This window comes from Podarcis tiliguerta (genome assembly GCF_965153285.1).
Source record: "Podarcis tiliguerta genome assembly, chromosome: 16".
Lineage (NCBI taxonomy): Eukaryota > Metazoa > Chordata > Lepidosauria > Squamata > Lacertidae > Podarcis > Podarcis tiliguerta.
Window position 1 is genome coordinate 26,332,451 of NC_139549.1, and position 51,691 is coordinate 26,384,141.

The 51,691-nt window shown below is 46.9% G+C and overlaps 2 protein-coding genes and 1 long non-coding RNA gene across 5 annotated transcripts; all 3 read left to right on the top strand.

Moving 5' to 3' along the window:
- The first annotated feature begins 1,393 nt into the window (after nt 1-1,393).
- On the top strand, nt 1,394-23,722 carry MLEC (malectin). 2 transcript variants are annotated; one of them, XR_014505983.1, is made up of 6 exons: nt 1,394-3,681; nt 10,352-10,530; nt 11,789-11,965; nt 14,929-14,986; nt 16,034-21,982; nt 22,074-23,722. XR_014505983.1 is itself a non-coding variant. In XM_083417927.1 (5 exons), the coding sequence occupies exons 1-5, from the start codon at nt 3,438-3,440 to the stop codon at nt 16,261-16,263; spliced, it is 888 nt and encodes a 295-aa protein (XP_083274053.1). In that variant the 5' UTR covers nt 3,196-3,437; the 3' UTR covers nt 16,264-23,722. The 2 variants fall into 2 exon arrangements, 1 of the variants encoding a protein (XP_083274053.1); XM_083417927.1 differs by having other exon boundaries at nt 3,196-3,681; nt 16,034-23,722.
- Nucleotides 23,723-25,455: 1,733 nt separating this feature from the next.
- ACADS (acyl-CoA dehydrogenase short chain) lies at nt 25,456-51,344 on the top strand. Of its 2 annotated transcripts, XM_083417826.1 has the most exons (13): nt 25,456-25,727; nt 28,331-28,444; nt 29,431-29,539; nt 30,301-30,473; nt 41,207-41,370; nt 43,097-43,246; nt 44,025-44,136; nt 45,405-45,556; nt 46,518-46,688; nt 49,053-49,190; nt 50,175-50,270; nt 50,518-50,574; nt 50,886-51,344. In XM_083417826.1, exons 1-13 carry the CDS (start codon nt 25,526-25,528, stop codon nt 51,036-51,038), a joined length of 1,791 nt encoding a protein of 596 aa, XP_083273952.1. In that variant the 5' UTR covers nt 25,456-25,525; the 3' UTR covers nt 51,039-51,344. The 2 variants fall into 2 exon arrangements, with proteins under 2 accessions (XP_083273952.1, XP_083273951.1); XM_083417825.1 differs by lacking the exons at nt 25,456-25,727; nt 28,331-28,444; nt 29,431-29,539; nt 30,301-30,473 and adding an exon at nt 37,308-37,426.
- On the top strand, nt 25,741-27,712 carry LOC310666749. The gene is made up of 2 exons (XR_014506005.1): nt 25,741-27,512; nt 27,554-27,712. It is a non-coding gene; the product is annotated as an uncharacterized lncRNA (long non-coding RNA).
- Nucleotides 51,345-51,691: the final 347 nt, after the last annotated feature.

Consider the following 51,691-nt stretch of genomic DNA (forward strand, 5'->3'; position numbering starts at 1 on the left):
ACACCCAAACTGCAAGCCTGTGTATTCAGGGGGAACACTACCTCATCTAGCACAGGCTGAATCCCTATTCCCTGGTCTGCCTTCCAAACGACCAAGAGCACCTCCGTCTTGTCTGGATTAAGTTTAAATTTGTTTACTCCCATCCAGGCCATTATTGATAGCCAACACTGGTTTGGAACTGAGACAGCTTCCTTGGATTTAGAGCAGGGTATCATCAGCGCACTGGTGACACCGAACCCCGAAACTTCAGACCACCTCTCCCAGTGGTTTCATGTGGATGTTAAATAGCATGGGGGACTGAACACAACAACCCTGAGGCAAGCTACCAAGATGCAGGCAAGCTACCAAGATGTCAAACAGGAGTCCCCCAGTGCCATTTTCTGGGTTCACCCCTCCAAGAAGGAAAGGAGCCACTGTAAAACAGTGCCTCCAAGTGTCATTCCAGCAAGGTGGCCCAGAAGGACACAATGCTTAATGGAATTGAAGGCCACTGAGAGATCCAGCAGAACCAACCGGGACACCCTCTATCCAATTCCCAGCATAAGTCATTCACCAAGGTGAATGACTCATCTCATAACAAAGCCAGAAATCAGATTGAAGTGAATCTGGATAATCTGTCTCCTTGAGAAACCCCTAAAGCTGAGATGCCACCGTGCCTAGCCCCAAAATGGGATGTTGGAAATTGGCTGATAATTATCTAATATGGTGGGATTCAAGGCAAATCACATGTATGTAATATCATGGAGCTCAGGCTAGTTGTGAAAATGTGCATGTGTAAGGCTATCACTGTGTCTGCCCTCAGATTTCTGTTGTTATTGCTCTGGGGCAAACTGAAATTGGTGTCTCTCCGCCCCACTGAGTCCTACTAAGCAGCATTACCTGCACACTGAAAGATCTAGAGTTGCCTCGGATATGATTCTTGCAATTCCATTCTTGATGTCTTGCTACTTGCTACTTCATGTCACTCCCTTTGAATTGCATCAATGGATCCATGTGGTTAATGGAGATCAGAACAGGCAGGCTCTTCTCAGCTTGGAATTCGGAGTTTCACCTAGCCTACAAGCTGTTACAGTACCTCCTCCTCCTCCCAAAATACTGGCAGTGCTTGTCCCTAGCCTAGGGCATGCACACACAGCTGAGGCAGAACCTTGGCATTTTTGCACTCCCAGCATCTCCTCAATTTACTTCCACCTGCCCTGCAGCTCTGCTTTCCAGTATGCACAGCCCATTTACCAAACTATTGTGACATTCCTGCGTGTTGCCAGTGACCAGCCATTCCTGTTCAGCTGCTCCATTCCCGAAAGATCTCCTCTGAGTACACTGCTGCATACAAATTGCTTGGAATTGCAAGTGGGGAGAGGGCAGTTGCATTTTATTATGCATTTTAATTATGTATGGACTATATTTATTAATAATGGATTTTATACTTCTAAACTGCATAGAAACCATTTTGGCATGCAAGAGGTACATAATAATTCAGGTGCTGCTTGTGGGCTTCTCTTTGGTGAATCTGGTTGGGCACTATAAGAACAGGGTGCTGGACTAGCCCCCCATCCCCTTCCTGCTTTGGCCTCATTCAGCAGGGCCTTTCTTGTTCTCCTGAAGCTGTTCTGGACCTGCTGTTATAAAAGGTTAGCGGCAAGGCCTTTTCCATGGCAACACCTATGCTGTAAAATACCTCCCTTGGGACATACAAATAGCCTTCAGACACGCTACCAGCTCAATTCCTGTCTTTCTGGAGGCCTAATCCCATATCTGCATTATTTGGCTAGGGGATGTGGGTGGTGCTGTGGTCTAAACCACTGAGCCTCTTGGGCTTGCCGATCAGAAGGTCATTGATTTGAATCCCCACAACGGGGTTAGCTCCCATTGGTCTGTCCCAGCTCCTGCCAACCTAGCAGTTCGAAAGCACACCAGTGCAAGTAGATAAATAGGTACCGCTGCAATGGGAAGGTAAACAGCATTTCCGTGCGCTCTGGTTTCCGTCACAGTGTCCCATTGCAGAAGCGGTTTAGTTCTGCTGGCCACATGAGCCAGAAAGATGTGGACCAACGCCGGTACCCTCGGCCTACAAGTGAGATGAGCACCACATCCCAGTCACCTTTGACTGGATTTAGCAGTCCAGGGGTCTTTTACCTTTACTTATTTGGCTATTTTGTACACTGATCCCACATGAAGCCTCAACAGGCTTTACTCCTGTTCTAAAAGTGCAATTTTGTGCATGGATACTTGGAAGCCCCACTGGGTTCAATGAAACTTCCTCCTTTGAACTTGTAACCAACCTTGCTCAGAGTCCCATTGAATTCAATCGGGTTTATTCCCAGGTATATTGAGTTAGGGGCTGCAGCTGGTTTAGTCTGTATTCTTTTAAAAATAGTTCTAAGGCATAATCGTTCTAACAATTTTTCTCTCAACTTTCTGAGATCAGTTCCAAGAGTCCTGTCATCTGTTGTTGTTTAGTCGTTTAGTCGTGTCCGACTCTTCATGAACGCATGGACCAGAGCACGCCAGGCACTCCTGTCTTCCACTGCCTCCCGCAGCTTGGTCAAACTCATGTCAGTCAAGAGTCTAACACTCAAGAGTCTACAGGACTATAAAAACTGGCTGGTGGAGGAGTGGAGTCGGTTGCCATGACTACAACTAGGCCTCCGAGGGCCCAAACGCCGGCTTCCGGCTTCCTTCTGGCGCTAAATCCCCATCATTACCTGCGCTCATCGGCCGCGCTGTAGCTTTGTGATTGGTCGATCTCGGGGCTTACCAACACGTTCAGAGGAAGGGGGGGTGAATTCCTAAGGGACCGTTCAAGCCAAATGGGATGCCAGGAAAAAGGCAATGCCGTTTCCCCTCCTCTCCTATCATGGTTTATTTTTATACAAATTTTATACAAACAGTTTAGGCATTCCGAAGTAGAAAGCGAATTGTTTCCACCGCGTTAATAAAATGGACCACATCGCATGGAACGCGCCACCCACTCTGAGAATGGAAGGCGGGAAGCGCGCGCGCTGTGACGGTTGAAACGCTTTCTCTCTTCCCTCCCCCCTCGCGTCATTGAGCAAATGGTACACCCCAACCGCCCCGTCCTGCTCCTCCAGAGTTGCCAGTCCGCCAGCCTGTCTCCACTTCCCACGGCTGGTGCGCTCTCAACGCAACTTGCTTCTTCTTCTTTCTCCCTCCCCGCGCGCGCTCTGCCGATATGCAAATAGCGGGGCTCCGGCAGCCAACGGGAAGAAGAGGGCCCGCCACGCCGCGCGGCGATTGGCCGGCGTCGCGGGCTGCCGGCAAAGGCTAGCGGGTTAGGGTGCCCCCTTGCGGCTGAGGCCGAAGCGGCGGTGTCGGTGTGAGGCGCGGGCGGCATGAGCAGGAGGCACCGCGGCGGCGGCTGAGGCCGCGGCGGGGCGGGACCGTTGCCGAGCTGAGGAGCCAGGAAGGAGCCAGAGATGGCGGTGGTGGCGGCGGTTCCGGTGGCGGCGGCGGGTTCAAGCGGGCCACCGCTCCTGGCCGCTTCCGTCCTCCTGCCGGCGCTGATGCTCTTGCTGCTCCCGCCGCAGCCGCCTCACGCCGTGGAAGGCGCCGGCCTGACGGAGAACGTGATCTGGGCGGTCAACGCGGGCGGGGAGGCCCATGTGGACGTCCACGGCATCCACTTCCGGAAGGACCCCCTCGAAGGACGGGTGGGACGAGGTGAGAACATCCAGACGGGCCTGGTCAGCCTGTGGAACTCACGGCCACAGGAGTTGAGGGGGGAGGGGGGACGCGTATCACCACCACCAGGAATAATACACCTACACGTGAAGGATTGTGCTTAACAATCGTAGTCTCTACACCCACATTTTAATTTTTTAAAAAAGGACCTAAGGCAGCCAACTGACTATAGCAGGAAAAGGGGTTCCCCCATAGGGTTTGCACTACTGCCCAAAAATGGGGAGTTGTAGCCCAAAACATCTGGACCAACCTACCCCTTTCCTGGGAAAAGGTTGCCTTAGGTGGCTTCTGTTAAAAGCAGCAGGGAGAGATGGGGTGGTTTGTTGGGTGTAATAGTAAAATGCAGCTTTCATGCGCAGGGGTAGGATGCCTGATGTGGTAGCGGTGAGAAGAACTATGGCGTCCTGCATACCATCTCTTAGAGCATTTGTTGCAGACACTGGGTGCTAGGTGGTCATCAACCTTTTTTTTTGACTCTGCACCCACCTTTAATCTGGACACGTGTTTGGGGGCCCATTTCTTAATTTTCTACAGTATATTTCTATGGTGGAAGTGCTGCTGCTGTGACTCACCTTGAATCAGGCTGTGACCAGGTAGGGTCACAACCCACCAGTTGAAGACAGATGAGGGTAGAGGCTTATAAAGTTATGCATGGTGCATATACAGTAGTTGTTTTTCTTGTTTGGTGCTAGAATTCAGAGTTGTCAATGGAGGCTATTGGCAGATAGGTTCAGGATTAGAAGGAGCACTTCTTCATATAGCACATAATGTGGACTTTGACAATTTGGTGCCCTCCAGTTCTTTGGGGTTGATGGGCATTGTAGTCCCAATCAGCACATCCATGTATGATGCTGAGGCCGGTGGAAGTTTTAGCTTAAAACGACTAGGTTGAGGAAGGCTGCTATAATGGAACTTGCAGTTGTTAGAAGGCATAGCATAGCCAGCCACTAGGTGGTTTTGTGTAGGCAACTTCATGGATTAAGATAAATCTTATCAATTGCTGCTTGCCATGTTAACTACGTGGAACTATATGCAGAGGCAGCACATCTGTGAATGTGATGCAACTAGAGTGGCTCCTTTGGAGATAGAATGCTGAACTAAGGGGGCTTTGGTCTGGTTCAGCAGGGCAATTCTTTATATTATTACTCCAGCAAGTCTGCTGCTGCTTCCTTTCCTAAGAGTCCTTTCCACTGGAATTATAAAGCCATGCTCTTGTTTAGCTCCAGATTGACTGAGCTGGATTAACGTCATTAGTAGCAGTAAGATGCCATGTGGAATGTTCATGCCTGCTAACATGAATTGGAAGCACTAACTGAGAAAGAAACTACCCTGCCCTTAACAACAAAACTCTGGCTAAAGTGGGTTATGTGACCCTATCGTTACTGTATGATGCAATAGTGGTTAATAATAGTTTGAAGCTGGTGTTGCAGCTGAGATGGTAGCCTGGAAAGTCCCCAGTTCAAATATTACCCCAGCAGTGAACTCCCTGGGTTGCTTTAGGCAAGCTATTCTCTGATGCACAGCCAGTCTCTTACCCCACCCACTGAGGTGCAAACTTGGGACAATGGCCTACCTTGCACGTTCTGATGGTTCTGAGAGAATGTAGGCAAAATGCTTAGAACACTCCAAAACACTAGAGTCAATTGCAAAAAAAATCATATTATTTGCCATATAAATTCTAGTTTTATTTATGCTAGAATAAAATATTGTCTGCTTTTATTTTTTTACTTGTTGAAAGCATTCTTACCCCCAATCCCCCAATTTTCAGCTTTAAAAAGCCCTCAGAGCAGCTTACAAATCAGTTTAAAAAAGAGAGAATCCCTGCCCTCAGGGGTTTTTGTTTTTTTGTTCTCTGGGCTCCTGCCTTGTCTCCTGGGCAAGTTGTCTTTTTGTCCCACATTCCACTTCTCCTGCTCCCATATTTGCATTCACAGAACCCCACCATATTTCCTATGCTATCATGATGTCAACTCTCCTTTTTTTAGAAGTAGAAATTCAAAGCAGCACAATATTATTCCACCTTGCCACTCTCTTGAGCTATAAAATGAAGAGAGTGAACACATGCTTGGGGTAACCCATCTCCTGTGACCTTGAAAGGTTGCTCCCACTGTCCCTCCTGTTTGCTGCAATGGCCTGCTTCTCTTCGTTCTGCTCTTCCTTCACCCAGGACTGAGCCAGCTTCTGTCTCTTTTGCTCCACACAACCCCTCCATTTGTGTCCTCTTTTCACCCAGATCCCTTTCTAAATGCACACTGCATTGGCCTCTCTTGCAGCTGGACTTTGTCCCTTCAGGGGCTGTCCCCCTTTCCCTTATAATCCGCATAGCTAGCTTATGAACAGGGAACAGCAAACATGGGGAACTGGACACTTAATGAGCATGTGGTCTGTTCCCATTTTGGTTGGTGCACGACACAGGGTGGGATGGGTTTCTGTAGAGATGGGTGGGGTGACTGCTGACTCTTGCTAAAATGAGTTCCACGAAGGTTCCAGGTGCTTTTCTTGGGAACCGTTTGTGGTTACTGTAAGCCGGAAGCTGCTTATTATCAGACTCATAGCTGCTTGTGTTACAAGACGGCCCCAACCATTTTTTCCTTTTTATTTACATATTCACTGTTCACCTTCTCCTTCCTTCTGTGCTGTGCTGATCCTTTCAGGTGTTGGAGGACAGCATATGTTAAGTCATTGCTCAGCTTCTTAAAGAGAGCCCCTTGTGTTCGCTGTCATTTACCCAGAAGTACACTATCCTTCCAGGCTAATTTCACCAAGGTGGATGTGTGTGTTGCTTTCTCTCTCGCTTGGCTGCAGTTTTCTTCTTACATCTAATCCAAACTCTTGGCTTACGCTGGCTGCTGGCGTCTGTGCCTGCTAATTGTCAGGTAGCCAGCCAAATCTAGGCTGAGAGGCAAACTTCTGCAAGGAGATTTCAAGTGTACAAAGGACTTTGCCACAAAACTGCAGTGCACAGTTGTACACTTCCGTCTTGTTGGGGTGGGGAGGCATGCTGGGGAAAACGTCTTAACAGACTCCATGATTGTGCAATACAGGTTGTAAGCTGCAGTCATGTTTCTAGTCTACCATGCATTCTAGTCTTGCTCAATATCTTGCTTAGCAGAGGGTGGAAATTTCAAGGAAGCACATTTGGATGAAATGTTAGGAGACACTTGCTAATGATTAGAGCTGTTTGACAATGGAATAGGCTGCCTTGGCAGATGGCAGGCTCTCATTTGCTAGAAGTCTGTAAGCAGAGGTGGGATGGTTCTCTGAGGTGTTGTAGGACTCCTGTACTGGGTATTGGGGTTGGACTAGATTACCTTTAGAATCACTTTCCAAATTTAAAATTCTAGGATGTGGTTTTGAAGTATATCCCTTTCTTGTAATCATGTTGCAGAAGCTTCTTGTCTTCTTGTTTCAAATATTCTTAGCACCATTGTACCAAGTAAAAATCCAGATTTCTCACTCAGAGCCATGCCAAGTTAGTACAAATACTGCTTACCTTGAATAGTTAAGTGTCACTGCACTGAAGCGTTGCTAAAGATTTGTTTTTTCTGCGAGTACAACCTGCCTCCGCCCTTTCAAATTGCTCTGTTCGGCAAGAAATGAGGACTAAAAACAATTTCTTTTACAAGCAAGAGCAATTCTGATTGCTGCACCTCAAAAGTTATTGTAGGACTGGAATAGGTTCAGAAAAGAGAAAACAAAATGATCAAGGCTGGAACAACCCCTCCTACATGAGGAAGGTTACATTGGTTGGAGCATTAACTTTAGAAAGAAAATATAGTGAGGGCATTAAAAAGTTTTGCATGGTATGGAGAAAGTGGACAAGGATAACTTTGCTTCCCACTCTCATAATACTAGAACTCAGAGCCATTCACTGAAGCTGAATGTTGAAAGCTTCAGGACAGAGAAAAGAAAGTACTTCTTCACACGGTGCATAGTTAAACTCTGGGATTTGCTCTCACTAGATGTAGTGATGGCCACCAACCTGGATGGCTTGAAAAGGGTTTTAGACAAAGTCATGGACAACAAAGGCTATCTATGGGTACTGGCCACAATGCCTATGCTCTGCCTCCAGTGCTGCTGGAAGTCACAAGTAGGTAGAGTGCTCTTGCACTCATATCCTGATTATGAGCTTTCCAGAGGAGGCATGTGTTTGTCCAATGTGGGAACAGAGTGATGAACTTGGTAGACCTTTGATCTGATCCACCGGGCACTCTTTATGTTCATCGGAGTAAAGTACTCCCTTGCTTAACTTTTAGTGTGGTCTGTGACAAATGTCACATACTCTCTCTAGGCTTTTGATAGGTACTCTTCTTTTATTCTTTAGATCAGGGTGTGTATGTACTATAAAATTTGCTGCTTGCTTATATTGTAGCTTTGCTGTCGGAAGCAGCATCTGTATATTCTGCAACGTTCATTTCATGCAATAAGCCAAACTATTCCTTTTGCCAGATAATTTCTTGTGGGTATAAGGTTATGGACAAACACATATTCATAACAAACACACATTGTAACTATAGCAAAAGATCCTAAACCTCTTGGTAGTGTTTGCAGGAGTACACATAAGTGCAGGACATTCATGTGGGTTCAGACACACCTTGTCACACTGGTTCTGAGCACAGCCTTCCTGGTAGCTAAAATAGCCAAACCAACAACACGTCTATTTCCAAAGTGCTATGAGGTGGGTGGGAAGGAAGGAACAGTCAGTCAGTGAACTCAGGGCCATTGGTGTCACTGTGCTCAGGCAGGTGTTTGAAGTGGCATAGGGCTAGACCGCATGTAAGCCTCCTTCAAAGCTCCATCAAAGGTGGGGCTGGCGGCAGTTTCCTCCTGTATTTACAGCTGCAGAGAGGGGTTTGACTCTGTACTCAAATCTGTAGCCCAGCAGAAACACAGAACTCATACATTAACCAGTCTTTATTCTGAAAGAAAAGTTGAGAGAGGAATTGGCCTGTTTTTCTTGTGGGTGATCCACTCATCCCCACCGTTTGCAGTTTGACCATTTCCCCCTCCCCAAACTATGCTACTCATTGCTAACAAAAACAAGGAGGTAGTGATGGTTTTAATTTTCTATCATTAATACAGGCTTTCTTTGGAAGAGCTATGTTTGGCTGCTTCTAGAAGTATTTCTCTATGAGTCCACAGCTGTTCTAGCTGCTCGGCTTGTATGCACACTGCAGTTCGCAGCAGGCCTTTCTCAAACTGCTGATAGTTGAGGCATCCCCCCCATCCTGGAAAGCATTACTTTTAGAAGGAAACAATACACACTTTCATAACCCTCAGAAGAGCCCATGCTCTGTGTTACTTTGCTCATGCAGAGGTGCAGTGGGCAGCCTCCCCTGAAGGAGTTGTTTGTGGTGTTTCTGCACTCGGGAGTCTTTGGATTGTTCAGTCACTCCCATATAGCCGAGTGGTCCATCCATCAGAAGAGGCTGATAGAAAGGAAAGCAGATTGGAGCAGCTGATCTGGCAGGTGCCCAGCAGTAACTTCTAGGGGTAGTGTGTTGGTAGCCCTTAAATTTGATTATGAAAATTGCAAAGACCTCTGTGGAAGCTTAACAAACTTCATGCTTCTGCTTGGTCGTGCTAACGTAGGCCCAGGGACCTGATCATGAAAATGTGGGTAGTCCAATATCATTTCTTCAAGATACATGGAATTCCCCTAAAGTACAGCTACCTTGGGCCCTGTAACACTGTGCATAAAAGCTTTTACTTCCTGGTGGTTCTCCCCACACCCTGCCCCAAATTCAGTGAGAGAGACTAGTTGCTTCTGGCATGTAGAGCAAGACTCCAGTGCCCTGCAAAACTGTGAAGTGACTCTGTGGTCTTGTGTCAGAGGTCTGCTTGGAACACAAAAGCTGCTCAAAGATCATCTTCTTGAAAGAGGAACATGTAGAGGGGATTATCATTGCTGACTCAGACCCAACTGAAAGCTCAGCAAGTGGTCCCCAAAGAGGACCGGTTCACCTATGTGTTTGTCACTTGTGGATCGCAGCATCAAGTGTCTCTTTCATGTGAGAGTTTGTCAGAACTTCCACCCAAGGAGTTCATTTGTGTTCATCACTATCATTTCAGATCAGACATCTAGAAATGAGAAATGAAGGCATATATGTGCATGTGTGTCATAGTTCAGGGGTGGGGATTTCTTTCAAATTTCATGGTCCAGGGCCAAATTTCTTTGTGAGCAAACTTGGCGTGGGGGGGGGGAAGTATGCCAGTGGCTGGCAGAACCAGAGGCAAAAGTGGGCAGGCTGTATTCCATCCATGGTTTCTGCACACTTACACCTCCATATCCAGGTAAGCAAGAGGCATTGTTAGAGCACAAGGATACATTCCACCCAGGTAAAAACCCTGAAGGTGCAGAGCAGGACATGGAGAGAGCCCTGAGGGCCAGGCAGAGAGACACAGGGCCACATTTAGCCAATGGGCCTGAGGTTCCCCACCCCTGCTGTAGTCTTTCTCACAGAGTGTTCCAGGCACCTGATCTGGCCCCTGATCTAGGACTTTGCCCTTAAAATGCTGAGTTTGGGTGAGGAGCTCTCGGTAGGGACAGGTGTGTAGCCAGAAGTGTGGGAAGGGGGGAGGGATTACGGAACAGAGGTAAACTCCAGCAAGTATTTTGAGAGTGTTGCCATTTATTTTTGGAATCCAGCCTCCGATTATGGCATGAAACTGCCGATCTTGCGATCCAACCCAGAGGATCAGATTCTCTACCAGACGGAACGCTACAATGAGGAAACCTTTGGCTATGAGGTCCCCATCAAGGAGGAAGGAGACTACGTTCTTGTGCTGAAGTTTGCTGAAGTCTATTTTGCACAGTCCCAGCAGAAGGTAAAACAAAAAAGTACTTTGTTCTGGAAGGACTCCCTTGAGTAACACCCATCAGTGGTTGGGTCAAGTGCTAGAGGCCTGCTGCTTTTGCCATATGAGTATGTGGGACTCAAGCATGCACACCTTTCACGACGTGGGAGTGCTTGCCTTCACTCTTCCAGCATACAACAGAACTTATTCCCCCCCCCCCCGCCCCAAAATGAAGTATCCTGGAGTCACACACACAGATACTCTTTCGGCGGGGGGGCAGGGCGGACCAGGACCTATCAGCACCATTTCTGCTGGTGGAAGTTACCAGTTGGTTAACTGACCTTTGTCATGGGAATATAGGAAGTTATTTTCTTATGACCCAGGCCATTTAGTTCATTAGCATGTACCCTGACTGGCCACAGCTCTCCTGAGCTTCAGACAGGGGTCTCTCCCAGACCACCCTGGAGGCACCATAGATTGAACCAGGAACTTTCTACATTCAAAGCAGATGCTCTACCACTGAGCCAAGACCCTTCCTATACAGCGTCATCCATTGCACTAGAGATCAAAAGACAACCGTGTGTCCTTCCAGCTATGAAATATGTTTTTGCTGCTGCTCTTTCCAGTCGTTGTATTGACAGGTTGTGGTTATAGAATTGTAGAGTTGGAAGGGACTACGAGGATCATCTAGTCCAACCCCTGCAATGCAGGAATCTTTTTGGCACTTGAACCCACGACCCCATGACCCTGGGGCAGCCCTCTCACCCAACCCCCCTGGCTGATAGAGGCCCTACTACTGAGTTCAGGCCCTTTCCCATAAAATAGAGACCTATTTTACAAGCAAAACCAAAAGTTGCTTGTCTTCTTTATTTGACCAGCTAAGGAAATTGCTTTTCTGCCAATAGATGAGTTCCAGGTCTTGGCACAAACACACTCCTCCAGCTGAGATACAAAATCAGCCAGGCAGCATCTCTCTTAGTTCAATGACTGTTGGTAGCATCACATGTAGGCTTTTTTTGTTACACAGGATTTTTCACTGGGCAGTATGGAAAGGCAGCTGCTTCCATCCTCCCTAAGAAGTTTGTGTGAACTTGAAAATTTGCATGCTGCTACACCTTGAAAGATGTCAGTTAGGCTTCTCTCCTGGCCCTGCACAGTAGCAAGGTCAGGATGATTTTCCTGCATCGGCGTTCCTCCAACCCATAGCTTGTTGTCCCCCCATCTTTGCTCCTAATCTGACTTCTACTCTGCAAGAGGCCTCATTCCTTTGCCATATTTCTTTCCAAAGGTTTTTGATGTGCGCTTGAATGGCCATGTGGTGGTGAAGGACTTGGACATTTTCGACCGAGTCGGACACAGCACAGCGCATGATGAGATTATTCCAATTGGCATCAAGAAAGGGAAGCTGAGCGTCCAGGGAGAGGTCTCAACTTTCACAGGGAAACTCAACATTGAGTTTGTCAAGGTAAGAAAAGGCCATTGCTCACAAGTGGCTTCTCTCTCTAACGCAGCCTCTGCTGGCAAAGGTCCTGAACATAAGAAGAGCCTGCTCAATCAGGCCAAGGGCCCATGTACTCCAGTGACCTATTCTCACAATGTCCAACCTATATTAAACCCCCTATGTCTATGCCTATGTTGAACCCACAAGCAGGATTTGAAGCAAGGGCTGCAATAGGACTGCACCCCCAAGCTGTGTGGGCAATCTTTCCCTTGACATTCTTCCCTTCCTATATCTGAGAGAAAAATATCCCTCTTTTAAAAGATCAGAAATCCTATTGACAATGGCACGATGTCAGTGAGTAAGCAAATTTCCACAACATTTGGACTATCCAAAATAGTCTTCCAGGGCCAGATTAACAGAGATTTAAGGAATTTCACCCCTTTCCCAGATGGATTAAAAAGAAAGTAAATAAAAAATGTAAAATGTCTTAATAAAATGTGTTGACATTAAGTGTCCTTACATAACTTGGTTTACAATTATATCTACATGGAATAGAAGCATGACATGGAAGTAAATATGTTTGCTTGGAGTATTTGTGCTCATCGACTAACCAGAGTTCTCAAGGTGGCTTTCAATATGTGTTTTAAAATACAACTAAACAAGCAAGAGGTACAGAGATGTGTACAGGTTTTGCTCTTGGATATTCCACTTTCCGCTTTGCTGAATTATTTTGGGCCACGGCAGATATCAGATGAAATGGCTACTCTATTTACTTCCATGTTGTGGAAATGGACTGTCCTGCTCAGTAACTGCCAGTTTGTGTGTCTAGGAGCTTCTGAGCACTGAGCCTTCATGGCTCTTTCTTCAGAGCCTTACATGTACATAGAGAACCGAATAGTTGCCCTGAGGCTGCGGAAGCCAAGAGAAGCAACCCATGACTGCAGCTGTTAGGCAGTACAGGGGCCTAGGACTACTGGAAAGTTCTTTGTGTACACACACACACACACACACACACACACACACATCTGGCTCCTAGATAGCGCATCACAAGGGGGAAACAATTCAACCATTCTGGCTCCATTCCACTAGCCAGGGAAGCAGCATTCACCCCTGCCAAAAAGAAAACACTGCCTGTAATATTTAGATTGCAAAAATGAAGAGAAACATGCTCTTGCCTCTGGCACCATCAGGAACCACAGCACCCCTTTCAGCACCCATCAGCAAGGAGAGATCAGCCTGGCTATAAATGCCTGTCTGCATCTCATCGCTTTGTTCTGACATTGTCCAGCTGGTCTCCATCCTCTATTTTCCCCCTCCACATCCCTTTCCTTGGATGTATTGTCTCCCCCACCCCCTGTAAACCCATGTTGACCAAAGCTTCTGTATATTACAGAAGGCACATGGATTGCATGCCCAGAGGTTTTTGGCTCTGCATAGCTGCAAATAGAAACATTTTATGTGTATCTAGTAATCACATGAATTTGTCTGTTAAATCTTTGAATGAGTAAGTTGAAAACTTGATATAAATTAGTGCTTTTTTATTACAGTAGTACCTTGGTTCTCAAACTTAATCCATTCCGGAAGTCTGTTCCAAAACCAAAGCATTCCAAAACCAAGGTGCGCTTTCCCATAGAAAGTAATGCAAAACTGATTAATCCGTTCCAGACGTTTAAAAACAATCCCTAAAACAGCAATTTAACATGAATTTTACTATCCAACAAGATCATTGATCAATAAATGAAAACAATCAATGTACAGTATTGTACATGATAAAAATTAAAATTATTACTTTTTCTTACCAGCACTGATGATAGTCGTTGTTATGATGGGGGGCGTTTATCCATTTCCGCAGTCACAATCAATCAATCAATCAATGAAGAACAAGCCACAGACACAAAAATGAAAAAGCCACACAAACAAAAATGCAAAAAAATGTTAGCAAAAACAAAAGTACCAAATATAAGCTCCAAATATCACCTCAGAACACTGCAATTGGAAATGGAAGGCTTTGATTACGGGGGGGGGGGGGGGGACACAAATTAGCAGTGCAACAATGAAAACAGGAGGAAAAAGGCTTTGATTACAATGGGGAAGGATGCAAATTAGCAGCGCAACAGTGAAAATGGAAGCTCAGGAGCACGCTCAGCTTCTGAAGCAAAGTTCGCAAACCAGAACACTGAATTCCGGTTTTGCATTCCGGTTTTCGAGTTCCAAGTTGACCAGGAACTGAGCTGTTCAAAAACCTAGGTACCACTGTACTTTAAATCAGTGGTTTAAGCTGCCTTTATTGGAAGTGTTACTGAATTTGGGAACCCTTGCCTTCCTCAAATTTGAATATTCCCCTAATATTCAAACTTTGATTCCCCTCCTCTTTTTGCCATTCAGACCCATAGATTTCAAAGGCTTTAAACTTACCTTTGTTTTTGTTCTAAATAAAGGTCTAATTTTTAAAGGAACTGACGACTTCAAACTATTTTTCTATCTATTTAGTCATTCAACCATTTCAAGTACAGTGGTGCCTCGCAAGACGAAAAGAATCCGTTCCGCAAGTCTCTTCCTCTAGCGGTTTTTTCGTCTTGTGAAGCAACCCTATTAGCGGATTAGCGCTATTAGCGGTTTAGCGGCTATTAGCAGCTATTAAAGGCTTAAGGGATTAGCGGATTAGCTGCTAAAAGGCTATTAGCATCTTAGTGCCTTAGAAAAAGGGGGTGGGGAGCGGGGAAAAAATCGCAAGACATTTTCGTCTTGCGAAGCAAGCCCATAGATAAATTCGTCCTGCGAAGCGCATTGAAAAACGGAAAACCCTTTCGTCTAGCGGGTTTTCCGTCTTGCGAGGCATTCGTCTTGCGGGGCACCACTGTATTTATATACCACTCAATATTCAGAATTTCTAAAACCTGTATGGTTTATATGAATCAGCATTGTAGACAATTTCAGAGTAGCTGACAGAGAATGAAGCTCATCTCTGCTTCTTTCTTTCTTTATAGGGGTACTATGATAATCCAAAAGTCTGTGCACTATACGTCCTCCGGGGAACAGTGGACGGTAAGTTTATTTCTTATAACCCCTCTGATTTCAACCTCCTCCTGGTCACCAGTTGCCTTTTCTGTTACTGCAGTCAAAAAGTTTGCTCAAGTAAAACCCTATTCCTCCCTTAGACCCCATTCCATGACACCCTCATAGGAACAAAGGACAGTTTCAGCTTGCCTCTGCTAGAGGTTCTCAATATTCTGAGTATCTGTGTCTGGGGAGCAACAGTGGGAGAGAGCTTTTGCTGTTGGGCTTTCCAAGAGGTATCTGGGTGGCTATTGTGGAGAAATTAGTCTGGCATCTGGTAGGCCTTTTGATGCGGTCTAGCATGGCTCTTCTGCATCCTTGTGGATCTTGCAGGACATTCTCTGATTTGGACCAATTTCCATCTGTGCACCTTAGTACAGACACCCACATTAGACAAATGTTGCACCAACAAACACAGATCTCTCTGCTTAGAATAAATGATGTGTGGCAACATTCTTACTAAATGTGAATTTATTTGGCAGCATTCATGAATATTTGGTATGTTTGGTACAAATATGAACCTTGAATTCTACTGTGGAATATATTTTGCACCACTCATTCTCCTTTAATCTTTCTGTAATTATTATGATTATTATTTTATTGTCTTGTGGTTTTATTTTTCCTGTTTCAAAGACTTTTTTTTTAAGCAAGCAGTATACTGAAGACCAAATGTTTTTAAATGTTTAAAAGAACGCTAATTAATTTGCAGGATTTACATGCAAAGTCAGTCTCGGGTAGTAATTAATCCCCAATAAGCTCACTATATGAAGAGTCTCAAAAGTCTCTCCTGCTAATTATGTGTTCTTTTAATGTTTAAAAAAGTATTAAACTTCAAAAAAGAGAAAAGAATAAATGATATGGTTCAGTGTTAACCAGTTTGGATGGCAAAACTTCAGTTTTTGCCAAATTTGGAATAATTTTGGGAAGCAGAGTGGTTTTCCCGAAGTCGGAGAAGGTTTTTCTAGGACACTCCACTTGGCTTTGTTCTGCGTACATCACAGACTCTGCCATTTCTCCTTCTCTTCCCACCCACAGATGTCCCAAAGCTACAGCCCCACCCCGGCCTGGAGAAGAAAGAAGAGGAGGAAGACGAAGAGGAGTATGAAGAAGGCTCCAGCACTAAAAAGCAGACCAATAAGAACCGGGTCCAGTCAGGCCCCCGCACACCAAACCCCTATGCCTCGGACAACAGCAGCCTCATGTTCCCTATATTAGTGGCCTTTGGTGTCTTCATTCCTACCCTCTTCTGCCTGTGCAGGTTGTGAAGGACGAGACTGCAAGGCCAGTGGCAGGCCAGAGGGGAGGAGTTGGACCAAGCGCGGAGGCTGTTTCGGTTTCTCATAATTTAAGGAAAATTTTAAAAGGTTTGTTAAGGAGCAGCAGGTACAATAAAGGGCAAGTTTGCATCATCCTCTTTGAGGAAGGCAGCCTTCACCTACCCACCCTCGCAGCAACTGCCGCCTCCTTGAGCCACCCAGCTGCACCATGAGCCGCCACCTTTCTGGTCCAGAGAATCTTGAAAGCAAAGCCTGGGTAGTTCTGGCTCTAAGATGCAGATGAACTATCTTCCCAGCGAACAGCAGGATGGAGGGGCAAGGGCGAGCAGCGGGGAGAACGAACAGGGAGGGGCACGTCTCCAAATGTTGGCATGAAGAAGCAGACTTTGCCATCACACAGCCTTGGCTGGAATAATCCACGTTTGTGCTAGGACTGCTTGCGGGGGTGGGGAAAATAGGCTGGCTTTTTGACTCCTGCTGAAATGTTTGTAACTCAACCCATGGTACTTCTTTTCTTTTCTGAAAGAGAGAGAGGCTCCCCCTTGCTGTTTGGGTAGAAAGGCTTTGGGTGACTGGAGCAGGATGAACAGGTTGGTCTTGTTCAGCTGCCCTGCCTGGGAGAAATGTTTTTTCCATGGTCACTGCAGCATCTGACCGGCCACTCTGGAAAGGCTTAAGCCTCCAGAGGGCAGTTTCTTTTCTCGACACAGAACCCTTTGTTTGTCCCTGAATGGTTCCCACTTCCCATTTGCTTGTCCTTGGGGGATTTTCTCTAATGCCCCATCAATTGTTGCTTTAAATGTCCCTCTATTCTAATGCACGTGCGTGCACACACGCGTACACACACACCTGTTTCGACACTCAGGACCCCTTTCCATTCTGCATGTCCCTGATGAGAACTTGGTACGTAAAGATTGGAGCTCTGGCAAAGACTTAGGATCTTTTTGATTTCCTTGGTGGCCTTTTAATCTCCCTTGTTCCAGGAGACCTGCCACCTTTTGAGCTGAAGAAGGCGTTTTTTCATTTGTTTTTAGGAGCACCAGTGCAGGGAGACCTCTGTCACAACTTGTCTCCATGTCCCTGGACCTCCTTGAAATGCTTCAGTTGTGTTATGTTTGTGTATTTGTGTTTTTAAATGGACTTGAAAAACCAAGTGCCAGTGTTTTGTTTTTGAATTATCAGGTGTATCTCACTTTCACTGGTTTGCTGGCCACCAGTTTCTGGTTGTTTCTCTCCCCCCCCCAATTCTGGGAGATTAACATTAACAGTCTGAAATAGACCTTAAAGAAAGGAGTACCATCCCGAGAACTGCAGATTGTATAGTGGCAAATCCTGTGCAGCCAGAATATTTGCGATGCACTGTGAAAGGATGAGCCAAGTAGGCATTGTCTCCTTTCCTCGTTTTGGGGAGGCAGTTTCAGAATATGACCAAGAGAGATGCCCACTTTAACCTTTTGTGGTATAGGAGAGAGCTGTCATATTGACCTGGATTGTGATCAGTTTTCAGTGACACCTACATCGCAGGGCCTGTCTGATTCCTGCTTCCTGGTGAAAACAGGGAGAATTATTTTAAATCTGTACATTGGGTTCTTGTGGCTTTCTGGTTTTCCATTGCTGTGACAAGAGAGTGAGAATTGGCAGTCCAGTTCAGGGACAAAACAGCATAGAGAAAGGCCTTTCATGGGGAAACTAAACACAGGGCGCATCTCCAGTTGTTGGCTTAAAGAAGCAGATTTCGCTTTTTGTCTTGTCTTTCTGCACAGTGAAGATTCTTGCATAACTGTGAACTGGGCATTAGTTGACACTTGGCAACTGGCAAGGCTGGAGCCCCCCTTGCACCCATTTTTTGCAGGCAATCTTTCTCCTCGTGTCACCAGCCGAAGTGGTCTTGCCTAGACCGACCATTGTGGCTGATCCAGACTGTCGCCTCTTCATTGTGCTCCTTCCCTGTACCCTTATTTCCCTCTGCTCCAAACACACACACAACAAACTTCCTGCCATTTCCTTACACAGTCACTTGAGGATGTCTTAGTATGTGGCTGGCAGCTTTTTTGTGTCCTCTGTCCTGCAGTCCTTGGCAAGACTGGCCTAGTTTTGGGAGCCTTGAGCCCTGAGCAGCCTCCTTCACCCCTTCTTCAGAGTGCAGAAGTTTGCAGTTTGTTACTATAAGTCGTCCTGTGTTAACAGTTGGGGCATATGGGCCCCTTGAGGTCCTCTGCTGATTTCCTCCCAGGTACAGTCTCGATGGGGAAATTGTATCTGAAAGGGGCCTTTGTTTCACATTGCCAATAAATGCATTAAACTCAACCAGATACTTCTTTTCCTCCACCCAATCATTAGCTGCTTGGCTTAAAGGGGAGCCTGTCCAGATTCAGCCTCCTGCTGCGTCTTTGGCCCCAGTGAATGCTGCTTCTCCTCTTTCACCACCACCCGTCTGCCCAGTTTTTGTTCTCCGTGGTTGTTGAGCCTCATCTAAACACATAACTGCAGATACTGGCAGGGATGTGGAATAATCCCTGGGCTTGGAAGCCGGGTGTCCCATTGCACTGCCATCCTGCTGTTTACTCCTTCCATCTGCCCTTTCTCCCAGCACTAGAGCTTGCTTTATGGAGCAGGGAAGCAGCGCTGTGTCTTTTCAATCCCAGCTCTTTTCCAAAGGGTTTGATTTGAACTCAGCCACAGTTAGGTCTGGCTGGCTTAATCTCTTCACAGCAGGAAGGTGGGGTGTGAGCTCAGGTACATGGCCTTGAGTGTGGGTGGCTGCTTTTGTCTTCATACCATTCGTGCGTTATGATCCTGCATATTTAACTTCCTTTTTGACAGCTGCTTATTTCTGGGCCCATTTGGGACTGACAGATAAACAGAACTGCTAGCATGTCATGAAAGCAGCCTGATTCCTTTAGAATTGCAGGATTCCATCCTAGGCAGGGCATCTTATGTCCTCTGAGGGTCGAAGCAGGGTGAAGTGCAGGTTTAACCTCTCCCAGAACAAGGCTAGAGTTTAAGAAAAACTGCAGCTAGTACAGGGTTCAAGCAAAATGGTGCCTCAGGAGAAGAGGACCATGCAGCAAGTCCTCTGCCTGCCAGGTAACTCATTGATAGTGTTGGCCTTCCCCAACTTATTGCCCTCCCTCCAGATGTTTTGGAGCCCCACTCCCATCAGACCCAGCATCCTACGACCGTAATGGCTGAGGCTGATGGAAGTGGGAGTCCAGAACATCTGGAGGGCAACAGTTTAGGGCCAAGTTCCCACTACCCAGTAGGAACTTACAAACCCACTTTCATCCCCTTTTCTCTCCAGCCCTGTACCTTCTTGCCTTGAGGACACTGATGGGTACTAACTGCCTCCCTGAATGTGTCTGCGTTCCCATCTGTTTCATTAAGAGGGAAAGATGCCATTTGATGTAAGGCAGGACTTGAAATGTATGCAGTGTAGTTGAGCAGGATTTGGTGGTGAGGTCAGAAATCGGTCCTTGCTACAAGAGAACTTGCACACAGCGAGGAAATGATGTGACTTTGTTTCTCTCCCCTACATTCTTGAAGGTTCTCAAAGGCGATAGAGCACTGGCTGATCCAAAAGCTCTCCCACTAGAAAAAGATTCAGTGAGAGGGCTAAGATTGTCTTGAGAGTCCCATGCTTGGGATATGAAAAATGATCTGGTTACTTTGCCTACAAAGACACCCTCGGCTCCAGTTGCTGTGCAATGAAAAGTTTGGGTTTGCCAAATGCTGCCCTTGCTCCGGGAGATCTGAGAAAGAGCTCCTCTGATAAGCTTGCTCTTTTTGAATTAAGTTGCGACAAGACAACTTGGGCGCTTTCTTCCTTTCCTAATGTTTGGCATCTAAGAGGTAGCAGTGAGTTGCGCTATTTTGTTTTATTTTTATTTTGGAGGACGTTGCAGGTGGAAACCGAAGGAATGCCAAAGTTGAATCTTATGTCTCTCCATCTTTTTTGTGCCTTCTTTATTTTTCAGATAGTGAAATGACAACAGGTTCTGCTTGTAATGAAGCTTCTGTTCTAAAGAACTTCTGTTTCCTCTTTTTCAAACAGACAAATGTGTGTGGGATGGGTGGGAAAGCAGTCTCCTGTGAACCAGACATTTCTCATTTACAAATGCAAAAACCCTGGGGAAGTTCAGCCTCTGTGCATCTTACTCCATGCATTGTCAGGAAATGCTGGTGAGCTAGGGAGAGCTTCCATTCTTACTGTTCAAGTTTAGTTGTGTTTCAGAAAAGGCAAACTGGCAGATGCCACAAAGCACATCTAAACCTGAACTGTAGAATGGAAGCTTAATTCCTCAGCTGTTCCAAATGTCTTCTCAGTAGAACCCTCTGGACCAGGCTGGTGCACTTCAGACAAGTTGAAATGCATCTTGCATCAGTCCCCAATGGGAACTTGTGCTCCAAAACATCTGATGGGCACCAGTTAGCAAAGGTTCCCATAATATAATCCCTAACTATTGGGCAATCTGGTTGGGACTGATGGGAGTTACAGTTCAGAACACCTAGAAGGCATCACTTTGGGAAAGGCTGATTTGAACAGTCATTGATCGAGACTATCCTGATCTAAAGCCGGGACTTGGCATCAGTTCAGAGCATGCATATTTATATTCAGTGCCTGTCAATGGTTGGGCTTTCAGAACTGTTCTACCCCTATGTTGGATTCTTGTATTGCAGGTACTGGGTTAGAGCAAAATGGTAGAAGAGAAGCATGGGGCCAGCCTTCTGCCTCCCAGGTGACTTGATGTTAATGCCCAGTTCTACAAGGCACTGGGATTTGCTAGCACTCCATGCTGTGACAGTAGGCAAGACTTCCTCCCCAGCACCTTGCATTGTCTTAGCACTAATACATGCCCTCCTGGCAGGTAGAGCGGGTTGGCACAAATGCCCTTTCCTGTGCTGGGACACAGCTATGAGAGTTTGCTGTTTTGTGAGGCAGTTTCAGACTCCTCCTTATAGGCACCATCTCTTACAGCATGTTGTTCCCATATCATCCTGAGATCACGGTGCAGTCATATGATTGGACTGAAAAAGAATCCTCTTTAAGCGCACCATGAATCAAAGCATCCAGAAAATGAGATGAAGCTGTTGGATCAGGCAGCCTGGCTTTATATCCGCTGAAGAGAAAACGAGGGTCAGGACTTGGGAAAGAAACCAGTCGCAAAAGTGTTAGGGCAGATCCACACCTGTACATTTGAAGCACATGACTTCCTCTAAAGGGTCCTGAGAACTAGTTCCCCCCCTCTCACAGAGCTACAAGGCCCAGCGCCTTTAAAGTCATGTGCTTTAAATATGCATTGGAGGTCCTTTAAATGTATGATATGCATCTGTTCTTGGTCTCCAAGACATCCACAAGAGTAAAACCAGCTGTGAGCCTCTGAGCCTAAGCTTTTCCAAGGATAGTGTTGGATGCAGATTAAAACATTGCTTCTTTCTTCAGTAATGACTGTTCAACATAAGCTTGCAGGGTCAAAATACTGTCTGAACTTGCAAATGTTCTCTCCCCCCCACCCAGTCGGGAACAAGAGGAAGTTTTAGTCAATAGACTATTGTCTTGGGGTCTGGCACTTCCTGATCTTAGCTTAAGGAAGAAGGAGAGTGTGTTTAAAGGCCACTGGAACTCATGACCATTGCAGCAGCAGCACCAAAACATTTTCATCATGATCGCAACTGCTGGCATTAGCATAGAGCAGTCTTCACCAACCTGGTGCCCTTCAGATATTTGGGGCTATATTCCCCATGAGCACAGCTGTGCTAGCTTGAAGCCAATGGGAGTCTGAAAATCTGGAGGGCATCAGGTTGGGTAAGCTGTTGTACAAAGGATCTCTGCCAGAGCTGGGGAGATACTTATAGTTAAACATTAGAGAAATGGTTTTGAAGAGGTAAGATTATTTTATGGGGTGTTGCATATGCCTTGTCCATTCGGAAAGGGCCAGTGTTGATCAAATGCTCTCCCCCCTTTATTACTGTCCCTTCTTCCCCCCTGCCTTGGGCAGATGCTTTATTCCAACAAACTGAAGTGCTTTCCACCCTCCCATGGATGCTTTTATGTTCTGGTACCTTGACTATCTCGCAAAAGATCTCTCTCTCGAGGAGGAAATTGTGGGTGTGTCAGTGTTGTCTGCAATTAAGGAAAGGTTTTACAGAAACGGTCTGCCTGCAGCCTGTTCCCTTAGAGGCTGACTGCTTTGTACGGGTCTAGAAACACAGAAAATCTCAGACCCAGAATTCTTAAGGCATCCTTAACCGCAGCCTCTTTCCAGAACTCGTGGGGCAAGTTGCCCCAGTCCTTGAGGTTCATCACCCGCTCCCCCACAAAGCTTCCTGACTGCCCAGGGAAACCTGGTGTCTGAAGGACTGAGTGATGGGAAGGGAGAAAAGCAGGAAAGAAGACTAATAGTCTGTAGGGCCAGCTGGGGAGGCTTTAAAAGGCTATGCATGCCTTCTTTCACTGGAAAAAACTTGTGTCTGAAAAAACGAAAAACTTGTGTCATGAGTGCAGTGAAGATCCAGGAGCAGGTTAGTGGCCTCTGACAGGGACTATTTTTGTCCTTCTTTATTAAACACATCCTGGAATGCTCCTGTGCCTTTCACAATTACATGGGGTGATCTTTGGGGTGCCTTTAGGGAGTGCCTTCTGTTACTCCAGAGGAAAGGCCATTTTCCTCCCCCCCCCCCTTTACTTCCTAAGCAGGTAGGGTCAAAGTTAGACCCCTGTCCTGTCCATCAGTTGTTCAGCAAGATTATACTCTTTATCACTGTTAAAGCAGGTGGGAACTTTGAACTCCTGCAGTTTTCAGATGATTGAGGCCCATCTTGCTTTACCATGCTGGGATCCTATTAATCTCTCCCACACCACACATGAAGCTTGGATCTGTGCCTCTGCTTACTTATGAGGCATTGATGTGCTTTCAGGCAGCTGATCTCCTGGGCTCTTAGGACAAGCCAGATGTAAGCTTGAAGGTTACAAGCCTAAGCTTTATGGAATCAGTTTCTGTACTGGTAGTTCTGTAACTTCAAAGTTAATTCCTGATTTTGAAGGAGGGTTGTGTCTTTAACCATCTCTTGCTTTCTATGTCTAATCATCTGCAGCTTTTCTTATTGGTGTATGTTTTGTTTTTGAATAACTTTGGGCAAAGGGTAAAAAGCACAGGTGTGTGTGTGTGTGTGATTGTACTGGCTTTGCAAAAGGACTACCCCCCAAAAAAATTCCTGGGGAAGTGGAACAGGTATGAGTGAATTATTCTTGCTTTATTTCTCTTCTCCCCATTTTCACCCCTGATACATTTAGCTGGTTGGTTTTTTTTTTAACAAATAAAATTTTCTTGGGTTTACTTTTCTTTCTCCCAGGATGTCTGGTTTGAGGGGAAATGTTCAGAAATCTACTGGCTGGCAGTTTTAACCAGCAGTGTGTTTAAAAATAAATAAAAACAAAATTATATTGTCACTCAAAGGAACTGGTGTTTTTCTTACAAACAAATAAATAAATGAGGGACATATTTATGTCAGAGAAAATGTTCATAGCTCTCAGCTGTATGGAGCCAGAGGCTTAAACCGCACTGCAGCAGCTATTGCAGGCTGGCAAAGAGACTTAATTTTTAAAACCGCATCACCACAACTCAGAATTACTACAGCATCCGAGCAACTCTGCTCCTGTCTCTGCTGAAAACTGCCCTGTTGCTCATCATTATGGGTGGTGGCATCTCATTTCTCTCTATTCTAGTGGCTTGTGCATTTAAACTTTCCTGATCCTGAGTGGCTCATGTGTGAGTTGGGAGTCCTATTCCTCCACATCAAATCCCGTTCTGTGAATGGGTGCAAGCATACATTTAGTAAATAGGGGGTCCAATTTTTAAAAAGGGGAAATGTATTTTGTAGAGGGTTTGTGATAATAAAGCCGCAGCTGGCTGAATTTTGTTGTGTCACCTTAGATTGGGAAATAATTAGACAGCACCCCCCAAGCACAGGAAAAGCAGAGAAGTCCATTCCTACCTGTCCCTTAAATCTTGAATTGGCCCAGTGGCTGGGCCTTGTCCAATTCTCTCTCTTGTGCCAAGGCCCTGGGCATGATCAATTTGTGATTCATCATCCCCTCTTCGGAAATATTTATTTTGTTATGCGCTAGAGTAGAATAGTCACATAATAGAGCTTGATTTAAAGTGGGCTTCACCCGCACCATAATTTTATTTCTAGCTTCATTTTTTAAGAAGAGAAAAAGCAAAAGATGGAAGGTGAAACATTTATTTTTTAAAAAAACAACAACCCAAAACACCCCTGGCTACCATGTCGTGGTGAGAGGGGAGTGCCCAGTCAGCAGTTACTGAAAGCCAGTGCTGGTATCATAGCATGCAGAGTTTTGTTACTTCAGCCATTATACCACATAGAGAAATCTACTGCTATGTGCAGCCGTAGATGACTGTCGGTTCTTGGTGGTGGCCCAGAAACAGCCTGCCTGGCCGGGTTTGCAGCCCTCCAAGCCACTCTGGCCTTGTCTGAGCTGTGCCGCGTTGCCTTGCCAGGCAGTGTAGCCGGGCGGAAAAGGACACAAAAAATGTGCATGAAGCTTGCACGTGCTGATTTGCATGTGTGGACGCAAACGTAGAAACAATGACTCACAAACAATGAAATAGATCTCATCCTAGTGGGGAAGACACCTAATCCGTCTTCCCATAGCAAAAGAAAAAAAGCTGGTAGTAATAATAATAATAATAATAATAATAATAATAATAATAATAGTTGTCTTATATATACTCCGCCCACCTGGCTGGGCGAGTTCCAGCCCAGAGAAAAATATAATAAAAAGTCAAACTGGGACCCGACAGCCTTACAGAACAGAGGACTGTCCTCTACGCGCGGTTATCTTTCCCTATGAAGAATTCAGCTGCGGAGGAGGATATTCCTGCAACGTTTCGGTTTCGCTGCCTAAATTCCGTCTTACGGAGATTTGCCTGCCTGCCCTGTCCAGATGTGCCCCAAACCGCTTCGCGCCGCGACTCCCTTCCAGAACCTCAACAGCCCCTCCGAGGTCCGAGGAGCTTCCTTCCCGAGTGCGCGTGCGCGCGGCGTTCTTCGCCCCACTCACCATCCCTACCTCCCACCAACGTGCCTCCTTTGGCTCCGCCCTCCTCGACCTCCGTCAACGGCGTCTTCCTGGCCACGCCCCCTCGCTCCCATAGCTACGAAAGGAGGCGGCGGCGGAGGTGGAAGCCATCTTGGCAGCGGCGGCGGCGGCGGCGGGCCCGACGGGGCGATGAGCGGCTCGAAGCCCAGGGTGGCGTCGGGGGCCGGCGGGGCGCTGAGCCGCTTGCGAGGCCGGAGAGGCTCCGGAGACGCGTCGCCCGCGGTCGTGGCTCCTCTGAGGGCCGCCGTGTTGCCCCGCACCGAGGCGGAGCTGCTGGCGCTGGACGCGGTCCGGCCCGAGCACGTCCTGGGGCTCAGCCGCGTCACTGAGAGTGAGTAGCAGGGGCGCCCCCGGAGGGGGGCGAGGAGGAGCAGGAAGGAGGAGCCCCCCGGGCGAACCCCGACATTGTGCCAAGCCCGCTCTGCGCCCCGGTATCGACTCCCCAGAGCCCCCGCCCCACCCCAGTTCGTGGATTCACTTAGGTGGGCACCCATGTATCTACCCTGCCCCTCCTCTCCGTAGGCCAGGGGCATTGGAAGGGGTGGTCCTCACGCTCCCCCCAAAATCTTCTCTTGCCTCTGAAGGTTGCCCCTTCTATGGACTCTTCTGAGCACCCCAAAATCGATTATGCTTTTGCTCTGAATACAGTGATACCTCAGGTTACATACGCTTCAGGTTATAGACTCCGCTAACCCAGAAATAGTGCTTCAGGTTAAGAACTTTGCTTCAGGATGAGAACAGAAATCGTTCTCCGGCGGCGCGGCAGCACCAGGAGGCCCCATTAGCTAAAGTGGTGCTTCAGGTTAAGAACAGTTTCAGGTTAAGAACGGACCTCCGGAACGAATTAAGTACTTAACCCGAGGTATCCACTGTAGTCGTGTTCTTTTTCCAATCAGGGCGCAGGAAATTGGGAGCGGTGGAGCACATTCTCCCTTTACATGCCCGCTAGCATTTTGCTCGGAAGAAACCTCCCTTTAATGGCCCCACCGGCTAGACCCATAAACGTAGGCCCCCAAGTATCTATTAGATTTCCATTTCCTTCCCGTCCCTGAGCGCAGGAAATTTGGGGGAGACAGAGCATGCACCCTGCTTTCTTGTTTCACCCGTTGAAGAGCCCAAAAAAAATATCTATCCCCCTATTTGCAACTAGGAGAAACTCAGAATATATATATTTAACTAATCGGGGCTTTGTCTAGCCCCAGCTGTAAGGCTGACGCAAATAAAGATTCATTCATTCATTTAAAGAATTGATATGGATAACTTCTCACTCCTGGGTACCCCTGAAACTGGGAAACCCTGGGTACACCAGCATCAGCTTTGTGTGTTGCTGCTGCGCCCCCCCCCCCCCACTTCATGTGCACAACCTCTCTGCTTACTTATCAACTACCTAGTCCCTTTTTCTGTTAGAATAACTCCACCAAGGACGCAAAAACCTGGGAGCCCCAAGGTACCCTAGCACCACTCTGCCGCATATTAATGTATCAGGTACTCTGAAGAGCAATTCCATCCCCCCCCCCTTTGAATAGTCTCTTTATTCCCTCTTACTTAATGCAGTACTTTCAATTAACAAGATGGTAATAGCTTCCCTATGCTTTTCTACTTGCCGAACTGGGGGCACACCAGAAAGTCTTCACTTCAGTCCTAATTCTGAATAACTTCTTTTCTTTTCTGCCATCAGTCCTTTCTGGCTTAGAATGACTTTCTCTCTGCAGTCTGCCTACAATCGTGGAAATACAGGGTTGCCCAGGCTTGTAGTTAACAACTCATGTAATAACCATAGGGTGTTCCAGTGTAACTCTAAGCAATGTGTTCCGTCAGTGCAAGAATTTCCACTTGTGTATCAGAACTTCCCTACTTCTCTCCTCTGCACACCCCCTTCTTGGCACAACCCCTAAATCTGTTCCTTCAGAGCAGATAATGGTGAAAGCATAGGGAGATGGAGAGGGAATTCTGTGGTGTAAACAGAAATCCTTGTGCTGATGTAATGCACTCAGTGGATTCCACTCCATACCAGGAATTCGCTGCAGGCCAACGACCAGCCCATTCCTCCTCTGAGTCCTTTGATTGATGGATTGATTGATTGATTGATTGCATTTATACCCCACCTTTCCTCAAGGTGGCTCAAGGTGACATTTTATCCTCACAACAATCCTAGAGGTAGGTTAGGCTGAGAGTGAGTTATTGGCCAAAGGTGAGCTTCACGGCTGAGTGGGGATTTGAACCCTGGTCTCCCAGATCCTAGTCCCAACACCCTAACCACAACACCATACACTGGCTCTCTGTGTCTTACACTTTTCTCCACAACCAGTATGATAAGACAGAGGGCTGGTGGAGAAGGGACATTGGAAGCTCCTCGGTCAGACAATTGGTCCATCTAACTCAGTATTGTGCACCCTGGCAGGTTGCTCTATCCTTCCTTCTTCAATAAGCCTGGGCAAGGAAAGGCAGCACTAGCTTGTCAAGTGGCTAGAAGCCTGTGTTTTTGTGAATGCTTTATAGGAAGCTAGTACTTGGGGGGTGGGTGGGCAGGGAGCAGGCTAGTAACATTTGTGGGCTTATTTGCAGTGTTGCTGCAATATCTACTTGCCTTTCTTTTATATACAGGCAGCAACCATTTCATGCAGGTGTTCCATTCCTGGCCCCCACACTCGTCAATAGAGCACATTTAAGTGTGCCCCAAAAGGACCTGCGTGTCAGTGATCGTGCGTCAATTGGACTGCCTGTATATAAAAATGAGGCCTCTGGGTTTCTGTATGCATGAAGCTTTATTTCTAGCAGGACAGACCCATCAGATTGGCAGTAGCCCTCCAAGGCTTTGGGCTGCGATGGCTCTTCCCAGCTCTGAAGCCCGAGATCCCTTTACCTCTCTTGTCTTTCCCAAATGGTAATCCCCCACATGGGACTTCTCAGGTTTCCTTTTCCTTTGTCTCCTAGACTATCTCTGCCGACCAGAGGACAACTTTTACAATATTGATTTCACAAAGTTCAAGATCAGGGACCTGGAGACAGGGACGGTGCTATTTGAAATTGCCAAACCTTCAGCTTTAGGTAAGTGGGCCGTGAAGAAGAAAAAAATAGAGAAAGTGAGAGCTTATACATAAAGCCTAAGGTCCGGTCTCCGTCTAGAAATTGCTGGGATTTCAGAATCTAAATAGTTTCTTCTAAAGATTTGAATGATTTCTGCAATTCCGCCTCATTTTCTCCTTCCCTCCCCCCTTCTGACATTAAAGTTCCCAACAAATATTTTAAAGAAGTTTGCAAATTTTCCATAGGGATTAGGAAGGCAACTTAATAACTTTTATATACGCTACTTTGCGTGATATATTGCTCACCACTAATATAGACAAGCTGGTGGGAGTTGTAGTTCAAAGCATCTGGCAAGCACCAGTTTGGGGAAAGGCTTCATTACATTTTCTCTTGCATGCAGTATACGGCACAATAGGGCCCTGATACTGTTGCATCTAAATACCACCAGCTTTGCCCACCCTGAAGTTCAGCCCAGTTGAACTAAATCTGTCTGTAACATGAATCAAGTCACCAGCTTAGCACGTCGCTAGCAGATAGAGAGCTGCTTATCGCTATCATTGTTAATATTATTAATTTCATTTATAGACCATCTTATGTCCATGGCCTTAGAGTGGTTTAAAATACATGAAGAATACTAAAATGCAAACAATTTCTGTTACAATCAATAACACACAAAACATTAACACCAGTAGTGACCGTAGAGCAGCAAAAACAAACAAAGACACACCGCAGTGTGATTGATTCAGCTTGCAAAATGTCACCAACCTGGGTAAATTAAACCTGTTCAACTGATGTTGGGGGCTCTGCATCAAAAGTGCTTGGTGCAGTTCTGGGAGTAGCAAGGTGCTGCCACAAAGAAGGCTCAGATATGAGCTTGGGTGGCAGGCCATGGTGGCCTGATGGGAGAATCTGCCCTCTTCCTGACGGGTGTGGCTGAGGGAGTGCCAGCAAAAGGCGTGCATGATATCTCATGGGTGACTTGCTTCTTGAAACGTCGCTTCTTGTAGAGCAAGAGGATGATGACGGCGACGCCGGGGAGGTAGACACCAGCGCAGGGCGCTTTGTCCGCTATCAGTTCACGCCTGCCTTCCTGCGCCTCCGGACAGTTGGTGCAACGTGAGTAGGAGCTTGTGGAGTGATGGGGAAAGGGGGCTACCATGCTAACCCTGTGGTTGCAGGCAAATAATTCTGAGATTGTATGAAGCAGGTTCATCAGCTCACAAAGAATATATACTGGAGAAGTGGCTGTGCCTGGGGCTCAGTGTAATCTGTGATTCACAATAAAAAAATATTTTAAAAAAGGAATGGGTTGTATCCGGCTAAGGCCTACTCAGGGTAGGCCCATTAAAGGACCTATGTTAAGTCTGGTTCATTAATTTCATTGGGTCTACATGGAGGAGAACTAACGTGGGTACAACCCAATATATCTGCAACACAAGAAGTGACATTGTGGAAATTGTAAAAATTCACAACATTCACTTCCTTGTCACAACCCTGCCACCTTCATTATTTTGCATAATTTATTTGGCTAGTTGTGGATAGGAGCAAGGAGCCCTAGACTTGTTTGCTGCAAATAGTCAGTTGCTGAGATGTCATTAATGTATGTCATCAAACATACATTCACAATCATAGGCACTAGGAACTTTTGATTCTATTATTCTGTTTAGGAAATGAAAGCTGGTATCTTTAGGAACAAGTGCTTGTGGGCAGCCCTGTGTATTACTCCTGCTGGTTAGTTGCACCTCTGTCTATGCCCATCACAGGCAGCCTTGCCTTCAGGGCTGGGTCCTTACAGAAACTGTGTTTTGGCTTCTAGTCAGGAGACCATCTTGACCACCTAACTGGTTGTTCTTCTCTTGCCCCTCCTGTCTCTGCAGCGTGGAGTTCACAGTAGGGGACAAGCCTGTGTCAAACTTCCGTATGATTGAGAGGCATTACTTCAGAGACCGCCTTCTCAAGAATTTTGACTTTGATTTTGGCTTCTGCATCCCCAGCAGCAGGAACACTTGTGAGCACATCTACGAGTTCCCACAACTTTCAGAGGACCTCAGTAAGTATCTCTTGTGTGACCCAGAGCTTGCTCAAGACCAGCCTGGTGTCCTCCAAGTCATTTTGGACTATAAATCCCATCTGCCCCAGCCATTGCAGGCTGCAGAGTGGGGTTGATGGGAGTTGTAGTCCAAAATTGGAGGGCATGGGGTTGAAGAGGATACAGTAGATTTTGCTTCAGTACCAACTACCAAATGCCATGCATTGCTTTCTCAAACTGAGTTGTACTCAGAAGCCCGATGGTAGCCAGTGGAGTTCTTGCAGCACCAGCAATAGCTGTTCAGTGGTCAGTCCTGGTTAGTAACCCAACCGCTGAATTCTGCACTAACTTTGCACACTCTTCAAAGGTTGCCCCATGTACAACCTGACTTAACCCCTTCCTGCTAGCTGCTTAAGCTGTTTTTCACAAGGAAGAAGATAGGGCCAAGCAGAACTTCACACAGAAATCTTAAGTGTGAACTTGATAGATTTCAAATACCATGCCTTTTAGAATTGTGGCTGCCGCAGCCTAAAAAGAGAGAGAAAAGTGGGGAGTATTGCTGCTATTTTCAGTTTGAATAAGCACAGCTCACTCTCTTCAAAAGATTCCTCATTCGGGGGAAGAATGTGGTTACGCAGAAGCACTGAATTGGTTGACTTCTCTGTTCCGTTACAAGCTCTGGGTGTTAAAAATATATTTTAGAAGGTCATAGCAACCTAGAATTGTTGAGTTGGAAGGGATCCTGGGGAACATCTAGTCCGACCCCCTGCAATACAGGAATATGCAGCTGCCCCAGACAAGGATCAAACCTGCAACCTTTGCATTATCAGCACCATGCTCTAACCAACTGAGCTATTTAAAACTCTTTTTTGGAAATTGTAATTGGATTATTATTGATGTGTTTGCCACCCTGGGCTCCTTAAGAGGTGGGTGCAGGATATAAAGTCAATAAATAAATATTTGCTATCCGTTCACTGGCTGCGCTTACGTGGTTCAGTTCTTGCAGGTAAAATAAGCGATCTCATGTAGCACGTCTCAGTTTTTAAATAAGTGATCAACAGGGGAGTTGTTACATATAGGGATCTCCTTACGTGCTATGTTCTGTGGTTGAGGCTAACTGACCTGTCTCTGTCTCTCTTCCTCTTTCTCCCCCCCCCCCCTCTCTTTCGCCCCACGCAGTCCGTCTGATGGTCGAGAACCCCTACGAGACCCGCTCAGACAGCTTCTACTTTGTGGACAACAAGCTGATTATGCACAATAAGGCTGACTATGCCTACAACGGAGGGCAGTAGCCGCCGCCGCTGCATCCCCCTCCCCCCCTCCATTGGACTTTGCACTACCGCCAGCCATCCTGGTCACATTGGAGGAGAGCAGGAAAGCTGCCCTGGACTCCAAGGCCTTTTGCGGAAAGCTCTGTGAGGCTCAAGATGTGATGTTGAAGGGGCTGAGGTGGCAACTGGTGACAGTAAAGGAGCTCCCCTGGCAAACCCGAACCCTTTCCAGCCTTGTTCCTTTCTGGTCCTCTGCTCGGTCCCCAGTGGCACCTGGGTCATGTTACAGGTTGGACTGTCTGTTAAATGTTAAACTGATGTAGCAGTTCTTGTAGTTTGGCGCACTTAGCCTGTATTTCTTGTATGTTCTTCCCCTTTCCGGTGGGCAAAGGGTCCTCCAACACAAAGCTGTTGCCTCTTCCAAGTAGCCCATGAAATGAAGATAGCAGGTTTCCCCCCTTTGGAGGAGTGTGGCAGGGCTGGTGAATCACTTTGGCAGAATCGGTGACCCAGCCTGTATGAATGACTCTGAGGGCCTGCCACTCACAACCAACCGAAAAACAAAACAAAAAGGAGGAGAGGTGTTGTTGTTTTTTAAGGGATGCTCCAGATTGTGGCTTCGTTCTGTGGTCTTGAATGTTCCTTAAATGCTGTTAGGTACCGGTTGGCAAAAAAAGGCCTGCGTCCCACTGTGAGTCTTTGTGAGGCCTTTTCTGCCAACCAGCTTAGGGGGAGGGAGACTGAGACGAGTGTCTCAGCCTGAACACTCCACACATTTCTCTATCCTGCCTTCAGCCTAAGTTCCGTTCTGCATCTCAGTTTTGCTCTTTTCCTTGAAAGGAGTGCAAAAGGAGGTGGGCAAAGGTTACCGGGAGCCAGGAATTGCCTGGTGGAGCCTGTCCAAGCAGCAGGGCAGATTTTCCCAGGAGAAATCTTCTGTTTGCATCTCAAAACGTATTAGTGTCAGAAATGGTGGTGTTAACCAGCTTGTATTGCCTGCCTTGGTTTGTGCCGCTATTGAAGTGGGCTCCATAGGCTCCCCAGTGCAATGAGATGTAACGGAATCAGCTTGGCTGTGAAAATAAGGGACTTTCCCCTCTTGAAACCTGTAGCTCTGAGCTTTTACTGGCTCCATTTAAATGTGTAGGAAACCAGCCAGCTTTTGCTGCTGAGATGCCGCTATGCCTGTTGGTTAGGCACATCTGAGGAGGGAGTACTGGATGAGGGCCTGGGGAGGAGGGTGTGTATCAGCCAGTGAAGCAGGAATCTTGCCCTGAGGCGGCTGTCAGCAACTACAAAGCAGTATTTTTGTTGCTGTCGGACTCCACTCCCAGGCCTTTCTCTCGCTTCAAAGTTAAGCGGGTGTTCAAAGGCCTTGCAGTCAGGGGCCGGTTCTGTGTCAGATGCTTATTCAGCCTGCAGAGGAGAAAGGCTTCCAGGCTCTTGAGACTAGCCCTTTTTGGAGGGGGTGGAGGCACACGCACATTACCCTGAAACATGCCCTTTTAGAGAGGGGAGGGGGATAGTTACAGATTAGAGTGTTTGTAGGAGGCGAAATGCAAGAGGAAAATGGCTTGGACTCTTTAGCTGTAAGGTAGGATGTTCTTAACCACTCCCAAAATATTGGGGATGTAATAAAGATGAAAAGGGCAGAGCTTTTTGTCCCTGTGTAGCCAAGTTTGTGGGTTAAAAGAAAAGAAAACCCTCTGTATTTTTGTTCTTGTTTTCTTCCTAACCTGTGATGTTCCAGCTTCTGCACTGTGCGGCCCAGTTGTCTCTACCGATTGATGATGGTAGTCAGTTCTGCTGCAGTCTGCTTGATGCTTTCCACAGAAAGGTGCCTTTTCTCCCCATGTCCAAGGCCACATTCCCAGAGGAACAATTGAGGGAAACACTTCTTCATTCCACAGGAGGAGGTGGTGGTGATATGGGGTTCCAGAGTCAATGTGATTAAAAACACCAGGTGCCTTTTAAACATCATTTTTACTGTTGCTCAGGCTACTTCCGGGGACGTCCCGCCTTTGCTTTCTTACGAATTTATCCCAGGAGCAGTTGGGAAGGATGGGCAGCAATCTGAGCCAAGAGCAGGTACCGTACTTTGCAATAAACTCCCAGCTGCTGGCCGCCTTCTCTGGGCTCCAGATTCTTCTCTTCTCCTCCTTCTCACTTCTTCTTTCTCAAAAACTGAAACTCTCTGCCCCCCCCCTTCCTTCCGAGTGTTAATGCTCTTTGTGTCCTTTGCAAGCTCCCATCTCTTCAAGAAGAATCACGAAAGCAGAAATGGGGCGAGGGGCTTGCTTGTTAAATTCTGCCTGTTTCTGCTTCTGCCTTGCGGGACCAAATATGTGAAATGGGGAAGGAAGTGTGGGGCAGCGAGAGGCAGGTATCCTGATGCCCCAGAGGACGAGGCCAAATGTGTGAATTTGAGCTCTCTGGAACACTTTGTGCCAAGAGAGAGAGGGGCTCTTTGAATTGCCCCACCAGATAGAAGATGAACCTGCCCTTGTCCAGCCGGCACTTTTATCTGTCACTCATTTGGCTGCTGCCCCTTGGGACCACATGCTGCCTTCCTGTGTGGAAGCCTGCCTCTCCCTCCCCCACCCCCTGAGCCATCTTCCTGTCACACTAACACTGCATCCGTGGGTTGCATATGGAAGAGGAGGGGAAGGGTCTGCTTCTGCCATGTTGACCATAGTGTTAGTGCAGGGTGTGGGGGGCTAGATACAAGAACAGCATTTATCCAAAGACAGGGGCACCTAAATTTATAACTGGAATAGATGGGCCATCTCCCCCAAGCGGTTACTTGCCATGGGAAGGCGTCAACAATTCGTTCTTCCTCCCCAGCCATAACCTGGGGGACGGGGGCTTTCTCGTGGCCTCTGCTAAGTTTGGCAGGCCATCTCCCTGGCTTGATTTCAAGCCCTTGTCTTCCTCTTTGCATGCCCTCGTCCCTCCGGAGAATTGTTAATGAAACTGAGCCCTTCCCTGTTGAATAAACCACACAGGACACTTGAAAGCAAGAAGTGTCAATGAGGAAGGGAACTGGAAATACATTGACTTCTGTATTGTATGCAGATTGATACTGATGACAGGTTTGCCATGAAAAGTATCTGCCTTAAAAGCATTAATCTGTAAGGTTCACTGTTGCCCTCCAATGGTGTTGACAGCGGCTGCTTCCATCATATACTCTGTGGCTGTGCAGGCACTGAAGTCCTCGCATTGCATTGTCTGCTTGCCCCACCCTAACTAATGGAGAGACCTGGTCATAACAGGGCTGCTCTGTTACATTTCCCATTTGGTGAAGCACCAGCAAACATGTTTGGACCTCCTATGTATTTTTTTTTTAATTCATGGGGGTTTTTATAAGGCCATCAGACCCAGGCAAGGGGATAGTTTATTTCTCAGTCCCGCTGATTTTTCAGAGATTTTCCTGGGATGACTGGAAAAAGAAAACTGTTTTCTGGTATCCTGCGATCGGTTTTACCAGCAGGGAGAAGAACATTGGCAGGGCTGTGACAAAATGCATCTTTCTCCAGTTTGTCTCTGAATTGGCCATTGGAAAGATTTCCCCTGCAAGATTTGTTTTTAAAATAGGGCTTTCTATTCCATTGTGGTCCTTGCCTGACAATAATATACCCATTTTTGGTCTGTCTGTGTGCATCTGTGACCGTTTGGAGAGTGGCAGCTTGTTCCTTTTAAACTTGTGAATTCCAGAAAAGAGATCACGGACGTTATATTTTTCTGTCAAGGTATTTTTCCATAGAGGATGACAGGAGTGTCCCAAGAAGTCTGTGTGACCATTACGATCACCACATTGAACCGTCGTCATGCTGTTGTCATCTTGTGTGTCTCCTAAACCTACAGTATACTAGCTGACTCGTTTGTATAAAATGTTACTTTGTTGAAAGCAATAGTAATTAAAAACAAAAAAGCAAAAAAACCAACACACAACTGCTGTTGCCTTATTTGTTGCGTGACCTAAGTGCTGGGAGCTGGGTGGGTGGTGAGCAAGCAGGTCTTGTGTATTGTGAACCTTGAAATCTGAGAACCCTGAAAATACAAGTGGGTAATAAATAGGTCCAGATCACCTTAGAATAGGTGCTAGCTGTTGAAAAGAGGCTAGGCAGGAGATAGGGGCTCATCAGTGTCCTTTAATTCCTGGTTGAGGTTATGGTGGGGGCTGTTTCTGGACTAGAATAGGAGCAGCATTTCAGAGGCCCTCTTGGTCCCAGCATCCAAATGTAACGTGGCATTGTCACTGCTCCAACAACATGAGTTTGCATGATTTCATGGGAATACCTTTTAAGAGGACATAAAAACTGCCTTGGTTGAAGCTCCATCTGGTCCAGGGGGCTCTTCCTGACACAAGACCAGCCAGTTGGCTCTGGGAAGTGACCAAGTAGAGCATGTAGCAATAGAATCATAGAGTTAGAAGGGTCTTCTAGTTAAACCTCCTGCATTTGAGCCCTGGGTGGTTAGTTGCCAGGCGCATAGCACCACAGGAGAAGCCATTACTTGTTTATCCCCTCCATCCGTCAATAAGATTTATCACGGATTGTGTGATCTTCATGATGTGCTCTGGAATGTCAAGATTCATATTCCCCCGTCTGTGGAATGCTCTCCCCAGAGAGGCTCCTCTGGCATGTTCGATACATACCTTTTCGCACCAGGTGAGCCTTGCATACTCGTGCTTGGCTTTGTTAGTATTTTGCTTCCTTGCAGTAAATTTAAAACTTTAAATTCTTAATAAACGCCTGTTAGCACTTTCCAAGAATAAAATCCTCAAATGTGCGGTTGCACAAAATGTAACATTTGAAATAGGTAAAGGTAAAGGGACCCCTGACCATTAGGTCCAGTCGTGGCCGACTGGGGTTGCGGCGCTCATCTCACTTTACTGGCCGAGGGAGCCGGCTTACAGCTTCCGGGTCATGTGGCCAGCATGACTAAGCTGCTTCTGGCAAACCAGAGCAGCGCATGGAAACACCGTTTACCTTCCCGCCGGATCAGTACCTATTTATCTACTTGCACTTTGACGTGATTTCGAACTCCTAGGTTGGCAAGAGCAGAGACCGAGCAACTGGAGCTCACTCCGTTGTGGGGATTCAAACAGCCGACCTTCTGATCGGCAAGTCCTAGGCTCTCTGGTTTAACCCGCAGCGCCACCCACGTCCAACATTTGAAATAACCTCAAATAAAATGCATCTCATTTCATAAAAGTTATACACCGCTTGATAGTAAAAACAACTCAAAAGTGGTTTACGAAAAAGAAACGTAAGAATTATCAATAATTTAAAGACTTGAAAAGGTAAAAAATAATAATAGAAACTTGCATCTACTTTATGGGTTATTAAACATGATTAAAACCAACATGACAGGCCCAGACCCTTCACTTTCTTTCTCATCCCGTTCTAGGTGGGGGGGAGGTTTAGCTTCAGGCAAAAAAAAAAAATTAAATGAACCGCCCCAGTGCAAAGTGCTGAAAAGTGTTTTTTTTTTAAAAGCCTTCCAAAAAAATAAAAAATCTTCCAATGGTTAAAAAAAAGAAAAGTTGTGGGAGGGGCTGGGAGCTTATTAATGCTAATGAGGAGGCGGAGCTTAATGAGGCAGGCAGGAAGGGCAGCAAGGGAGGGCGGTCTATTCCTGGGCCCGGCATGGCGGCGGTGACGGGTCTCCTCGCGCGGCGCAGAGGCGGCGGCATTGGAGGTAAACAGAGGCGACCAAGTTTAATTGTCTCCCCCCGCAACTTTTGAGCGCTCCCCTTGGTACACGCCGGGATCCGCACGGCTGTTAACGGAGGTGGGACTGGCACGTACCAAAAAGGGATGGAAGCGGGGGGGGGGGGTGTTAGATGAGCGGGAGCAAAATACTGGGGAAGACTCCTTTACTTCGTAAGGGGCGGCAGCAGTTGGGGGTGGGGGAGGGAAAATAAGGAGCGGCTCACTTTCTGGGGGCTTCTTCCACACACCCTTGGGACCCTTCGCATACCACTGTGGGATAGCTCAGAGGACCCTCCATGGACCGGGGCAGTCTATCTCAAAATAATACCGGATGCAAACCACAGCCACCTTCATGCTCAGATTGCAAGTATCCAGAAGCCCACTCACTCTCTGTATATGTATAAAAATATAGATTACTGTAATGCGCTCTCCATGGGCCTGCCTTTGAAGACTGTTTGGAAACCTTTCCTGGTGCAAACTGTAGCTGAGCAAATGCTTGTCCAAACGCCAGTGTTGTGCCACCAGTCCCACTTGTGCATTTCCAGACTTAGCCCAAGATGCTGCCATTAAAACTTCAGTGGCCATAAATGGCTTGGAGCCAGCACCCCTAAAAGGCAGTCTTCAACTGAGTGGGACTACCAGGTCACAGCCTTAGCCAAGTGGGGTTTGCATCCCCAACACTGCCACCATACAAATACAGTGGTACCTCGGGTTACAGACGCTTCAGGTTACAGACACTTCAGGTTACAGACTCCGCTAACCCAGAAATAGTACCTTGGGTTAAGAACTTTGCTTCAGGTGAGAACCGAAATCTTGCAGCGGCAGTGGGAGGCCCCATTAGCTAAAGTGGTACCTCAGGTTAAGAACAGTTTCAGGTTAAGGACAGACCTCCAGAACGAATTAAGTTCTGTACGGTGGTACCTCGGGTTAAGTACTTAATTCGTTCTGGAGGTCCGTTTATTTAGTTTTAAATAAATTAGGAGTCCCCAAATGTATGTTCTCTGGTCCATGGGGTCACGAAGAGTCGGACACGACTAAACAACAACAAAATGCATGTTTGAGTAAAGAAGCTATAGCCCTTCTCCTATAAATACAGTAAGATTCCAGTCCACATTGTTCTGGATAAAGACCTGGTTTAAATAGTAACAAGGCAGCTGCCACCTCACTGGTCCATCTAGCTCAGTATTGTCAACACTATCAGCAGCCAGGATTTCAGGCAGGGAGCCTCTCCCAGCCCTCCCTGCCAGGGATTTAATTTGGGACCCTCTGCATGCAAGGGGGTGGCAAGTGTTGTTCAATGTGCAGGAGGCCAGGCAGGAAAATGGAGGCCTTGAGGCCTTGCTTGCTTTCTCACCTCTAGCAAGGGGGCTGCGGAGGGAGGGGTATGGCTCCTTTCACCTTTCCGCTCAGTTGGCCAGGAGCCCGTGGGCGTCTGTCCGTTTGCTGCTCCCTCTCGGATTGCAATTCATCTCCCTGCAATTCCTCTTGTTCTTTACAAGCCGGGTGTCTTTTATAGGCAGATAAACTTTTGCCCCTGCTGTAAAGTTGGAGTACTACTTGTCTCCTCAGCATTGGGTGCTGTAAAATAAAAAGACCCTGAGGCGGGGTGCTGGGGGTGCAGGTTCAAAGCAGCTTCTGGGTGCTTGAGTTTTAGGAGCTTGTGTCACCCCCTTTGTTTTGTGCACTGAGGACTTTAACCCTGACCTCCCCAGTGGAAAGGGACAGGGGCGGATCTTTAGCTTAGCCTGTTGTTGTTTAGTCGTTCAGTCGTGTCCGACTCTTCGTGACCCCATGGACCAGAGCACGCCAGGCACTCCTGACTTCCACTGCCTCCCGCAGTTTGGTCAAACTCATGCTGGTAGCTTCAAGAACACTGTCCAGCCATCTCGTCCTCTGTCATCCCCTTTTCCTTGTGCCCTCCATCTTTCCCAACATCAGGGTCTTTTCCAGGGAGTCTTCTCTTCTCATGAGGTGGCCAAAGTATTGGAGCCTCAGCTTCACGATCTGTCCTTCCAGTGAGCACTCAGGGCTGATTTCCTTCAGAATGGATATGTTTGATCTTTTTCCAGTCCTTGGGACTCTCAAGAGTCTCCTCCAGCACCATAATTCAAAAGTGTCAATTCTTCGGCGATCAGCCTTCTTTATGATCCAGCTCTCACTTCCATACATCACTACTGGGAAAACAATAGCTTTTACTACACGGACCTTTGTTGGCAAGGTTCAGCCTAGCCTAGCCTGACTAAATTCTTCTGCTCACTCAGCAGCTGGTGCCACAAGAAACCTTGCAGACTCTTTTGCTAAACATAGCTAGAGACGTCTCTTTTTTTCTTTTTGCCCCTTTGCAGAGACCAGAAGATAGACAGAGTCAGAGCATTGGTACATGGAGCTCACTAATGTGTAAACTGACTGGCAATAGCTCTCCAGGCTTTCGGACATTCCCAGCCAGATAGGCGGGGTATAAACAATAAAATTATTATTTTTATTATTACCTAGTGATGCTGTAAGGGACCTTCTGCATGCCAAGCTTGTAGAGCTTCAGCTATTCCCAAGTAGGATTGCAGGAGGTTGCCTTATATCAGGGGCTGGCAACCTAAGGACCATGGGCCACACCAAGGGATGGAAAGATCACGAGGTTCCAAAAATAACAGACTGGCAAATCAAATTACAGGAATTGGTGGAGATGGCTCAACTGACTAGTAAACTCAGAGGAAACTCAAAGCAAAAAATGTGCGGAAAAATTGATGGTTATAGAAGATATGTTGAAAAATACAATAATAGTTTTGACTCCATGCTAGCATTCGAGTGATAAAGGAACTAAAAGGAGGTGGACAACAATTAAGGATTTATTATGTTTTCAGAATGTGTTAGAAAAATTATATACAGAGGTTTATTGTTTTGTGTACATTCAAATGTAAGATAAAATATATGCAAAGGGACTTGATAGGAAGTCAAAGTTGAAGAAAAGATTTTGGAAGATAAAAGGGGAAAAATATTTACATTATCATTTTGTGTGCGGGTGTGGGTGTCTGCACATATGTGTGTTGTTGTATGCAATGTTTGGGAGGAAATAAGACGGTAAATAACAAACAACAAACTAAATATCGATGTATGTAATTTTTATTTCTTAATTATATTTAGTGGTAGTATGGCTGTATTGTTTTTGTAACATAAAATCATTCAATAAAAATTATTTAAAATAAATAAATAAGGACCATGGGCCACAAGCGTCCCATGGGGGTCGTTTAACCGGCCCATGGACCCCTGCCGCCCGCTTGGTCGGCTCCCATGCGCCGCACTGAACCGGAGCAGAGCGGGGACTGCCTTCTGTGATGCTGGCCGGCTTCCCACTGACTGCAGGAAGCTCCTGCAGCCAATGGGAAGCTGCGTACGCCTCCTCCGTGCTGGAAATAGTGTTTGCGTATGCACACATGCGTGCACCCTCCAGTCCACTGCGGCATCTGCGGGACTGTGAACTGGCCCAAGCCACAAAAACTTTGCTAACCCCTGCCTTATACCATTGGTCTATCAAGCTCAGTATTGTTCATCCTGACTGGCAGCGGCTCTCTAGGGTTTCATGCAGAGTTTCATGCGTCTCTTCCAGCCCAGCCTGAAGATGCTGTAGATTGAACCTTGTACCTTCTGCATGCAAAGCAGATGCTCTACCACCGAGCTATGGCCCGTCCCCAACAGGGTGTCCTGTTTAGCAGCCCAGCTCTAGGTCTTCTGGGCCAGACTGAAAGGGCTCTTCATGTTTTTCCATTTGCAGCTTGGACTTTTCAATGTCTGCGAAGGCTGCACACTGTGTACCAGACGGTAGAATTGCCGGAAACTCACCAGATGCTTCGCCAAACATGCCGGGACTTCGCTGAAAAGGAGCTGGCTCCCATTGCTGCTCAACTGGACAAGGAGCACCGCTTCCCTGCAGAGCAGGTATGTATGTGACTCATCTCCAGGTAGCACAGGCCCCCGTCTGATATTCTGAATGACCCTAAAGGCCTGTCGCAATCCAGCAAGTTTGTCCCTGAGAAGAGCATCCATGTTGAGATTGAGACCTAATGCCCTGGTCTCCTTGAACATTGGGATGTTTAGCTTGGTCTCGGCAATGCCCAAGTCAGGAACAAACTCTTAATCCTTTGGCTCATATCCACTTGATTACAGTCAAATCTTGGTTGTCAAATGTAATCCGTTCTGGAAGTCTGTTCGGCTTCCGAAATGTTCAAAAACAGAGACATGGCTTCCGATTGGTCGCAGGAGCTTCCTGCACTCAAGCGGAAGCCGTGTCAGACATTTGCTTCTGAAAAATGTTGAAAACTGGAGCATTAAAAAAAGGAGCCAAAACGTTTCAAAATGGAGGCATTCAGGATCCAAGGTTTGACTGTATTAGAACCAGAATTCTGCATCCAGAAAAGCTGAATTCTGCAACCTGTATAATGCAGGCTATTTACCTTGTTATGCCCAAATTTGCCTCTTTGATTCCAAGAACATAAGAAAAGCCTGGCTGTTGGATCAGCCAAAAGGGGCTCATCTAGTCCTGCATCCTGCCTGTTTTCATGGTGACTAACTAAATGCTGTGGGTTAAAGCCTCAGTGCCTAGGGCTTGCTGATCGAAAGGTTGGCGGTTCGAATCCCCGCGGCGGGGTGCGCTCCCGCTGTTCGGTTCCAGCGCCTGCCAACCTAGCAGTTCGAAAGCACCCCTGGGTGCAAGTAGATAAATAGGGACCGCTTACTAGCGGGAAGGTAAACGGCGTTTCCGTGTGCGGCTCTGGTTCGCCAGAGCAGCGATGTCACGCTGGCCACGTGACCCGGAAGTGTCTTCGGACAGCGCTGGCCCCCGGCCTCTTTGAGTGAGATGGGCGCACAACCCTAGAGTCTGTCAAGACTGGCCCGTACGGGCAGGGGTACCTTTACCTTTTTAACTAAATGCTACAGTCAGGACCTGACCACATGAGCACTCTGTTGCACTGAACCCATTCCTCTTGCCTGCTTATTCTACTATCCTCCTGGCTTCTAAAATGCTACCTTGCTCATATGCTTTCAAGCATGTTTTCTCTACCATGAGGGCTAGGAACTTGATTTATTTAAAAACAAACACCTCCCCCTCCACACACACCTTAAAACACCTTTTTTCATAAACCACTTTGATATTTTTTCTGCAACCAAGTGGTTTGTAAATTTTATAAAATGAGTAAAAAATAAAATGAAAGCCGAGATTCACAAAACTGAATTGTGCTTTCTCTCACATAACCACAGTTTCTCTGTCCTCAGAAGCAGTAGCCATGCCCATCCTAGCTGCCAGCTCACAAATTACCTTGTTTTGTATTGCACTGGCTTCACACTCCTTAGATTTTATTGGTAAGGCTGCCTTGCACAAATGTTCTTTCAAAGAGCAGTTTAATGTAAATAAAAGAATGAATTGCACGACGTGTGGTACGCTTTCTCCTGGCAGTATGTGCTGTTCTGTAATTAAGTAATTGCTACGGTTCTGCTAGGGAGGGAAGAAGTTATGGCTGCTGCCGGATGACTGACAAGGGCAAGCATAATCCAGTGTGGAATTGCTTTAATTCGTCTTTCGGCTGGATTGTTTCTGCCACTGGCGCTGTCTTCTGCCCTAATCAGCTTTACATCATCATTTCATCCCCACCTTCCCCACTTACAGGTCAAGAAAATGGGTAGCCTTGGACTTTTTGCAATGGACGTACCTGAGAAGTATGGAGGAGCTGGTCTTGATTACTTGGCCTATTCCATCGCCGTCGAGGAAATCAGCCGAGGCTGCGCATCTACTGGCGTGATCATGAGTGTCAATAATGTAAGAGATTCCCACAGATGTTAACCTTGATTGGCATTCATTTATTGTATCTAAGAGTGAGTGGCTTGTTGTTGTTTAGTTGTGTCCAGCTCTTCATGACCCCATGGACCAGAGCACGCCAGGCACTCCTGTCTTCCACTGCCTCCCGCAGTTTGGTCAGACTCATTCTGGTAGCTTCGAGAACACTGTCCAACCATCTCGTCCTCTGTCGTCTCCTTCTCCTTGTGCCCTCAATCTTTCCCAACATCAGGGTCTTTTCCAGGGAGTCTTCTCTTCTCATGAGGTGGTTTCTCATGAGTGGCTTAGATACAATCAAAACAAGGCAATCTCTGGCCTGGCGGGCTTACAATCTAAAAAAACATGGCACACAAGGCAAAACGGACAGGGAAGGAAGAGGAAAACCATCAAAATTCAGGCACCAATTTCTAAACAGTTGTTCCTACACTGACAAGCTGTCACAGTTGGAGTGCCTGATGCTTCAAGTTCATGCAAAAGTGGTACCTCACCCCAGTAAAGTTATCATATCTTTATAGGAATTGTTTCAGCAATTTGTTGACAGGAATGTAGTGAAAGAGATAGGTATAAACACATCTAACAGACATGTGTCAGGGTAATCAGTGTTCCAAGTATTCAATGAAATGGACAGACTTACATCTGTCACGGGGACTTGGCGAGTGGGCAGCTTGTAGGCCGGTTAAACGGCCCCCCTGGGCCGCTTGTAGCCCATGGGCCATAGGTTGCTGACCCCTGGTATAACTTGTCTTATCTCCCCATTTAGTCCCTCTATTTAGGACCAATTTTGAAGTTTGGGTCTGAAGAGCAGAAACAGAAGTGGATTGCACCTTTCACCAATGGGGACAAAATAGGGTGCTTTGCCCTAAGTGAACCAGGTAAGTTAGGCAAACAGGTAATACCTTGGGGTCCTTAAAAAGAAATTATACTCAGACAGCTTCCCCTAAGAGGGAGTGGTGGCCACCAGCTTGGATGGATTTAAAAGAGGGTGAGACAAATTCATGGAGGAGGAGGCTATCAGCAGCTACTGCCTATATTCTGCCTCCACTGTCAGAGGCAATGGATCCCTCCAATACCAGTTGTTGGGAATCAAGTGGGGAGAGTTTTGCTGCCCTTATTCCCTGCGTGTGGGCTTCCCATTTGGGCATCTGGTTGACCACTGTGAGAACAGAATGCTGGATTAGAGGAGCCCCCACTGGCCCTATCCATCTGCAGAGCTACTCTGATGCTCTTAATTTAGCGTCTGTGTCCTGCATACATTACACAAATGAGCATATTTTGCTTTAATAATAATAATAATAATAATAATAATGCTTTATTGGTTTTTTTAAAAACTATGTAACGTATGTAATCCACAGAAAAAAGATCATATATGCAAACATTTGTTCCATAGTTAGTGCTTGTATGGAAAGGAGATGCTATCCCATCCAAACAAGACTGGCAAAATAAGATGCAATCATATGCAGAGCTAGACAGATTATCAGCAAGGTTCCGAGATGTTACCGATGAAAGATTTAATAGAGAGTGGGAAGTGTACAGAATTTAACTAAAAGAACATTGCAAAAATATAAATCCATTGGCAGGTCTGGACTGACTTATCTGCGTGTAATAGGAGAATCTTACAAAATTATTGTAACTGGAATAACCTAGAGGAGATAAAGCTTAGTGTGCAACTATGGAATGATATGGGAACCACAAATGAGCATATTTTGCATTCATTCTGTTCCCCGCAAGTTGTTATCCATTCCCTAGGCATGCGGAGCATTAAGGAACTTGTGTTATGACATTTAGTCGTGCCAGCCATGGGTCCCCAGAGGCGGTTGGACTAGTGACCGCCATCACTCTCAACCAGCATAGCCAATGGTCAAGGATGGAGGGACACACACACACACACACCTTGTGGTGTCTCTAGCTCAGGATGGTTGCTTATTCTTACCAATAGCAGCCAGAAAGTCTGGTCTGGCGAAGAGGGTTGGGTGTGTTAAAAAGGCTTATTCTGCAATTGAAATACAGCTGGAGGATGGGGCTACACGAGGAGATGGGACTCCTCTGCTGAGTCAAGACTTGAGTTTTCATAGTCCCCTCTCAGAGAGGGAGCAGCGCCAGGTCTTTGGGTCAGAAACCCTTTTGGCTTTCTCTTGCTAAGGCAATGGCAGCGACGCCGGAGCTGCTTCAACGGTTGCACGGCTGGTTGGGGACGAGTGGGTCCTGAACGGCACCAAAGCCTGGATCACAAATGCCTGGGATGCCTCTGCAACGGTGGTCCTTGCCACCACAGACAAGTCTCTGAAGCATAAGGTGAGTGTAGCTCTTAGGGTCAGTCTTCACAACAAGGAAAGCTGGGGCCGAGCTAGGTCCCCACACAAAGGAGCTCTGTCCCATGAGTGTATTGGTTTGTTTTTAAATGCAGCCTTTCCCAGTGATGTAAGAGGGACCGAGAAACCTTTGACTCTGCTGCTAGCCTTTATTCCCTTCTCTGCCCAGCAGAAGTAGAAATGGGATAGATGGTCTAGATCAGCCTTTCTCAATCTGTGGGTCCCCAGATGTTGTTGAACTACAACTCCCATCACCCCTTGCTAGCAGGACCATAGCTCAGGGATGATGGGAGTTGTAGTCCAACAACATCTGGGGACCCACAGGTTAAGAACTGCTGGTCTAGATGCATTGGACTTACGACTCCCATAAGGGTATGGCTCCCGTGCTGGCTGAAGCCAATGGGAGTTTTAGTCCACAATACTTGTCTCTGGTTCACCAGAAGCGGCTTAGTCATGCTGGCCACATGACCCAGAAGCTGTACACCGGCTCCCTCGGCCAATAAAGTGAGATGAGCGCTGCAACCCCAGAGTCAGTCACGACTGGACCTAATAGTCAGGGGTCCCTTTACCTTTTACTTGTAGGGCATCAGGTTGGGGAAGGTTGGTTTATAGCCAGCCAGGTGGTATAGTGATTAGAGTGGTTGGACTGGGATCTGGGAGGCTAGGATCCAAATCCCCACATGGCCATGAAGCTCACTGGGTAACCAGGCACTGCCTCTCAACCTTGATAATCTCACAAGGTTATTGTGGGGATTCAGAGCTACCTTGAGCTGTTTGGAGGAAAAAGTGGAATAGGAATGCAATGCAATTCAAAAATAGCCTGCCAGGGATCCCAGCTCAGGCCGGCAGGAGAGACTTGTCAATCTGCTGGTGGACCACCGGTCATGCCAGCAGACCTCCTTCTGCATGAGCAACTGCGAACGTTGTTCTGTCTTGTCGTGCAGGGCATCAGCGCCTTCCTCGTCCCCATGCCAACCCCTGGCCTGTCCCTGGGAAAGAAAGAAGACAAGCTGGGGATCCGAGCCTCCTCCACCGCCAACCTGATCTTCGAGGACTGCCGGATCCCCAAGGCCAACCTCCTGGGGGAGCAGGGGATGGGCTTCAAGATTGCCATGGTGAGTAAACTCTTAACGGTGAGGAAGAGGGGAGGGAATGGGGTTAAGCAGCACCGTCTGCCTGCACTGGAAGCACAAAGGGTGGCGGTTCTGTCCTTTGCACCCTCTTCCCCTCCATGCCCTGTTTTCAGCCTTTCAGGAGTTCGGCTGATCACTATGTAGCGGTTTTCCTTTAAAGTGTGTGGTGGGGAAGACTCGTGTCCTTCATGCCCTCTCTGTCTGGCCCACAGGCCCCTTCTCAGACAATGCACCCCTCTCACTGCCTGTCTGTGAACTCTAATAAATGCCTCTTGCTTGTCTGGATAGGTAGTTGTTGCCCCAGTGTACGTAGGATCCAGCCTATGTCTATGGGAACATCTGTGGTTTTTTAAAATTAGATTTTCTGTTTTTGTTAATTTTTTATTACGCCTAGTGTTTTTTATTGCTATTTTTAACAAATGTTTTATACAATTTTGTAAGTGGTATATAAAACTTGCTAAATAATAATGTGTATCCCCTGGCTGAGGAAGGGGGGGCACCTACTCCACTTAGGGAATTAAACTCTGGAATTCACTCCCACAAAAGGCAGCGAGGGACAATAACATGGATGACTTTAAAAGAGGTTGGCTAATAGCCAATAGTCATGTTAGCTGTGTTTTACCTCCACAGCTGGAGACAACAATGCTTTTCAATACCAGTTGTTGGAAACCACAGGACAGAAGAGGGCTTTTGTGCTTGGGCATGGGACGGGGTGGCGCTGTGGTCTAAACCACTAAGCCTCTTGGGCTTGTCGATCGGAGGGTCAGCGGTTCAAATCCCTGCAACAGGGTGAGCTCCTGTTGCTCTGTCAGAGCTTCTGCCAACCTAACAGTTTGAAAGCACACCAGTGCAAGTAGATAAATAGGTTCTGTGGTGGGAAGGTAAATGGTGTTTCTGTGCGCTCTGGTTTCCGTCATGGTGTCCCATTGTGCCAGAAGCTGTTTAGTCATGCTGGCCACATGACCCAGAAAGCTCTCTGTGGACAAACACCGGCTCCCTCAGCCTGAAAGCGAGAGGAGCTCCACAACCCATAGTCACCTTTGACTGGACTTAACTGACCATGGGCCCTTTACTTGAGGACTTTCCATTGGGGCATCCAGTTGGTCACTGTGAGAAGAGGATGCTGGACCAGATGGGCCACTGGCCTAATCCAGCAAAGGCACCTTGTGCCCTTATTAAGCATCCTTAGAAAGAGACCACTGGTCCATCCAGCTCAGTATTGTTGGCATTGATTGGCAACAGCTCTCCGGGGTATTTAGGGATGTGTTTTTCCTTCCTTGGCTCAACCTGGCCATGCTGCCAAGGGACTGAGCTTGGGGCTTTCTACAGGCAGAGATTAAAGCAGTGGGAGAGGAGGTCCTCCAGTATGTATCCCTTCCGAAAGGTTTGTAGTTCTGGGGAAACCCAAGAGCTGCACTGTGGTTTTTTAACCCCCCATTTAAGACTCTTCTTGCTTTCCCAAAGTGGTTCATATAATAAATAATAGTAATGGAAGGAAAGAAAGAAAGAAAGGCAGGCCTTGAGATTAGTCTCTTGTAATAGAGAAGAGACAGGGACGCGGGTGGCGCTGTGGGTTAAAGCCTCAGTGCCTAGGGCTTGCCGATCAAGAGGTCGGTGGTTCGAATCCCCGCGACGGGGTGCGCTCCCGTTGTTCAGTCCCAGCGCCTCCCAACCTAGCAGTTCGAAAGCACCTCTGGGTGCAAGTAGATAAATAGGGACCGCTTACTAGTGGGAAGGTAAACGGCGTTTCCGTGTGCGGCTCTGGCTTGCCAGAGCAGCGATGTCACACTGGCCACGTGACCCGGAAGTGTCTCTGGACAGCGCTGGCCCTCGGCCTCTTTGAGTGAGATGGGCGCACAACCCTAGAGTCTGTCAAGACTGGCCCGTACGGGCAGGGGTACCTTTACCTTTACCTTTAATAGAGAAGAGATAAGGTCAGGTGGATCACAGTCTGAGACAGCAAAGCCTGAAGCCATAATCTACTTACACTGGTATAATACTGCTTCCACCCCAAGGATTGTCAGAACTGGACTTCTCTAAACATCCTTGCCAGACTGCAGTTTCCAGGAATCTTCTGGAAAGCCAGGATACTTTAAAAATAGTGTAAGGCAATGTAAGTTTGTACTGTGTGCGCCTCTTCATTGTGGCTCATCCGGAGGTGGTAGCAAAACTGCCCCACTCCATGCTTCACTAACAGCTGCCTGTATTTACTGGATGCTGGGCTTTGCAAAGTCTGCCCGGTCATTCCATAGTCTTAAGATTGTCTTCAGTTAAAGTTGGCTTTTTCTGATGTGGCTGGTTGTAGTGCACAAACTCAATTTTTTTGTCTTTCCACCTTCCTTTCAGCAAACCCTGGACTCTGGGAGGATTGGAATTGCATCTCAGGCATTAGGAATAGCCCAGGCAGCTCTCGATTGTGCTGTGGATTACGCTGAGAAAAGGGCGGCTTTTGGCTCCCCCATTACTAAGCTGCAGGCCATTCAGGTACAAAGACAGATCTCTCTCTTACAGGGGCTATTCTCTTTGTAGTTCCAGGACTCAGCAATACTTAAAATAATAATAATAATAATAATCAGGGAGGCTAACCTGCAGCCCCACTGTTTTTGCTGAACTAGAGCAGGAAGGCTTGCCTGGTGCCCTCGTTACATATATTTAGGTGCTGAGCAAAAATATTTCTCTTCTCCCAGGCATTTGGCTAATTAAACAATCTTTGGCATTTTAAACTGGGGGGGAGTATTTGTTTTCATTTGTTACCGTGTTATGTATTTTTGTGTTTTTATATTGTTATCCTCCCTGTGATCTTCGGATGAAGGCTGATACAGAAATATTATTATTGTTATTATTATTATTAGCACTCACATCAGCTCTGGGAAGCATGGGAGTTGTCGTTCAGCAGCAGCTGATGGGCTGCAGGTTTGCCACCCTGTTTTAGAGAAACATGTCAAAACAGAAGAGCTGGAATTCATTGTGTACTTGTGGCACAACCTGATTACTTTTGGGAAATCAATATCTTAAAAGTGAAATGGTTTCCCTGACCAGGACCAGCCCAGAGGGCACACCCTTCCTCCTATAATTAATATGGGGCACAAGGACATGGGGGAGGTCATTCAAAGAACCGTCATCCCCAGTGTATGGTTCCACATGAGATGGATTTCTTAGTCTTCCACTTGACGTTCCTGCAAGGCATTCAAAATTAGTGAGATAAGGCATATGCTTTGCTTTATTCAGAAACTGGATTGTGGTTGCGCTTCTGTTAAGTACTTGCTGTATTCATTTTGATTTGTTGCATGCTGACCAGCCTTGCCTTTTGATGTTTTGAACTGCAGCTCCCATCAGCCCCAGGCAGCACAGCCCCAAACGGGAGCTGTAGTTCAAAACATGTGGACAGCACTGGCTTGGGGAAGGCTGGTGCAGAATATCTAGGACCACTGGAGTTATTCAACCAACCATGGTGTTTTGTGTCTGTAGTTCAAGCTGGCTGACATGGCGCTGGCCCTCGAGAGCGCCCGTCTGCTGACATGGAGAGCTGCCATGTTGAAGGACAATGGAAAGCCCTACATAAAGGTAATAGTGCTTGTCTTCACAGATAATGGACAGGTTGCAGACACCCTAGAAATGTGTGCAAAGGCAAAAAAAACCAACGTTCCCTGGGCTATAGAAAATCCCCCACCCCACCCCGTTTTGTAAGGTGAGCTGGTGTGCTATTTGGGCTGGTGTGGTGAGTGACTCTCCTCATCACCATGCAACACTTAGGGCTGTGGGGTTAGGTTTGCCTGCACTGTAGCACTTTTCTCTCCTCTACTCCAAACAGGAAGCTGCGATGGCAAAGCTGTCTGCCTCCGAGGCTGCAACTTCGATTTCCCATCAGGTAAGCCTGTGCCTCTTCGTGCTCCCCTTCCGTACAGCTGGCATGCTGCTGGCTTACATGGAGCAAGAGACATAGCTGGAATCTCTCTCCTTGGACTGTTCTGTCACTGTGGCCACAAACGAGTCCCTGTAGGTGTGTGGGGCTCTTAAATGACTCTGGCAAACAAACAGAGCATGAGGTAGGGGGAGCGAGTGGCGTACTTCCTTTCCATCTCCTGGATGTAAGTGCATCCCTCCCCATTTTTCATCTCTGTTGCCGTGCTGCAGCCACAGCATCCAATGCTGACGAGTTGGGATGCTTTTTTATTTCAGGCGATCCAGATCCTGGGAGGGATGGGCTACGTGACAGAGATGCCGGCGGAGCGCCACTACCGGGATGCTCGGATTACGGAGATCTACGAGGGAACTAGCGAGATACAGAGGCTGGTCATTGCAGGGCAGCTGCTGAAAGCTTATCGAGGCTGAGGGGGAGAAGATCTGTGTTTCAGCGCCTCCTACCTTCTTGCAGAGATGCACGTGCAATTTCTGATGGTAGACCCTGGGTCTGGTTACAAGCCAACACAGAGCCCCATTTGCCAGAGTTTAGGCAGAGTAGGAGACTTGGGCCACCAGTTGCTGCATGCCACAGCATTCACTGTGAGAGTTGAACAGTAAGCCAGAGCGGAGAGTCTCAAGACAGCAAGTTAAAAGTGTCCTCTGCCTTTAAGGTGCCTTAGATAAAGATATATATATATATACATACACAAAATGAATAAATTGCACTACCAAGGGTTTGATTTCTCTCTCCTCACCCCACTTTGCACTACAGCCTCAGGTTGCGTTTAATGGACATTCATTTGTGTGATGTTTCTTTAAACTACCTCTGTCTGCAGCAGAGATCAGGAGTGCAGAACTGTTGTGTGGATAAAAGGCTAAATGAAAACTCTTCTCCAGCATCAGATACTGCCCTGAATATGTTAGTTGGGTGCAGGGGTGGGCACCCACTAAGAATACCCACTGAGACCTGTGGCTATAGGGTAGTATACAACTTTAATAAATAATAATAATAAATAATAATAATCTGGAAGCATAGTAATTATTGCCATGGACCATTGGCAATAAATGGAAGATTATGTTCA

Bases quoted from the DNA above. Each gene is read 5' to 3' on its own strand.
- MLEC (XM_083417927.1), top strand. From the start codon at position 3,438: ATGGCGGTGGTGGCGGCGGTTCCGGTGGCGGCGGCGGGTTCAAGCGGG. The intron at 3,682-10,351 runs GTGAGAACATCC...TTTGGAATCCAG, and splicing joins CGAAGGACGGGTGGGACGAG to CCTCCGATTATGGCATGAAA. The intron at 14,987-16,033 runs GTAAGTTTATTT...TCCCACCCACAG, and splicing joins CCTCCGGGGAACAGTGGACG to ATGTCCCAAAGCTACAGCCC.
- ACADS (XM_083417826.1), top strand. From the start codon at position 25,526: ATGAGCGGCTCGAAGCCCAGGGTGGCGTCGGGGGCCGGCGGGGCGCTG. The intron at 28,445-29,430 runs GTAAGTGGGCCG...CGCTTCTTGTAG, and splicing joins TGCCAAACCTTCAGCTTTAG to AGCAAGAGGATGATGACGGC. The intron at 50,271-50,517 runs GTAATAGTGCTT...TACTCCAAACAG, and splicing joins ATGGAAAGCCCTACATAAAG to GAAGCTGCGATGGCAAAGCT.